Below are 71,599 nucleotides of genomic sequence, written 5' to 3'. Positions count from 1 at the left end.
TCATGGGGAACAGGGTACTGGGTTAATGATTGGACACTACACTTTCAGAGGTCTTTTCCAACCTAGACAATTCCATGATTCTAATCAACTGAACAAAAAAGTTTGTATGACCTTTGTCCTATATTGATCACTCTCCAGAATGAAACAGCTTGGTATTCTTGTTGTAGAGTTCACCAGGAGCATAGAAAAAAACTATAGCAAGGGTCTTTTTTCTCTAGTAAAATGCCTAAATTTAAATAGTTCACATTCTTCTGGACTTCTCTGTTCTTGCTTTAATGGTTTTGCACGTTTTGCCTATATATGCAAAATACTTAGATGTTGTTTAAAGCATTCAGAAAATTATTATTAACAATGTCCAAGAAAGGAAAGGGCATGATGAGCTCAAAGGATTAATAAAAAGGGATTTGAAGTTATTCAACTCCTGGGGATTCACTTCCATGTTGCAGGTGGTGATGATTTCAAGACTGGCCAGTGGCACACTGAAGAATGTTTCACACTTGTATTCCCATTGACCTACATGTGAATATCTGTCACGAACCTCAGACCACATGGTGTTTTCTATAAATCTGTGCACATTTTCAAGATAATGGACTAAAAAATGAATGGTGTGGAGATGATCTACCCTTTTATGTGTGGAAGATTTGTCTCAAGGGCAGAAGAAAGTAATTTTATAGGTCTTTGTGATTGATCTATTATCTTGATAATGAAAGTTGTTTTCTCTTTTATATCTGTCATTCTCTAAAGTCAGTTTTTTTAGGCTGTTGATCTTGTAAACTCATGTTTACAGAATAATGAGTCTTTTTAGACATTGTAGAAACAAGGAATGCATAACCAGCAGCAATGGAAGCTTTAACATCTCTTCCATCACACTGATACTTTAGAAAAGCCTTTGATACCATTTCCCACAGCATTTTCCTAGAGAAATGGCTTGGATGGGTGCACTGTGGGTTAAAAACTGTCTGGATGGCCCAGAGAGTTGTGGGGAATGGGGTTACATGCAGTTGGCAGCCAGTCACCAGTGGTCCCCAGCGCTCAGTGTTGGGGCTAGTCCTTTTTAACATCTTTGTTGATGAGCTAGATAGATATGGGGATTGAGTGCACCCTCAGTCAGTTTGCAGACACCAAGTTAAGTGGTAGTGTTGGTCTGCTGGAGGGCAGGAAAGCTCTGCAGAGAGATCTGGAGAGGCAGGATTGATGGGCCAGGGCCAATACAACAAAGTGCTCAGTACTGTCCTTGGGTCATAACAACCCCAGGCAGTGCTACTGGCTTGGGGAAGAATGGCTGGAAAGCTGCCCAGTGGAAAAGGACCTGGGGATGTTTGTCAGCGGCAGCTGACCCTGTACCAGAGTATACCCAGGTGGCCAAGAAGACCAATGACATCCTGGCCTGTATCAGCAGCAGTGTGGCCAGCAGGACCAGGGCAGGGATTGTCCCCTGTACTCAGCACTGGTGAAGGCTGTACCTTGAATGAAAAGGAGAGAACAGACCAAGAAGCACTGATAAAGAACAGACCTTTGGCTCAGCCAGCTTCAGAAGATAATCACAAACTTTCTGGAAGCCAGTTTAAAGTGCCATGCCAGAATACAGTCTAATTTTGCTGTTAAGCCCTTTGCCAGGAAATAAACTATTTCATTCAAGATGTTATTGCATTAAGCAGAAATGACTAAGGCTGAGATTCTGAGATCCAGTTCATGCTGAATGTCACCTCACTTGACAGGCAGATCTTAAGTAACAAAAAAGGCATTCAAAAAGCAAGCTTTTAATTCAGTTATATTTTTAGCTAGGCCCTCCTGCTTACCTCAAGATGTCTTGTTTCTTATCAGAGTGAGTTAAAACTTCATGGACCATAAGATGAAGGAAAGCTGAGCTGCTGTGGTGCATGACTTTATATACTGAGTAGGATCAATGAGTGAGAAATTAGACAGGAAATAAGATCCTCTTCTCTTCCCCAAGCAATGCCCAAGTGTGATAGTAAGCAGAATCTAATGAAAAAATACAAAATAGAAATGTGTTCACAAATAATTTAAAGAGTTTGTTTTACTCTGACTTCTACAATTGGAATTATTCACAAGTAGTTGGATGGCAACCAGAATTTTTTTCACAAGAAGGCCATTTCATTGTTCTGCTTAAAAAATTTCCGTCATTCAATTAAGGAGCTGAAACAATGTCTTGGACAAAAACGACATGTTCGCTGCAAAGCAAACAAAACTCAAAACAAGCTCAGTGGTTTTTTCCATTAAAATTGCTGTCTTTCTCCAACCGGCTATCCCAGTTTAAATCCTAATGGAAGTGAGGCTCAGCAGTTTCTGTCTCTGTCAACTCAAAGAAAAATATAGCTGCAGAGAGCAAAGTCATCTGACCCAGGTAGCTTGTAGTGAAGAATAGATCCCTTTTGCAGTGAAGATAAAGCCTTAAGCAATCGACCACACAGTATGAGTAATGGATAAGTAAAGTATGCAAAGAAATGATTCACAAATAAGCCATAGACTGAGAGTTATTAATTGATTTACTCACTGGATTCTGACACATACCACATTTTTTAAGATTTCCTAACCAAAAAAGGCATCCTATTTGTGACAGATTTTACCCAGAACTTCATAGTGCCTAGAAAGAACAGAATTGCTCTGAATTTTGGGTTTTTAAAATGGAAATTGAATTGAAAAACCTTCCTTTGTATGAAACATGAGGACGTAACCACTTTTTTATCATTATGACTGTAGCACTTTTCACAGAAGTAGGGTGTTAACTTCTGAGATGTGGCTATGTTCCAGCTCAGATGTTTTTCTTTCTTCCTGAATTTTCTCTGTAGTTTCAGCTGGATGACGTGTTCCTCACTTCCCTTCCTTTGTGTAATCCTGGTGGCATAGAATGGGAAAGGCTGCTGTGTTTCCCCAACAGAGATCGCCTGCTGCTGAAATGCAGCTAGCAAGGCATATGTGCACAAGGCGATCTGCATGCACACTCTTCAGGCACTCAAGAGAAGCTGCATATCCACAAGGCAAACTTTGCCCTCAGCATATTAAGCATGCTGTTACCCTCCTTGGATGACAGCAGTGAAGAAATAGGGGGTGGTGTTATCCTGAGCATTTTTCATTGTCCATTCTTTACCCAGAAAACACAGGTTATTTTTATCAAACCTTAGAAGTGACAGATAGGATCATGATTAGCTGATGAAACTCAGCAATTCTGTAACATAATAAAAGACAAAAACTCCAGAGGAACAAACAAACCGTAAGTGGCCCATTGTTATGATATGTAAAAGTAATCTTGAAGAATTAAAAAAGAAGTCCACTCTGGAGTTCCACTCCTGTCTTTTACATTAAACCTTTTGCTTATCCACAATGTAAGAAAATCTTTAACACCTTCCTCTGCCATGGTGTCTTGTCAGTAAGTGGTGCCGTTTGCAAGCAAAGGCATATTTCTCACATATTCTCACAGTGCTGTTCTGAAGTTCACTATTTTATAGGCAGGAATCTGAGACAGGCCTTTCCTAAGGGCCTCTGGAAGGTCCGGGCTGGCATTTTTCCACTGTACCACAGTCTCCTTCCTAACACAGCTGCATCTCTGGACCTGGAATGAGCTTGGTTGTTACTTTGGCAGCCCACAACTAAATAAAGAACGAAGAAGAACTTGGGATGATTTTCTGACCCTAAAGACCCATTCAGTGAAACCAGGAAAAAGTCCATCTTGATGTTGCTAATATTTCATAGGAAATCCACCTTATCCCAAGATCTTATTTTTATAACCTTTCAGAATTTCTTTGCATAGTATAAAAAGAGACACATTCTTAATTCCTCGAGGATAACTTCTAAATCTGTTTCAAAGACTTAGTATGGCAATGCCTCCGATTTTAAGTGCTTCCAGCTTCTGAACAAGCCAGATATGATGTTTGCAGCTGAGGCCCACCTCTGCTCTGAAGAAAGCCCATTTCACTAGTGTGATTTTATTTTTAAAAGCAGTTTTCCTGGCAGGCTTCTCTGCCTTCAGCCGATTACGTAAAGTAAACTATTGACATATGCAGACCAGTTGAGGCCATTTTCTCCATTAAATTCAAACCTTGTTTTACAAGTGCAATTTTAACATGTTGTTCTTTCTGAAATATTCCACAATATGTGCTTTCACGTATGGTTATATAACATTACATTATTTTACAATAATAAAGCCGAGTGTATTTTGGAATTGTTCACAGACTGAAGCAGTTTAGCACATGGGACACATCCAGATGTGAAAAAGTTCTGTGGCTTGGCTAGACATGTTACTAAACCTTTTCTCAGACGTCCAAATGATGCTCAGGATGAATTTAGATTTCCTTTCTGAAAGGGACCTAGCACTTTCCTAGTATGCACAGGAAGAAACATTCCTATTTCTGATGCTGGGCTATTGCAGTTGAACACAAAATATATGTTACTTAATGTTAACTAAGTAATATGTTAAAACTGCTCATGAGCTTCACTTAGGTACTTATATAGCCTGCTAATGGCCTTGATACAGGAGAATACACAAATAATAATGCTGTATTGAATTGAATGACTTCAAGCTTCAGCCTAGGGGCAGAGATGACCAACAGTAATGCAACAAGAAACCCCTGTTTGGTATTATTTCATGTATAGGCAGATTGCAATGATTTTTCCAAATTCATAGGTAGGTACTTAAATATAAGTCAGAAGGGCATCTGCTATTCTAACAGAATAAATACATTAATTTGTAAGTACGTGGGGCTTTTCTGTTCAAGAAGCTGATGAAGAGATGTGATAGAAGGACTACTGCTATACAGCACCCTCTTGGGTGGAGATGGGCAGCCCCTGTGCTACAATGAAACACCTCTTTTGTCTGAAGGCATTTTCATGACCCTGTGAAACTGAAGGCGATTCAGGCCAAAGCTGTGGTCTGCATTCCCAAACAGACATTTGAGAGATGCTACATAGCTCTCTCTGCCAAGCGTGTGACATCACTGACATGAGTCTTGGCACAGGGGATCCCTTGTCCAGATACCATCCATTGTCTCTGTCTGCATTATCATGTGTTGCCATCCCCACAACAGCTATATGATCTGCACATTCAACTGCTATAGCACACTTCATCCCGGCCCTGCCCTGTCATCAGCACAAATTTAACCCTATGACCTTACAGGATAGATCCTGCAGGATTTATATATATGGATCCTGTATTGTCTCTGCACAAGGGAATATTCTGTGGACCTCAGGGATTTCATTACAACCTCCATGTGCCACTCATTGCTCTGGTCCTATACTGTATGGTCTACTTGACACTTGTTTTATCTATGGCCTGGGGATGAGAGAGGATAAAAGTTCTCCACCAGGATCAAATAATCTGCTTCAATTGGCTTGTTCCAGTCTCAGATTCTGGTCTGAATCAGTCAGGACCTGACCCATTAATGGAACAGTGTTTCTGTTAGTATGAGACAATGGGTCTATGTCAACAGTATGCTGGTTTGGCTTTACATCACATTGAAATCAAAGCAGTCATCATGTCATCAGCCTGTAGAAACACAGTGGTGAGTTCATCCACAATAGTTATTTAAAATCTGTTTTTTTTTTTTTTTGTTGTTTTTTTGGTTTTTTTTTTTTTTTTTGAGCTGACTTTGATGGAAAACTCTGGGCTGACTGCCTTTGAATTTGCTTTTTCATGTTGTTTGTTGTTCTGCTTCCTGGTTATTATTGATATCCCATCATTAGCCAAATACTTTCTAACCACAGGAATTAGTGCAGCTACAAACTCTTTTTTTTGTTTGTTTGTTTCTTGTTTCTCCCTTTTGCTTGTAACTTATGAATATTTATTTGTAGAGGCCAAATGTCATGTCACAAAGTGTTTTCTATCCTTTCCCTGCATATAGGCACAATACAGCGATTTACCATGAGACCACAGAGTTTAAATTCATTGCCTTGCAGCATTTATTGTTTTATTTATCCACAGAATTCTTATTTATCCATTCAAAGGGTCATCCTGGCACAATTGTTTGTTACAGTGATGAGATTCTAATTCAAATGTTGAGCTTTGGCTTTCTTTATCAAATAATTATTTTCCAAACATGCTTATCACCAAATACCCTTCCATTGCAGCTGCAAGATATCTGGTGGGAAATAAGAGACAACTTAGAAGTGCATGCCAGACCTGCTTTATTTGCAAATGTGCCATGTACACAGAAAGCCCACCTGGTCTTTGCCAGCAGTAAAAAAATATATATAGTAATGTCTGCACTCAGCTTTGCAATGCTGAAAGCTTTCTTTTCATGGAAAAAAAGTCTGGACATTTCATGCACTTATATGGTATTTTGTAGCCTAGCACTTTAGAGCCAGAGGAAATGTACATGTCCAAGAGAGTTTGCTGGATACACAGGCAGTATTCTTGGAAGTAGACTTAACTGTAATCATTAGGGAGAGAGATCACTTTGTTTCTTTCCTTATGCTAGCATAGCCAATGTGCTATGCAGTTTGAACCTCTAGCCTCCTCCTCTCCAGAGCAGGAAGATTTCCATTCTGAAAGCAACAATTCCATACATGATAGACTGATGAGCAGCACAAAACACAGAGTTTTGTTCTCTTTGCACTTTATCCCTGAGAAGCCTCACTCACATGTATAATAACCTACCATCTCTGTTCTTGAGACTTACAGCGACTACTCCACATCTGCCTCAATGGCTGAGTCATCTCACCTAACATTAGGCATCTGTAGCATAGATGTCTACAGCTAAACCAGGCATCTGAATTGCTTTTTGTAGTTAGTGGACAGAAAAAGGCACTTGCAGGGACCAATGTTACTGTTTTTTTAGTTCAAAACTGGCCTGTATTAGATATTTAACCTAGATGAAATTGATTTTGTTCTAAAATACATTTAGTAGATTTTTACCATCCATTAAGGAAGCTTGAGTGACTAGCCCAGATTTATACGTATAGTGGCATCCAAGCCCTGTAATTTCCATTCATGGTAAAACCTCATATTGGTTCTAGCCTTGACTACTAAAACCTGATTTTCACTCTTTTCATCACTGTGTACTGTACATGATCTTGTCAGTCAGACTCATATTGCTGGATACCAATTTTGACTTCTTTGACCTCTTTTGAATTAATTTTAATATGGTCTCAATTGTTTAGGTTTCTCTAAGATAAAGTCCTTCCTATACATCTCATCAGCAAAAATTGTATGCAAGTTTTAGGTCTTTTGTAATAGCAAGACGCAGAAATTGTCTAAAATTAAACTACTTAAGAGTATGAAACTTTATTCAGAATATGGATAACTCTTAGCTGTGCAGTTCTTATGTACAATCCATACTCTACATGCACAGTAATATACAGGTATGCATACATACAGTATGGTTTTACTGACTTCCCCTTCTGTGTTCATCAAAACTCAGATGTATCTCTTCACTGAGGTTAATAGCTTTTCTGTCCTCTCTTCCTATCATGCATACTGAGAGAATGACTCCTGCTTCTGCCACATATTTGCCATGTTTAAAAAAAAATTATTCCTATTAATGATCTCTCAGCCCATTCATTGTTTTAATTCATATTCCTTCTTGCAGCTCTCCTTGGCTATGATGCCTAGAAAATTTTTTGGCAATCTATGCTGTCTGGCTGGCTAATGCAGTTGCATTCCTTCCTCACTCCCCATCTAGGTCTTTTGTATTTTGTCTTGGATTTAGATTCTAAAGATATTTGTCCATGTGTATACAGTACTGAGCTCAACTTCTGCTGAGACACCATAGTATAGAAATATTAAAGTACTAGTAAAGAAAATAATAATAGAGAAAAAAATTGAAAACTTAAGAGTAAATAGTATTTCACAAAAGCTTTCCAGTGGAGATTTCCACTGTCCTCTTTCATAAACACTAACACTGTGCTTCCTTTGTTAGAAAATCTTTATTGTTCTGGTTTTGATTCTTTCATACTTTTAAGTTGAAAAGCTTCAGCTAGGTTCTGAAGCCAACACTATTGCAAGCATGCAGTCCTTTGGCAAAATTCTTGTATTGTGTTTTTGTCTGTAAAATACCACACTTTACAATAAAGATCACCATCGTTTTGCTCAAGTAAGGCTGAAAACTTCCAGGCTGTGGCAGGTTTCTACCATCTGCTGCTCAGACAGAAAGGGTTGTACTTAAGTGGACACTGGTGAGACAAGATTTATTGGTAGTCTTTTGTTGGATCAGCTGTTATGTTTGAAAAGTTAGACAATTTTCAAAAATATAAGGCCTTTTTATGTTCTAAAACTTAATGTATATAAAATGTCTATACCTTATGCCATAGAAACAAGAAGCTGGCAAAACACAGTAGGAGCTGTGTAATATACACCCAAGACCTGAGATACCACCTCACTTGGTCTAGAAAGAGCACAATCAATGCTATATCAATAATCTTGTATTTTTTTTTTTTTTACCAAGGGATACCATTCTACTTAACTAGATGGAGTGTTTGAAAATAGGTGTTTAAACACCTCATAAAGAATTCAGAACTGAAAGAAAACCTCCACTGGTTCTGTGGAGTAGCTGACGAGCTATCCTAGCCTGGAATCCACAGAGAGCAATTACAGCTGTGACCACAGTCTTAGGAGATAAATATCCTTCTTTGAAAATGTTCTTCTAGACCACCTATCCTTCCCTCAAACAGCCCTCTGCTCTGAAACCAGAGTGTCATTTGCAGAGATACAGTTCCTTCAGGTCTTCTGCTTTGTGTGGTGTCTCATTTCTGTGTGATCTCCAGTGAAATCTTGGTCATGTGATAACAGGTGGAAGAATTAAACTACTGCATGTCAGTAATTAATAACAATGCAAATATCTCTGAGACATAAGAATTGTGAATTCATTTGTTTTTCCAAAATGTATGAAAGCTAGTCACTATCAGGACGAAAAGCAATTTTTGGGGAACTATCTCATGTACCTGTCACCATTAAGCACTTATTTATGCCTTACTAAAGCATTTGGCCACACAGACTGGCTGAAGAGAGCTACCCAGAATAGAATATAGGTGGCTATAGGTGTTTCATCAGGAATAAAAGTCTGTGCAAAGCTCTGTCTCAGTGGAATCAGTCAGCAGTCCTTCTGAAATCTGCTAAGCTTTCTGAGGCACCTCAACAACTTTGCCTTATCTTGTGCGTCTTTTTCCTCTGGATAACTGTTTTTTGCTCTGTGCTAAACATGCCTTATGTGCTGGGAAATGCTGTTGATCTGGCATGGTGCCTGAAAGGTTTTGCAGATGGGCAGGAATGTTTTGTTCTGATAAAGAAAGTGCTGCAGATGCAATAATACCAATTCTCAAGAAAAAGGGAGGAGAGTATCTAGTGCAATGTAAATATCCCCCTTTTCTCACGGACAAGGGAAGTGTTTAATAGTGCTCAGCACCACCAGCTCTACCCGTTATTTTGTCTGTGAGAAGCACCTGATCTTCACCTTGGTGATTTATCATCCACATGAGTAACTTTTCTAAGAGGCAGTGAACTTATTTGATGTTAAGACATTTGATTGCAGAGATTGCTACTGCTTCAAGTCTGTTGATGCTGACCTTTTAGCAACATCTGTACATGACTTTCTCTGTTACAGCTCCAGGACTGTCACTTCCCTTCTCTTCACCAAGGTCTTGATTTGATACAGTGTCTGTGCAACACTGTGAAATTTGTCACCTTTATGTAACACAGCAGTGTTCCAAAAGGCAATTAATTTTCAATTTATACTTGAAACTTTCAGGCTTTATTTAACAGGATCCACTGAACAGGGGCCTGTTCACATCAGGTATGAAAATGTCCTGAGAGACACTAAAGACTGTAATATAACTGTCCTCAGTTAACCTTTTCTATTTTTTTCTTTTCCAATTTTAAGAATAGTCTTGGATTGCATTGCATCCATTTACAACACTCATAGCCAGGCACATAGGACCAAAATCAGGACATCCTAAATTAAATATCCAAACCAGAGTGGACAGATGGTGCTGCCTCCTCCACTGACGGCACATGGACCCCAAGGGATTAATTGAGACAGTCACCACTGCTATGGACATGGAGTACTGGGGGCAATCTAACTTGCCTGAAAATACCTGAAAGCACTCAAGTAACTGTGTTGCAGCACAGAGTATGCATGATGATAGTTGCTGTAGGACAATTGCCTCTTTGTACTGCCAATGAATATAGTTTGTCCCCATAGCTCAAGCAGCCTGAGCAGTCAAGCAGATAGGTGAAGTTTCACAATGGTTCTACATGTGCAATATTTGTTTCTTTCTTCATCCCTGAAAACCTAAGGAATACGGGTACTAGTTGTTCAACTAGAGCATATCTATGTTCGGATTACATCTTTACTTCATCGCATACTATTTTGTCCCACTGAAGAGGGGGAAGAAATTAGGACAACCTTCCATCAAGCATCTGCTTAGCTTTTCGACCTATATACATAATTTTTTTGCATAGGATGTATAGGAAATGTAATAGTAAATTGCCTGTGAATCCTGTTCATGGTGCAGCTTGCGAATGAGTGGAATGGTAAAGTATGAGAAGACAGTGCAGAGAAATAAGGTTATTTTTTAGCATCAGTTTCCTTCTGAAAATATGCTGGAAAATGCAGAGAGTGGGAATAAAAATGAGGTTATCAGCACAGATTAAGGAAGGAAGTTACAGGAATGTAGAATAAATATTATCATTACTGAAATCTGTGTATAGTCACTGTAGAGATTTGAAAGAGTTTAAGATTCAATGAGACACCAATAAAACTATATAGCACACTTGAATGCTCATCCAGTATTTTAGTATTGAGAGGACAGGGGAATTAAAGTTTATTTTATGTCCGAAAAATTCAATACTGGTCTCTGAAAAGGAACATCAGCAATATGTTCTTCATTTAGCTTTCACTGCTCTCTTAGGTGTAAAACAGCCCAGTGGTTGCCCTAGTGGAAGATCCTGGCTGGATTTAGATGAAGCTCTTCTAGCTCACAGACTCCCTCCTGAATGTCTGTATTGTACAGATCACAGTGTAGAACATCCTTTAGGAAGTGCTGATTCATACTGGCAAATCCACATAGCAGAGACGTTCCCAGTCTTATCTACTGTAATCTTTCTGGAGCATATATCTTGTATGCAGAAAGCAGAAGTAGAAAAATATTCTCTGCCAGAGACAGCTGGTGGTGGAAGAAGTGGCCACTGCTGCCTGTGTCATACATCTCTCCAACAAAGTGGCTATTCTTTCTTGTCTTTTAAAATACCAACTCCATGGGTTTCTCCTGATGAAACAGTGGGAATACATTTCTGACTCACTTAACTGAAAATGGCACAACTTGGCTTTAAAAGTTTAAATAATTCATTTCCACAATCTAGGTCACTTTGCCAGAGAGATGGCTTTGGAAATGCCTATTTAAACAACTGATCTGGCAGATATGAAGGGTCAGGAAGGAATACATGAAAGAGAGGCAACAAAGACAATTTGGGAGTGATAACTTCTTCCAGTGTCAAAGCTGAATCTAGAGGAAGGTATCAGCTCACAGACTGAAACCATGCCACCAAGAAAGGGCTGATGTACCACAGCAAATATAGAGAAACCATGCTTTGGTGTCTGGGATACTGGTTAAGCTACAATTCAAAATGGAATGGCATGCTAGAAAGTTGATATCAATATGAAAAACCTTTAGACATCTTTTGAAAAGGAAATTTATGTCTCAGCCTTACATTATAGTACTCTAAATCCATCTAACTAAAATGAATCAGGAAGAATCAGGAGACAGAAAGTTGAACTTGAATGAGCCTTTAAATAGTTAAACTATCCAAGAGAAGTAAAATACCATCAGAGGCCAGAGATGAGCGAAATTGGTAATTACTCCACCCATGTTCATCACAGTCAAGAATTAACATGAAGTAGCCAAAAGTTTGGAGTAGAAGCTGCAACACTCAGCATGGCAATACCAAATGGCCAGTGACACTCCAGTCCTGGCAGCTTGGTGTCCTACAGCATTTCCCCTGAAATCATGTGTTATATAGACCTGGCAGTGATGGTGGGGACAGTGTCGCCTTTTCTGTCACAAATGCCAGAAGCAATGCTATCCCCGGATCTGGTCTGGGGAGAAGGATAAAATGAGAGAACAAATGCTCTTGTTACTTACCATGACTCTTCCAAAGGGAGAGCATCATAAAACACACTTAAAAAAAAAAAAATCTACCCAAATGAAACTCTCGCTCATGTAATAAGAAAAGCAACTTGTCTTACTTTCTGTAAAATTGTCATCTGGGGGCAACTCATATTGTATTCTTTGTTTGAAGCTCTGACCATGGATATATTTATGGATGTTCATTTCTGATCTGGAAAGAGGTGAGAAGCAGGAAGGCAAAATATGCACTAGTCAGTATTATTTCAGGAAGGAAAAACCTGGAGACAGAAAAGAGACTTTTTGAAGAATATTCTGAAATAATGTGCTCACCTTGGCCACTGGGTCTAATAAAGGATAAACTTAAAAAAAAAAAGGTTGAGAGATGGGCAGTAAGACTCACAAGACTTATAAGAATGGAAAACCATGAGTATTAAAGGAAAAATGCTAAAACTTAATTTTAGTAGCTGGACAACAAGGGGAGACTATGATGAATTGCATGAAATGAACACTTAAAAGAGGCACATTGGGATTCTTCCATTCATGTGCTTTTCACAAGAAGCCATTCACAGAAAGAATAGCAGTGAACATGAAAGGAAGGAGGCAAATGTTATTTCAAACACTGTACAACCCCCATTGACTTACAAGGTACTAGAGTGAGAGATTAGCTGTTCTTAAAAGAGAATTTTTAAATTTTTTAATTAGTATTTTCTGTACATTCTCATGAAAAATGGAAACATTCTCATTTAAAGGAATAGCAATGAAACTGTGGCACAGAAGAGATTTAAACTCTAAAATTCCGTGGCATGAATGCAGCCAAACTGTAAGTGAAAATGAAATAAGGTAAGTAACTCTGTTTTGATTGTTGCAGCTGCCTGTATTCCAACATCTATCTAAAAATAAAGCCATGCCAATATGAGCTATAATAATTCCTGGGATTAGATTAGAAAACAGAGATATGCAAACAATATTTTACTCAACACCTTTTGAGACTTCTTCTTCTGGAAAATGTGACATCAGCGTTTGGTAAGGAATTTATTACTTTACAAATTGCAATGAATCAGAACTACAGTGAATATGAAATGAACATGCACAAGGGGAGGACAGATGATCATAACCAGCAGTCTGATGGCCAGTGCCTGTTTAGCTGCTGTGCAAATCTATGTATGAGCATGAGTATCATTAAGATATTACCCTTTCTCTAAATGTTTCCCTGGGCAAAACAAAACAAAAGCTAGACTAAATGATCATCATTGTAACAACTCTTAAACAAGGCAGTCTTTCTTTTCTTTTCCAGTATTTAAACATCTTCTTGTTGAGCCAAGAGTAAAATAATGTTGTTCTGAAGAAGCCTATACATTATCTTGATGTGCAGCATCTGAAGATTTAATCAAGGTTGCTGACTGAGACCTTCTCCCTAAACCTCTAGTCTCCTGTAAGGTATTTAACACAGTCACTGCATTCCTGAGTATCTTCAGGGAGCTCAAAAAAAATCTGATCTCCAGCTTTGTGGTCTGTAGTCCAAGATGTAGGCAGGGCTCATTGCAATGACAATTAGAAAAATGCATGCCTAATATTACCTCTCCTGTGTGTCTGTAATGTTTTGAAACTTGATTTTATATATAAGATGGTCTGCTTTAAGGTGCTTTTAGATTTACAGATTAATTGTGAACATGGTGCTAAATGTGGCATTTTGCTATGAGGTCAGAGAAACTACATGGTGCTAAATGTGGCATTTTGCTATGAGGTCAGAGAAACTTTGGGTTGTGACTCATGGGCACAGGCAGATGAAAAATGGCTGTAGGAGCTGACACCTATAACATGAACACAGATTTCAATGTCCTCCACTGCGCTGACACTGGAATTTGTCCAGTCCCTTGATGAGCTGGTTCTGGGCACCAAAGTGCCAGGAAACTACTTCAGTGAAATAAGTGGAATTTTTCTGTGCATTTATTGCCTTGGAGCAGGGTCCTCGAGAGTCATATAAACATGACTGTGGCACTAGGAACAAGATGGGGAGGTAGGAACTAATCAGGCTGGTTTAAATTGTCACCAAGTTGTGACCAAAGGTGGGCAACCACACCTGCAGATGGAGATCCTTTCCTGTGTTCAGCAGTGTTTGCTGTTGCTTCCAGACTCCTCCTCCCAACACAAGGTGCTGCTGCCCAACATCTGCTTGCAGAGTTTCCCTGTAGGGTCACAGTGAGACAGGACACTTTCCATTAAAGTCATTAAACCAAACTATTTGTGCTTGAAATGGGCTGGGAGACACATCTGACAGAGGAAAGAGACAGGCAGCTCCAGAAGAGAAACATTGCAAGAGGTGTGATGGGCTGGGCACACTTACTGGCAGCAAGTACGATTGTGGTCATGGCTGTTTACCATAGGTATGCTGGTTTCTGCACTTAGAAAGCTATGTTTTATTTAAAAAAAAATAGACCCCCTCCACCCCCACCCCCCCAAAACCAAAAGAAAACAAAACAATCCCCATAAAAACCAAAGACAATTTAGGAGGTGGCTTGATAATAAAACCTATTCTTACAGGGAAGAAATACCAGGTGCCACTTAGTGTGGCTGTGGCCCAGTGGCTGGGGCCAGACACATTTCACAGGAGAAATAAAGCACAATTGTTCAACTGTGAGAATGATTAACCAGTGGAACAGACTACCATGGGAAGAAGCAGATTTTCCATTTTTTGAGTCTTCAGCTCAGGATTGGATGCCTTTGTGGAAAATACTTCTAATAAACATGAGATTTTGGGCTCAACACTAGCTAATTCAGTAAAACTCAGTTGTGCTTATTAAACAGGAGGTCAAGCTGGATCATATAATATATTTTCTACTCTTAACAATCAATGAAGTGTAAATGAAACAGCTATTGAACTCCACTATGGAACCACTTAGGGAATACATTCCTATGTTTTCCTTCTCAGTGGCAATGTTTTGGCTGGAATATTGCAGGCTCTGGTGTCCAGGACAATATCTTGCTCCTGCTTAACCCTCCTCTGAGGTCAGTCTGTCTCTGTCTGAAGCCCTTCAGCTATGATTATCTCCAGTTTGATTATCTTCAGTTCTTTGTGTCTAGTTCAAGTTGTGTTACATAAAAGCAGAAGTACAATATTATGAGAAAAAGAAGCATGCTTAGTACCACATGAAAAGTAAATAGAAGGAAGTGAATTTAGTGAGATACAACAGATGTTACATGTGAATGAAGTCTGAGTAACAATTTTTTCATGCAGTCTTAAATCTGCAATTTTCTCAGCAGCTCATCTCAAAAGTCCCAATAAATGCTGGGATGTTTTCCTTCTGAAAGTAATAAAGCAATACTTAAAAGTGAACTTTTCCTCAATAAGGCCCAAAGTCCATTAGTGAGGAAATCATCATTATTATTATTTTCTTCAGATTTATAGACAGAAATGAAAAAAAAGTGAGTTGTTCATAGGTAGTCAGAAACTAGTGAGGGTGATTCTGCTGTCTGTATCTTAGACAAGTGTCTGACAAGATTAAAGGTATACACATATCTGTATTGTATTGCAAGAAACAAAATATATTTTCCTAAAGGGTTTTTGTGTGGCTGTCTAGATTATAATCCTGAAGGAAGTGGGCTAAGGGATACTCTTGCTCATAGTTGGATCTGGTGGTTTCCATCAAATACAGTCGCATGACATAATGTATAGCTAAAGCTGTAGGCATTTCTGGTATCCTCTGGAGTGCCATTTCCAACCATTTAACATGTTCTTTAGATGCAGTTAAGATGTTCAGAGTCAGTCCATAACCAGCAGTGTGAGTAATGTGCATCCCAATGGCAAATGAGAGATATAACAGGTGGGAGAGGAGTAGATGCAAAGTGCCTGGTGCTCAGTCTGAAATTCAGCACACAACTGCACAGCCACTCTGCATGCACAGAGCTGGTGCCTGTGTGCCACCCACATATTTACAAGGAATCATGATTAGGAACAGTTAGTTTGTACAGACTTGGACAGTCTGTGCACTTAAAAGCAAGCCTTTATTCAGTCTGAGGATGAACTAAAATCACTGTTTTCTATTACAACATTGTTGTCACCCATTAAAGAGTCACAGCATATAGGCAAGCACAGTACACAGAAAGGAATTTGAAGGCTTCTGAGTTTTCATAGTAAGTTTTTTTTCTACCAGACAACTTTAGAAACCCCTTTCCAGCAATAAGATGACATGCACACTGTGGAAATATTACCTCTTCAGTTTCTCAAATATTATCAGAAATATGTAGCTACCCTGAGCCCAAATCTTACCTTGGCTCTAAGGGTGAAGGAAACAGGCCAGCAACACTTTCCCCTGATTCTGCTGCATTGTAATCTGTTAGATTATTTTGTTCTCTACTAATCCCTGTTAATTCTGTGCTTCCTCCTTGTCTGCCCTGCATCTGGAACATGCCTGTATAGAAAGGCATTTGAAAGGCCATTGGCCTCACTGGCCTTATATAGGATCAGTTATGCCTAAAATATTCATATCTATATATCTCTAACCTTAAAGCTTTCATATACTATCCTTCACAACAACATATTCCTATTAATTATCTATTAGTATATTTTCCTTATACATAATCTGAATCTTCTTTACTTCAGTTAAAGCCTATTGCTTCTTGTCTTGTAGAAAATAATTTATTTCTTCAATGACCTTTCCCTTTTTTCATATCTGTTATCACCTGTCTTCTCAGTTTTCTGTTATTAAGGGTAAGAAGTTCCAGTTTGTTCTGTTTTTCCATTGCAGGTCATAGTTTCAAACCTATCATCATTCCTGATGGTTCTTCTCTGGACACTCTCCAACAGAGACAAATTATTCTTGAAGTGTAGTGCCTGGAACTGGATATACAGATAAGACCTTAGCTGCAGTAGTTGACATTATTCAAGCCTTAAAGCTATAATCCCCTCAGCCTCCTTCTTGAGGTCTGGTCTTCACTTTTATGTTGTCTGTCCCATGCTTGTGCAGTTGAACATTCTTGCTCAAGTGCAGTATTTCAAATTTGCCTCCATTAAAAAGCTATTTTCAGACCCTTCTATAAATATGTCAAGAGCGTATGGAATTCTAATCCTATACCCCAGTGTTTTTTCAGTTCCCTCCCACCTCTTTGTCATTTCCATGTGGAATGTGCCCATTTTCCATTCCAGCAGCTAAACTATTACTGAATAAATTGAAAAAGACTTAATGAGGGAAAGTTCCACTTGGTAATGCTGTTATACTAATAAAGGATGGCCACAACGAACAGTGCAATGCAGTTGTGACAGCACTGTCCTAGTCTGGTAATACCCAGAACAGAAATAGACCAAATTTTTCTTCTCCAGACTTTTAAGGTCTTCAAGTAGAAAAGTGATGCAAAGACATTTTGGGCCATAGTTTAGCCTGTTATATTTTAAAGCAGCAAAAGTTTATGTTTTCTGTTTCCTGCCTTCTCTTTGGCACATGTACCCTACACAGCCTTTTCTATCAGGTCAACACAACTATTTGTGTGGCCAAGTGGTAAACCAGGTTGAGAGAAAACTAAGACAGTAGAAAGAGAAGAAGCATAGCTCATGGATAGATGCCTGCTCTGAACCAGGTCACTGTGGAGATTGTGCCCATACAATGAAAGGGACAGGAAAGCATGGCTGGAAGTGTATGTTCACAACGGGTTTAAGAAAGACTCAGCCTTTGCTTCTGCTTGGAGAAATTGTCCATGCACCTCTCTGCCCTTTACTCTGCTTTTTCTCTGATGCTGGATCTAATATTTCAAAATATTCTGTTCTTTTTGGATTAATTAATTTTGACTTTGGTTGGATCCTTGATCTGGCTGACCACAAGACAGGTGTTAGACATAGGAGAGAGGCTCCTGAAAATGTAGTTTAATGGCTGGCTCTCATCAAGCTAAAGTGATGTTTTGGCCCAGAAGCATTTTCTTTACTGTGCCTCCCACCAGCTCAGCATGAGGCTGTGTGACTGACAAAAGGGCACAGCAAGCACCAGCAGTGTGTCCTGGGCTGTTGCAGCTGTACCTTAGGCCTTCTGTATTGCTAAGGGCCTTCCATCTGCAACTCCAAGTCTGCCTCCCAGAGCTGGGCCCTCTCACCCTGGCTGCCTTGGCAATGTTCCCCAGAGCTCCTGGAACATTATCTTTCCCTTGTTTTTCTCATGGTGTTGTTCTCATGCTGTTATTCTGTTGTTCTCGTGTTGTTATTCTTATGACCTTGCACCTGCAAGTCCCTGACAGTGTTCTCAGCAGGTTCTCGTGGGAAGAGATTCCCACCAGCATGGGAATTACCCCTCCTTTCCCTCTTTTCCCTACCCTTTGCTTTTGGTTTACATTTCAGGGGACACAAAACAACCACCCAGCATATGGCACCCACAACATAAGTGATTTCAACCTATAGGATTTGAGTGGGTCCCAAAAACCATTATATCATTGCTAGGGTAAAAGCACTACAGGGCAACCTGGAGAAAAGTTCAGGAGAGAATGCTTTCTAAGGACCCTCTCCCCATTTTTTTTAACAGTCCATGTAGAAGAGCTCTGCCTTTCCTTTCTATTTCTCAATCTCTCTAGTTATTTTTTTTTCACTCTTAGTTTCAATATATGCCCTCAGCTTTGAGCCCCATTAATAAATATTTATGCATGTGAACTTGTCGCCACACCCTGTGTGTGTCAAAGGAAAGGCTTGTAAGGCAGGAATCCCCTGAGAGCCCCCTCTCTCTAACAACACCACCTTCTATATCAGCCTACAGCATCGTGCAGGGAAGAGTGCAACTCCATGCAGTTTAAACGAATGGGTTTAGCTGGTGGGTTTCCCACCCTGTGCAGGAGATGGGAGGGAACATAAGGCTGAGGCAAGACAGAAAGTGACAGCAGAATGGCAGCTGCATTGTACTGGAATAGAGTGAAAACATACTCTAAGTGGAAAGGAATATATATTAATACCCAGGACTTTCCTCTCTGTAGAGAGACAAGTTTACATGAACTGGCATGACCAGGGGAATGGTTCTGGCCACTCTGTCACCACAGAGACAGGCAGATCCTGGGGAGCAGAGTTCTTGGGAAAAGAAGGCACAAGAGAAAAGTGATGAAGTGATAGGACACGGGAGCTGTTCCAGCAGCTTCTGGTGTGGACTGTTGCCCTCTTAAGCACTGCTGGCAAATCTGCCTGCACCCTGTTATGAGGTTTCACAGTTACTCTGGAGTTTTTCCAGTACAACTACTGGAAAATGAAACTGAAATATGAACTGAGAGAATAAAGCATTCATTTAAATACAGATTAACCATAGGTGTTGAACCATTTTCCCCAGCAAATAACTCCTGCAGCATGCAGCTAAAGAAAGCCTGAATTACAATGCATAACTCTAAGGCATTTCTAAATCATCACATTTTGTTGCAGCGAATCATTGCACTGAAGTTTTAGAACTGTGAGTAGCTTCTGAAGATGATGTCAACACAGTCATCATAACTGTGTGCATTTCAATGGAAAACACTTGGACTAAGCCTTGTGCATGGCTATTTCAATACAAAAATATTTAAGGGAAAGTGTATTGCCATGGTGAACTACATAGAAAAACTAGGGTGTGGCATGGGAAAAAAGGCAAAAGTTACAGACAAAGGCAAAAGCTGCATTTTTGAAAATTGTGTTAATTTATCCATGTATTTTTTGCATTAGCTGCTCCTTTGGTGACACAGAACAGACAGTGTAGCACAAGGCCTGAGTCTGTACAGTTTTCCCTACAGACTGGCTGTGTAGTAGGGTGGCTTCTGTAACAATATTCCCTGGAGACATCCAAGCCTGCCAAAGGGGCTCCAAGTGGTAATGGAAGCATGTGGCTTCCATGGATGCTTCTGACCTGTTGTATCTTTCCCAATTTGAATGCAAATCTTTGTGGGGATCATCCTTGTAGTGTTTTTGGGAAGATGGGGAGAAAATTCTAGGGAGGTAACTTCACATACTTCTGCTCTCTGTACAGATGGCAAGTGAAATACAGTTTAGCTGAATGTTCGTTTCTTATCCTGGTCTTTCAGATTCTTTGGTGTTATGCTGATTTAGTGCTTTACTATTCACACTTCTGTGGACTAGTTCTGGAATGGTCAATAGGATGGACAGCAGCCCTTAGCATTTAGAACATTTTTAACTGCTGCTGTTTCAGGCCACACCAGCAGGTGAATTCCTGTTGATGGCAGAGGTTGCATCACAGAATCTTTATTGTACTTCATCACTGAGCCAGTGTGTGGAACTGTAGGTCTCCCCAATTCTTCTATAAACTGGACTCCAAAGTCCCTTTGTAAATATGCTTCATGTACTGTAATGTGGCTGTCTGGTTCAGTGGGAGCTCCTTCACATGCAGAAGAAACTATTCTGGAAGAAAGATCACTTTAAAATAGGCTAAAGGCTCTGTTCACATAAGCTGTGGGTCCATGAGGATTTATTTGGTGACAATACTGGTTTAAGTAATTCTGGCTTTTTTTCCTGCCACCTCCCTCTCTTCCCACCAATTGTTCTTGCGCCACTCCCTGCAGTGACAACAGAGCTGTTTGTGTATTACTTTGTGAACAAACAAGGGAACTGATCTAATACAACAAAATAGAGATGTGCTCCTTGTTTTCTTCTGCCAGTTCACTTGACTTGTGTGATTCTTTACACAGCTACGTAAATCACTCCTTGGCAGAGGATAGAAGGGCAGGTGGAAGCAGGGGAAATTAGGTGGATGGAGTGGGATGGGACTGGTTGAGCCACGCTGTTGCTGATCATGAAGGCACAGACTAAGATGATACTTTACTGACATAAAACTGCATGTTGCCCCTCTGCCATCATGGCAGCAGAGCTGTTAGAGCAGCATAGAGAATCCTACACCTTAGGTCAAACCTTTTCAACACTGAAGATAAACCATAAACTGAAGTGGCACACAGGCAGATTTCAGGACATTGCTGAGCTGCAGCTCACCACTACCATTGGGATGAGATCTTGTTTCTCTGCCATCTTTCACTCCTGGCTGCAGCTTCCTTTCTGGTGGTCATCAGAGAATTTGCATTTGTCTGGTTTTGCCCATTAGCTAAAGACAAAGGATCAAGTTACTTCATGCTTGATCAATTTTCTTCTGGGTTAGTGAGCTGAACTTGCTCATTGAGAGTGTTTTGAAAAGCAAAGCCCATGGAAGAGCAGTGGTGGAAAACCAGAATTAGGAACATGAAGAAGGTTTGGAAAGGGGGTGGGTGAGATATCCTTCCTTCAGTACCACTGAGCTGTCAGATCAACTCAGCTGTCTTGTCTTCTGATTCAGATCCATCTTCCATTTTAATGCAGGTTTTTAGCTCTAGCAGATGGATAACGTATGTAAGCTTTATCCATATCATCTTGAACTCCTGCAGCAAGATTTAAATGTGTGAGCTGTTCCTTGCTTTCAGAGTATGAGTCAGCCAAAGGTTTGACCCATTAATCTTTCAAAAGTGAGAGGGGGGAAAAGACTGCAGCCTTTTCTGGCTGTTGCAGTCCCATTACACAAAAGGGATGCTATGGTTTTTCATGCAGATGCTTTTCCAATTGGTTTCTAATGTTGCTGTTTTCATGAGGCAAAAACTACGTTAGCAGTCAGACTTAAAAACTGAACTGGTATTCTGAAAATCCAGCCATGTTTTCAGACTCTTAATAAAAACACCAGTAAAACAGCCTCTGTAATTGGGGATGGACTGACAGGGCTATTGGCAATACATGGAGCAGAACAGAATCCACTTTAGTTGCCATGGCTATGTTTTCCTGACAAACCCACAATTTTAAAAATTACTTTTATCCAGTTAATTCAGTAGTTTTCATCTGTAGACACAGAAAAACCAATTAGTAACAATACTAAGAAACACTTTTTATAGAACAGATCCTGGTATCAGGTAATTTAGCTGTGGGGCTATCTCTGCACAGAGGTAAAATACTATGCTACCTAAGGCAGCATAGTACTGGGGCAGCACAAAGGCCAGGCCCCCTTTGTTAATGAAGGAGCTCTAAAGAGCCAGACTTAGATGCTTCACTGAGTAACAGGAGAGGCTGGAAGAAAACAGGTATTGCCTGGGCAAAATACCACTCCATGCTCCCTGTGTCAGTGGGAACAAGAAGCTTGTTATCAAGGACTCTACTCTTTGATGTCTGCCCACTAGCTCATTATTTCGTATATCCTCCATTCCCAGCACAGCACAGCCCCTTCATCTTTAAGTTGGCAAAATTAAGGGCTACCCACACAGTTAGAAACCCTGAGCTAATTCTATGACTCTTTCTTACATATCGTCTACTGCCTACTCTTGGAGACAAAAGTTCTCAGCCACCAGGAACAGCTGATTGTCAAAATCACCACTAGAAGAAGGCAGAAGGTATGTGGACTACCTGAAGCATATCAAGGAAGAAAGACACCAGGGGAGATGTCTTGCTAGACCTGCCACAAACAAAAGTGAGCTGGTCAAAGATGAGGCTGCAGCAAATACAAGATTGTAGAGCCGAAAATCTTGAGAGACATTAGCAGTGCAAATATTAGAATCACAACCCTGGACTTCAGGAAAGTAGATTTTGGCCTACTTGGGAATCTTTTTGGCAGGATCCAATTGCTATGGGGCTCAGGGCAGGTGGTTGATCTTCAAGGAGAAGCTCCTCTAAGAAATTAAAGAGCAGTCCATTCCAATATGCAGAAAACCAAGCAAGTGAGGCAGGAGACCAGTGGGGATATATTAGGAATTCCCAGCTGAACTCCAACACGACAAGGAAGTGTATGAAAAGTGGAAGCACAGATGGACTGCCCAAGAAGAATACAGAGACATTGCTTCAGTGTGTAGGGCTGGTGTTAGGAAAGCCAAAGCTCATCTGGGAGATGAAACCAGAGAGGCAAAAGTTGTCAGGAAAGGCCCCTATAGGTACAGTAGCAGCAAAAGGAAGGCTGAGGAACATATGGATCTGCTGCTCCATGGAGCAGGGGCAGACACAGTCACAAAGGACATGGAAAATGCAAAGGACACAAATTGAAGCATGTGAATTTCTGATTAATTACAACTTTAAAAAATGATTACCATGAGGGTAATTAAACACTGAACACAGAAGACCACAGTGGTTGCAAAATATCTTGTGTTGAAGGAATTCATAACTGGACTCAGTTAGGCCTTGAGGAACTGGCTTTAACCAGCAGGGGTTAGAGATGATGAGCTTTGGAGGTTCCTTCTAACCTCCAGGATCCCATGATTCTGTGAAGAAGCTTATCTGGTAGAGAATGAATGAAAAGTGTGAGACTGATTTACTTTCAACCCATATATATATAAAAGTATTTCAATGTCCCTGAATGATCCAGAAATATTGTGGTATGTATTAAAAAAACAACAATCCAAAATCAGACTATCTATTAAGACCCCATGTCTTCGATGCATTGCAGAGTTTTTTTTGACATTTGTTATTGCAATCCTGTGAGAACCCATATTTGGCAGAGTCTTTCAATTTATATTAAATCCAGCCTTCCAAGTACCCACCATCTGTTTTTAAGTACCATTAAATCACTACTTAAAACTGACTGCAAATTAAAAAAAAAATATATATTGTTCTCCTGTTTTCCTCTACATATTATATCAAGGGCCCTATTACTTCTTAGTTAATATGTGTATGGTATTTATGTATTATATGGTATTATACTAATTAAACAAATAATGAACTATAATATATTTTTTCCTAGTACCCTTCTGGGATACAAGAAGTGCTTCTCCCATAGCACTGTTGAGAAACTGAGGCAGAGAAAAGCATGGAGGCTATCCAAAAACAATCTCAGCAGAGCACAAATTGAAACAAATTCCCTGAACTTTCAAGCTTGTGTTTAACCACACAACTAATTCTTTAAATAGAAGCTAGATGAAATGTACTATGACATTTGGAAACTGGGTTCTCCTGGTACACCAGTCTTTCATGTCTTTCGAGAAAGTGCAAGAAAAGCAAGTGGTTTAGACTAAAAAGTGTCTACAGAGGGAAGCAGAGCTATCACCTCGAGGAGGAAGTTCCCCAGCACCTAGAAGATAGGAGAAGGCACAGACCTGCCAGGACAAAGCTGTTTATATAAGGGAGATGAACTGATTGATTCTGGGAGTGGGTGGGGAACCACACTGCATAATGGCCATGAAGCACAGGCTAGCTGAGGCTTCCACTTTCCTCATGAGCTGGTGAAATGTGGTGGACTTGAACGTGCAGCTCAGCTGGCACGTCTGGAGATGTCAGCTAACAGCTGCAGGACAAAGGGGAGCACTCTTCTCCCCAGTAGTTCAAGGGCTACAGGGAGAAGTTAAAAATTCTCTCTGCTGAAAACTTTGTGCCTCCCCTTCTTTCAAAAAATTTGCAGCACAGTCGTGATTTAGTCTTAATTACAAGACACCAGTCTAAAAGAATCCTGTTGTACTCTAGAAACAAGCCTGTATATTTTCCCACAAACACTTCTAACAAAACCTCAATCTTACAGCACAGACCTACACAGGGTTTTTACCTGTAAACTTACCACCTTTTGCTATATGTTGTGCAATGCCTCATTGGAGCCTACAGTCCTGCAGAACTGTTTATTGCTAAAAACACTATAGTACACACAGCATTTGAAGTATATCTCTTCCTCTTTATCTCTGAAGTTCCTGCGAGATTAAATTTTATATACAAGGCACGGCTCACTTCTGTCACTGCCCTCAAAGCTTTTTTTGAGACTGGAATGTTTCCCTCAGGGAGAAAAGACTTGTTTCTGCCTCTACAAGTATAGCAGATAAGATGATGTGCCTGTGGGCAGATTACTTTCCCCCTTTGTTAGAAGTTGTGTGGATTTTGTTTTTTCTTCATAATTATTATGCTCTGGGACCTGTGGTTTGCGAATAAATAAATTAACAAACAAAAACCTGCAAGTGCAGTTATTTAATTTATAGCTGCAGAAGGAGCTTGCCGGGGAGTACAGAAGTAGGAAGCAGAGAAGAGCCTTTCTCTCTTATCCGGAAACACTATTCGCAGGCTGAACGACTTTTGTGGGTTAAGAGAACACCAAAACAAAACAAACCAGAAAAAACCAACAAAACAACAACAACAACAAAACCACACCAAACCAAAAAGCCCGACCCAAGAGACCCTTTGGGCACAAGGGAAGTTGGTGAGAGAGGCAGAGCGGTGGGTATCACCCGCGGCGCACGGGGCTGTTTGTTTCTCCGCCACACGCGTGCTCGGGCTACAGGCAGCGCCGGCCAAGCGCCACCACGCCGCGACCACGCGGGCTCATTCGGCTCAGCCCCCAAGACGAGCGGGGTCCCTGCGGCCCGCTGAGCCCCGCAGGCGGCGGCGGGCGCTTTCCCAGCGGCGGCAAAGGCGCTTTCCCGGCGGCGGGAAAGGCGCTTTCCCGGCGGCGGGCGGTTTCCCGGCGGCGGGAAAGGCGCTTTCCCGGCGGCGGGGCGCTTTCCCGGCGGCGGGAAAGGCGCCGCTCCGCCGGCCCGGGGGCTCCAGCCCGGGCAGCGCGGCCGCTTTACGGCACAGCCGTTCGAACCTCCGCGTCCGCGCTTTGCGGCTGCGTGGCGGTGGGTGGGGGGCGGGGAAGATGTCTGAGCGGGGAGAAGCCCCGGCGGCGGCACCGGCGGGAGAGATGCCGGCGAAGAAGCAGAAGCTGAGCAGCGACGAGAACAGTAACCCCGGGGACATGTCCGGCGACGAGAACGTGAGGCCGGGCGAGCGGCAGGCGGCGCGGGCGCGGCGGCGCGGCGGGAGCGCGCGCGGCGGCGCGGGGCCTCGCGGCGGGGGCGGGCGGGAGCGCGCAGGAGGAGGAGGGGCCGCCCCGGGCCGCCGTGAGGGGACATCGCCCTCCGGGACCCCCCGGGTGGCTCCCGGGCCGGGGAGGGCGTGAGGGAGGAGAGGGAGAAGGGGTCTCGGCCCAGCCGTCCCGGCTCGGTGGCCGCCGGAGGGAGGCCCCGGTGGGAGAGACCGGGCAGGGTCTGGGGGAGAGGCGCCCGCTGTGCTTCCACGTGGGTGAAAGTGGATTTGCGGCCCAAGCTGTGAGCGGGCGCTGTCTCGAACTCTGCTTCCAAACGTCACACTCTTTTTTAAAATTTTCCCTGCAAACCAGCAGCATTTTCCATCTTTCTTGTAGTTTTGTATCGTGTGTCTTCACTGTCACGTTGTAGAGTAACATGCAGCACGAGTTTATGTGTGCAGCCTTTTGGTGAATGAAAAGTAGGAGATGGTGCTCAAACTACTGTCAGCAGAAGGCAGCGGGGATGGCGTCTATAATCTCTAAGTTAGGTGAAATTCTAGTGTTCAGAGCAAAGGTAATGTGATTGATGTAGAATAACTTTATACCTGAAAGGTAAACTTAATCTAAGGTATCGACCAGTCACTTTATGTAGTTACTGGTGTGGAGAGGGGTTGTGTAGTTACTCTGTGTGTTTTATAATGTGTAGAAGTTTCTTTTCTGCACTTATCCAGCTAGTGAGGGAACTGGACTACATCCTCCACAACGTTTGGAAGTGGTGCTTGTGAGGTGACAGGCAAGTTTGAGATGTTCCACACCGCTGCTCTTGTTTTTTTTTTTTTTTCATAGCTTAGCAGCATTTGTGGATCCAAATGTAATTTGGTGACATATGTTCAGGCTTAATTTGTTGTCAGTTGTAGGCTATCATGGAGTGTGGAATAGGTTGCCCCATCTCTGGAGGTGTTTAAGGCCAGGCTGGATGTGGCTCTGCACAGCTTGGTCTAGTGAAAGGTGTCCCTGCCTGTGGCAGTGGGCTGGACTAGATGATCTTTAAGGTCCCTTCCAATAGAAATCACTCTGATTATATGATTCTCTGATTCTCTTATGTGGGTTGCCTCAGTGGTGAAGGGATTCTTTTTCCAAGAGTTTGTTACTGGACTCCACAACTCCTGCAAGATGGGGGATTCGGTTTAAAAGTTGACATAGTTGTGTTGATTTGGAGAAAGGGTGTGTTTTGCTCCACAGGTGTCCCGCATGCAGGTTTGTTGGTTATGTGGTAGTTGCAGATACATGGTATAGCTGCACCACACCAGCTGCCTGGTGTTCTCACGTTGGCGGTATCTGTCTAGTCCAGAGAAAACTTCAGTCTTGTCAAGTATTAAAATTCTGACATGTGCACTTGGGAGATGAGAGTTGGACAAGCTCTGATTTTTTTTTTAGGGTAAAGGAGAAGAAACAGGAAAACTTAAAAAATGTTAAATTTGGTTATGAATATTAGTGGAGGGTTGGCTCTTTTAGGGGTCCAATGTGAAGGGAATTACTCCAGATTTGGGCAGTACACTTACGGGCTTTTGTGGTATCTTTCCTCCTTTTGTCCTCTGAATGTCCTGTTTTTCAGAGTTGTTGGACAAACAAAGGCTAGTACACCTCTTCAGGCTCCTGATAATACAGACATGAAACTGGGACAGAGAATGAATGCTTGGTGGGAATTGGTGTATTAATGTTTATAGTTGACCTCATTCCATATTCCTAGTGGAGTTCCTAGCGCAGCTTTGTGAATCTCCTACAGTGACAGGCTGTTCTCTGCCTCTGTCTCCCTTAGTTCAGCTCTAGAAATTACTTAGTCTAGCATGAGATGTTTTCCCCCCACTAGTCTGATGGAAAGTGAACTATCTTGCCAGAAAAAATGGGAAAAGTTGATTTTTAACAAGCTGAACGTACTCATTTGGAAACACAGGGTTGGCAGGTACAATGCAGATGAAGGTACTGTGCTCTGTGACGGGTGATACAGGGAAATGTCCTTTTAAACAGTGCCCTGCAGTCAGACCACACAGGAAATTGTAGTTTCTGCTGATTATCCAAAGCCAATTTAAAATCTCTCAGCAGCTAGATGGGGTGTTTTGTGTATTTGTGTTTTTTCAGTTTTCACCATTCTTATCTTACACTAATGGTTGGAGGGCAAATTGGATTAGTTAGCTGATCAGAATTTAGCTTTTAGTGGAAACAAGTGAGTATCTGTGGTACAGGGGGGAGAGGAGGAACTTTGTCTTCTGATGTTGATGCTGCCCCGCTGCAGAACCGTGCTGTGAGTGGTGCTGCTGAGAGTGCACAGAAGCCTCAGAATGGCTCGGTTCTTGGTAAGGTCAAGCCTCATGTTTTTTAAAAAACAACTATTCTTCAGTTCTTCAGAAGTACTCATTTCATCTGGATCAAAGATGTTTTCTAGGGGAAGCAGCTGCTTTATCTCTAGACATTTTCTTAAGAGCAGCTACCAGTATTCTGAAGAAACGTCACTAGATCACAGTTCATAGCTCTCCCTCTTGGATTAGTCCTCATGTGATTCATGTTCTGTTTCTAGAGAGGAATGCTATTATGCTGGCATTAGATTTAAATACATGAATCTAAATAACACCAAGGCCTGAGAGATCTGTTTGTATGAATGACAAGAAGTGAAAAGGCCAAGTGCTGCAAGATTAGTTGAATTTATGCAGCAATTATGATCTCTTTGTGACAGTCTATATAATTTTGGATGTTTTCAGGATGATGCTGTTAGTATTGAAAGTGGTACTAACACTGAACGCCCTGATACGCCAACAAACACTCCTAATGCACCAGGAAGAAAAAGCTGGGGGAAAGGAAAATGGAAGTCGAAGAAGTGCAAATATTCCTTCAAATGTGTAAATAGTCTAAAGGTAGGTATGCATGAGCTTCAGGGAATGCTTGGGCATCACTTACTGGCAGCAGTGTTAATGTTGGCTGTGAGACAGCGTCAAGCTAGAGACTTTTAAATATCTTTAAGCACTTATGTTCCATGCTGATTTGAAGCAGGTACCTTTCTTTCTTGGAATAGCGAAAGTTTTGAAGAAAAAAGATACTGAGAAATAGGAAACAGTAGATAGTGCTGAAGTTAACCTTGTTTTTGTACAGTTTGCAAAGTTTTGTGTGATGCTGTGATTATATATTTCATTGAAGCTGTAGATGATAAATATAAGAAGTTGGATAAACAAGTTGAACTAGAACAAAACCTGTGACAACTCCATGCAAAACACAGAACCTGCTCAGATGTCTCTGTGCTGATAAAAAACCCAAACAAATCAACCCAACAATCTTAAGAGTAGCTTTTTCCTCACACTTAACCAGATTAGGTATTTTCTGTGCTCTGGCAGTATCATAGCTACTTGTGCAGTGCAATTTGGTTAATTTATTGTGAGTGTTGGGATCATGTGTTAGCACCTGATTCAGGCAGTGTGTATCTTCCTGTGTAACACCTGATGGTTTTAAGATATGTGGATTGATGGTCTTTATTGCTTGTTCTGCTCTTTTAGCATAGTGCTGTTTTCTTCCGCACTGGTGACAGACTATGGTGGACTGAATGAGTTTTCTCATTCGTGACTATTTTACTCTGTCAGGATGTTCTTATTTTCCTGATTCCTCAGCCTCATGTGGGATATTTATGTGGCAAGATGGGAGTTATGGCAAACTCTGTGAGGATCTGTGTAGCTCAGCAGTGGATATTTTCTGCAGAATTGCTCTAAGAGTATTTTTTCATTCCCCTATGCTTAATTGGGGAGCTGTGGTGATGTGGCTCCTTTTCTGAGCTTTGTCTTCAGGCTGCCGTAGTGAAACACTGGGGTACTTGAGCGGGAGGGGATGAAAGGTTTGGAGCGTGGAAACCTTCTAAATGAGTTTTGCCACTGGAGAAACTGTGATACGAAGTTACACTGACAAAAGTATCTGGGAAACAAATTGATCTTATTGTGTTCTTGAAGTATAAAAATTGCCTCCAGACTTTTGAGGGTGTAGGAGGAAGGGAAGTTATTTCATTTCACCAAGGTAGGCAGCAGTTCCTGTGATTCGCGTGAATCGCCCCCACGGATGGTGCCATTTGTGGCTTCAAGTCATACTTCAAACACAGACATGGGCCTTTGGACACCCAAACTTTTTACAAGTTCTGAGCTTTGTTACTCGTACTTGTTTTCTGTCTGCAGACAAAGATGGTTAGTACTTCCCAAGTGTCTTCTGGGGAAACAAAACATTCCCTCACCCCAGTGTCAATCCAGACCCCACTGTAGGGTGATCCAAAAGACCAAGCTGTGAAACTAAGCAATCCCCGACTTCCTTGGATTTGGATCAGGATCTGGGAACAGATTCCTGTGCAAGTGGAATCAAGCTATGAGGGAGTAAATGTAGCATTTCAACTAAGTGGGGTATTTTTATTAGCTTTTCTCCCCATTTCTCTTTGGTCTGAAATCAATGGTAGTAATAAGAGATGTGCATGTTAAGACAAAGACCTAAGTAGCAGCCAAATTTGGTTATTTACTTCATGATTGAGGAAGCCTCTCTTCTTTTCCTTTTCCCAGTCTTCCATACTAACTTTGCAGGTACTCTGGAGAAAACTGTAATGATTGAATGTTGTATATAGGTTTAGAAAGACACTTGTGACTCTTTGAGTACTGTGTCATATATCTCCTAGTTTATATGTTTTTGAACTATGCTGTAAGATGCAGGTATTGAAGTTAATGAAGGATCTACATGATTTAAAGATCATAGAAATTAATGTTCTTTAGGTGTGTATAAATTACATGTTTTTCCACTTTTGCACTTTTGGTTTTCCCCTCTTATTTTGTTTTTTAGTTTTTTCTTTGGGGAAACAAATATAGCCATTACTGTCTGCTTTGAGTGTTAAATGATTATGACTCAGCCTGAAAAGCTCAGTGCTTGCTAAATACGCGTTTTAAACACTACTTTGGGAGTTATTTTGAATGAAATTTAAGCATCCGGAAAACAAAAATACAACTTGGAAAATGTCAGGAAATAAAAAAACCTGCCTTTATTCTTTATGGAGTAGTATGTTACTTATGAGATGTACTGAAAAATCTTTGCTTTCTGTGGGCTGAATGGAAATAGGGTTTATAAATGAGCATATACAGCTAGCACTGTTGCATATCCTCATCTATCTATATATATTTTGCTGATAAGTCTTTTGGCAGAAAACAGTGTATATTTTGCTTTGTTGTGCTGCCTTTAAAGCAATGCAATTATTTTCCCTACCTTTTACTTCTGCTTAAGGTGTGTGATTAAGATGTAAGCAGCTTGGTGTTGTCTCAGCTTCTATTTGTTGTCCCCTGACCTGGGAACCAGCATCCAATACCACGCAGAATTCTAGCTTGTTGGTGTGTAATGGAAACTAAATGTAACTAAACCCGCTGCCCACAATGGCTTACTTCCACTTCTGGGAACTGGAAATGCATGTGTGGGTTGTTGGTTCCCCACTGGCAGTGTGGGTGACAAAGATTTAAAGGCATTCATGCAGGTGATTATTTTTGCCATCGTAATGACTTCACTGTCTAAAACCAGGTCTGATCTTACTTTTGATTGAAACCAAGTTGGTGTTGAGTGAGTAAGGCTGGAACTCACCACTGATTGTTTATTTATTTGCTTTTGTAGCATTAGGTCTGTTTTCTTGTCTTCCTTCTTTCTCTAGTACCCAAAGAAGCTGGGTGCTTTGGGTTTCATGCCCTTTATTCATAGCAGGGACGAGATGGCATTTCACAATTTTACTTTTGGACGGGTATCTGGGTCACTTCTGTCTGTACAAACCAGTGTCAGATTTGTGTCACATACTTGGCATCTGAGCATAACCATCATGTACGACACCTAGAATAAAATGTTTTGGAAAACCTCCATTGTTTAGCATTTGGGACAAAAATTAGAGCAGACAAGTATTTTCAAAATAGCTATGTGCTGTCTGACCACTGGGTATATTGGGAGTTTAAATAGGAGCAGAGCTTCTGCAAATACCTTGGTATCTTCCTGCAAGAGCCTTCCCTCCGCCTGGCTGCTTCATCCATCAAACAGCAGCAAAACTGCAATATATACAGGCAGGCTCCTGGAGATTGTAGCACTTGGTGTGAGAAATATAGTGTGGGTGAAGTAAGTAGACTAAAGACATTTGTCTCGCAGAGTAATTTTTTCCAGGGAAATAGGTTTTCTTTGAAAAAGCTTGCAAAATGCTTTAGGTATGTACTCAAATATAAAAATATGGAAACAGTATAGCACTCTGTTATATATGTCTACTTATTACCTTAGTCTGGGTCCTACCTAAAAAATCAGGAATTTATTGCAACTTATTCTGGAAAAATATCCTCTCTTGAGGACGAAAAACATACTGCTTTTAACTTTCCATATTTTATTAAATTTATCAGAAACAGGACATAAACAGAGAACAAGGTTGTTCCAGAAAAACAAATAGAAAACCTTTATTATCTCTGTAATAAAGCAGTGGGAACCCATGCATTTTACCTATATTATCTTCATGTGATATGTTAGAAACACTCACTATTCAGCAGCAGGAACTCCTTCAAGCAGAAATTTGAAACCAAGTTATTATTAGTGGAAAAACTTTATTAAGCATTTTCAATTTGATCTCTTAGCCATTCTCTTCAAACAAGACTTGAATACACTCAAAATTTGAGGCTACCAAGTCAAATTAATAAATTCATTGCTAAAAAATAAAATTAATAAATGTATTGCACATAAAAAATCATGGCCATGTGTATGCAATTTTATGGCTTATGGTTTTCCTCATTCTTCATTTCTAGTTCAGCTTTATAGATACTTTACAGATACAGAATACCTGTTTTTTCCTTTTGTCCTGGGATTACTAAGAACCCTGCTACCTTTTCCTTTCTTAATATCCTATGCCTCTCATCTCATAAAGCCATTAGTTTGTGTTTTTGTGTTATGATGACTAATACTTTGAGTTAAGCTTTGAACAATTCTTTTAATCTGTATTGAGCTTTGAAAGTTGTTACCTCTCTTAAGAATTGCAAGAGGGCCTTCATCTCTGAAAGATTTTCTGCTGTCTGTTTCTAGCTCTTCTAGTTATTTCTGTTCGTAACAGATACTACCTTTCTCAGTAAATAATGGTATTTACAATTTTTTCCGGACTTCCTTTACTTTTCTTTTTCTGAGGAGTGTTAGACTCCCTACTCACACCCCCTCCTCGAATTTATTCTTTGGTTTTGGATAGGCCAAAGCTGCCAGGGCTGGTACTTCTTGTGTTGTCTCTGAAGTGCTGCCATTTGAAGGCTGCTGAACAGCCATCATGAGACACTTCCTTCCTGCCTGCACTGTCCCAGACAGTCCCCTGTGGGGAGGCACTTTAATGAACATTATTCTTGCTGAAAACATCCTGTCAGAACAGGCCAAAATACTGTTATCAATTATTAACAAGCACCACCATATTCATCACAATTCATAAACATACCTCCTTTTTTTTTTCTCTCAAACTGTTGTAAGTTGTATAAAAATAATACTTGGCATTTCTTTGGTAACTATTTGTAAAGGCGATCTGAAAACAGTTTGTAGACATGAACTTTGTAACAGTATTGTGACACACTTGAGAGAATTCCTTGTGTCTGTGACAAAAGTTACAAGACTTGACTGTAATGCAATGGTTAAATGCGGCCCTTCTCCATCCTTATACCAATATAATTCTTCTTTTTCCTAGTATTTCTTCCCTGTGAAGTTGCAAATCCTTGTGTATAAGTAATTAGGATAGAAAATGTGTATAGATATGACCTCAGATGCAGAAGTTGCCTTACTGAAAATTGTAAAACAAAATACTGGAGCAGCAAATACAACTTGGGAGTTCTGCCAGCTTCTAAGCATAACTGAGACAACATTTCTTTCCATTTACTTTTTGAAAGGTTGGTGGGGAAAGAAAAGGGAGGGGTGTGTTTTTTGAGAATATTCCTTTAACCTCCCTTTAAGACAGCCAAGTTAAAATGTGGTGTTTCAAAATTATGACTCTTAACTGTTCACTGTCTAAAATTATACTGACTGTGAACCCATTAGTCTGAGGAGGGAAACTTGTCAATGAAACTGTTGAATTTCACAGCAATGATATGCCTAAGGGTTTTGTTGGATTTTTTTATCTCTGAACTTACTTTACACATATAGGAGGACCATGGCCAGCCTCTGTTTGGAGTCCAGTTTAACTGGCACAGTAAAGAAGGTGATCCTCTTGTTTTTGCCACTGTAGGCAGCAACAGAGTGAGTAATCTGTTTTTCATCATATGCCCTTCTGTGTGGTTCTGCATGCATTCCTGTTTTCAAGCAATCCCTTTACTTGTGTTTGGTATGGACATGCAATACTTAATATAAACAGACGTATTTCTAAGATATGTAGTATCTTTTATCTGGGAGAGCTGCATCCTTTGGATTGTTCTATGAAGTTGTGTTAGCTATTTGGTAGTTAAGCTATGTAGTAAAGGAAAAAGTCCTACTGCAATATGCACAGGGGATAAGGAAGAGGTTAATAAATGTATCTTCTCAATAAAATTACTCCTCATAAATGTTATTATTTTCTAAAGGTCATGTATTCATATATACAGGATGAGAACTGTCTGCAACAGTGGCTGGCTGATGCCAGCCAGCTCAGTAGCTAAATTAATGGCCTGTGTTGAGTGAATTTATAGATTTCCTCTGAACAATGTTCAGTGTCATTTCAGTCTTGAGATTAACCCCTGAGAAGTGTGTTTTACGTAAGTGTTTTGAATAAATGAGAAGTGTTTCATTTCTAGGTTTGTTCTGCCTGGCAAGTCACCAGAAACACTGAAGTAAATTTAAGCAAGGTTTCATTGAGTTGTTAAACTAAGTTTAAGCAAGGTATCAATGACTCACTACAAGACCAAGTTATGTTAGAGATAACTGCAGTAATTAATTCCAACAAGGCTTTATCTTATTAGGGCAATTCAAATAATGGACTTTAATATCTGGGAAGGACAGCTGACAAGTCCTGGAATGATGCTTTACAGAAGCTGCTGTGGGCATTCTTTTATCAAACCATTTCTACCTGGTAAACAAAATGGATGATGGATGAAATCTAAACCATAGAGGCACTCTACCTCTCCCCATCAGGCAGTCAATAAGTGGATGCATGTGATTTCCTTTTGAAATGTCACAGCTAAGCAGCAGTCTCTCTCACTTACTTATTTTTTTCCCTCCAGGTTACTTTATATGAATGTCATTCCCAAGGAGAAATACGTCTGTTGCAGTCTTATGTGGATGCTGATGTATCCTTTTAGGTTAAATACCCACATGTTTGCTTCTTCTTTATGAAAAATCAAGAGGCTTTGTAGGAAAAAGCATGGAAATGTTTTGTCTGTGATTTAATACTTTACTCATGTGGTGCATTCTTTATGTAAGGTCCAAGTCTTGCCTCTTTCCCACATCCTAGAATCCCTCCTGCTGAAAATATGTTAAAAACGCAGACTCGGGGACCAGACTGTATTTAAAATACTTGAAACCTGATTCTCCATCAGTTTAATCTTCCCAACACTAATATTTGTATAATGTTTCCCTGCTTTACAGTGGTCTCAGTTACTCTGTGAATTGGACCTGGGTTTAAAGACGAAGAATATTTTTGTTGATTGTTTGCAATACACGTCATTAGCTTGTGAACTCGGTTGTGATTCATTATTCCCGATCAAAGGTGATGCCATGAAAGACAAGGTGTTCTTTTACGTTATGGAACAGAAGTTAGGAAATCAACATCTGTAGAAATGGTGATGTTGCTGGTATTTGCAGGTGTATAATTAAATGTGTGTATTTTTCTTATGGGCTCCCGCAGAAACTCCAGCACTTGGATAAAATAGCAACAGGTTTGTTTAAAATAAAATATTGTTTTAAAAAATAAAAAAAAAATGTCCTGCTTATTCTGTGATCCTTAACTTGAGGCATTGTAGGCAGATGAAAATTTCTATACCTGTGCATGGACATATGACAGCAATACAAGCCATCCTCTTCTGGCTGTGGCAGGATCCAGGGGTATTATTAGGATAATTAATCCCATTACAATGCAGTGCATAAAGGTGAGTGTTCAAAACTTTGAGATACAGCTTGTGCTTCAGTAAGGCACGACACCTTTTTCTTCTAAGTACATGTAAACGTGAGGGGAAATGGTAACTTGGTCTCTGAATTCTATCCCAGCACTACGTGGGCCATGGAAATGCAATCAATGAACTGAAATTCCATCCAAGAGATCCAAATCTTCTTTTATCTGTAAGCAAAGGTAAGAAAAAACCTCTTTTTTTGTATAAATGAGGATACTTTGGATTGGAGTTTGGTCTTGAATATGACCAAAAACCTTAATGATTTTTTTTTTTTTTATGAATGGCACTGAACAAGTTTACTTTTAAAGTTGAGAGCAAATTATGCTTTTACATGGCTATATATTTTATACTTAGTAAATCCATGGCCTACAACTGTAACTCTAGCTATGGTGCCAAGGGACTGTGAATAGTGCTGCTTTTTAGGAAAGAAGAATCCTGAGCCTTGGGTTTGCTCTTTACTTTCTGACAGTTGAAATTTTTTCAGTTGTTGAATCACGTTGCCATCTAGTGGGGACCTCTTAACGTTGCAGACAGCATTCACCATCCCGTTCATGGGGAAAAAACTTGGATTGTCTGTTGTTTGGGAACTTCAATTGGACTCTGTGTAAAAAGCAATTTAGTAAAGGAAGTTTGTGGTGTAGTGTCTTATGGGCTTGTCCGGAAAGTTCGAACAGTCACGACTTGCTGATCTTGACTGTTCTGTTAAATAAGGGAATGATCTGCCACAAGATGCTAGCCTGCAGGAATTTTTGAGTTGGAAACATTCACTTAAGGGGACTTTTGACTTTAGCTTATTTGAACTTACCAGTGAAGCTACATGAGAAGAGGAGTTGGGAAGCTCTCTAATGCTTGCAATGGTTAAGTTGGTTCTGTAAACATCCAGTTTCTGTATATAATTTTTAGGTTCTCTTTGTAATAATGTTTTGACATCAGCCATAGTCTTACAAGTTTTAATGTGCGATCTCTGGACCAGGCGCTATCGCTGAGAAGACATGAGAATATTTGGGCTGTTAGAACTGCTTGGCTGAGAGATTATTAAAAAAAGAGGAAAATATTTGGGACTGCGTGGCCACCTGTTTCCCTTCTGGGATTTTGAGTGTTGCTGTAATTCAATGCAATGTACTTGTGGAATCCAAAAGGGAAATACACTAGAGGCTCCCACTTCCAAACGGGAGATACACTAGAGGTTCTTCATTAGAAATTGTTATAACTTTCTTAAAATAAATGAATTAGTCTGATTGACTTTGGAATACATATTGTTTATGTAAACAGTTTTTCCCTTCCTTACTGACTGTGGTTCACCAAGATAATGTTCTAAAGGCTAAAGAATGGAAAATCACTGCTTTTCTGAATGTTGATATTAAAATGGCAGAAAGGAATTCTAGCATTTTTTGATACATAAAATTGTTTTTATGACTGATTAATAGCATATTTATCTGATGTCAGACTTTTCTTTGCTTTTTGGATGAACTAAAGATCCAAGCGTGTTTTTGCTAGAAACTATCCTTAGGGTAGGGGGTGGGCAACTATAGAATTACTTTTAACAGTAAGTTAGTTATAAGAGCAATTTCAGTTAATGCAGTTCTGTTGTTTCCAAAAAAAAAAAAAAAAGAATAATTAAGTGCTTTTTTGATGTTGACATAAAGACATGTTACTCAAAGTGATTAAGCTGAATATATTATTCAAATGTGCATATAAAAAGCAGCATGTAATTCTATTTGTTCTTTATAGATCATGCATTGAGACTGTGGAACATCCAGACAGACACGCTGGTTGCAATATTTGGAGGAGTAGAAGGGCACAGGGATGAGGTGTTAAGTGCAGTAAGTGGAAGACCGTGGGGCAGTGATTTAGATTTACAAAGGGTAGCAGGCAACTTTTTATCCTCCTGTGCATTGTTTAGGTATTATAGCTACTTAAAAATAACCACCTGGAAGTGCATAAATACTGTTTTAAGGGGATAGACACCTTTAAATGTCAGGTGGTTTGATTGATGTGGCCACTTCTTACAGACAGGATCTGTGTGTTTCAGTAGCTGGTTTACTCTGAGTGCAGCCTAGAAGTGAACAAAATAGGGCTCAGTGGCTCTAGAAAGAGTAAAATATTTCATGATGGTCCCACTTTCGCAGTTCTTGAGTTCTCATCAAGTGAAAGCAGCATAAGCAAATAAACATGGAGAGACATGGTAGTGAAGGAAAGAAGTTTGAGTTAAATTATTTTTCAGTGGCTGTGAACAGACACTGGTACCCAGCAAACATCAAGCAGAATAATTAACTTTTTATATGCTGTTCTTAAGAACTCTTTTCATTCCTGTTGTGTGACCTGTTGTGAAAGGTGAGGGGTGCATCTTTAGGAAACCTGACACTATTGTTCACCCATGTCATAGTCCTGGAATTCTGCCAGAGTTGCTCCTAGGGAACTTAGTGAAGGAGGAGAACTAGCTGTAGATTCACTGTCTGTCAGTGCATTTGAATATGTCTCTCTTGAGAGAGACTAAATATAATTACTAAGATGCCGTGCTGCTTTGCAGTGAGCTGGATTATATTTTTAGTGTTTTTCTATTTGAAATATTCAGTTTTATTGCATGCTTTGTGCATAAAATGCTGTTTTGATGGAAATGATGGAATAAAATCTGAGTTGATATAATGCAGCCTAGGGTGGGAGTGCTCAAAATTATTTTATATACATAGGATTATGATCTTCTTGGTGAAAAAATCATGTCCTGTGGGATGGATCACTCTCTAAAACTCTGGAGAATTAATTCCAAGAGAATGATTAATGCTATCAAAGAGTCTTATGAGTACAACCCAAACAAAACCAACAGGTATGTAGTCTTCATCTCCTTGTCTGTCTTTACAGCATGTGAATACTATCAATGGTCCAGGTTAATTCCTTTCCATATTGGGAGTTTTTGGGTAGTGATGTGGATGTTGAGTCTCACTAGACTGTGTGTCGTCTTCTTGTTTGCTTCACTGGAATTTTATTGAATTCTGATTCAAAGTCCTGAAATTTTTATTTTCAAGTATCTCAATTATTTCTTATTTGCTAGACTAGATTATTATCTTAAAGCTTGTATTTCATGCATTTTAAGATGTCAGTATCTTATTTTCATATCTTCTCATCTCAGGATTTCTAGAATGGAATAAAATATATGTAATTAAATGTGTCAGATAATCTTATATTGAGTAGTTAATTATTGTGTATTATTTTACTTTGGGGTGGGGAAAAACTGCATAGTAATAACTTTAAATTTTTATTATTCTCTGGTTTGACCTCAGATATGAGTAAATTATTAAGTAAACATAGCAATTAGATACATGATAGATAAATCCTCCTTTATGAAGTTCTTCAACTTTTTGATCTTAACTTCCAGTTAAACCATTGAGAGAATTGAAGAGTCTAAAACACAGTGAACATGTTCAGCAATGAGACTAGCTGTGAAAATACTCTGGCTTTTTTTGGTAATGTTACCAAATATTAAATGATGCTTTTTAGCCTGCTTTTTTTAAAATGATGATTTTTTTTTTTTTTAAGTATGCATTTCTATTTAACAATTTAGATGTTGCAGAAGCAGCATCAGGAAGACTGAGCTTTAAGTAGTTCTTGAAGTATTTGGTGACAGGCATTGTATTCAGCATCTGAAGGATAGTTTTACTCAGCACTATCTCTGCACAGTCTTTTACATGGGAAACTTAGTTATTTCATTAGGAATGAGGATGAAAACAAGGACTATTACTATTAAAAAGAAAAACAAGCTGCATACAGAATCTACTTTAAGACTGTTAAAAAGTTGGGCTTGTTCTTTTAACATTGAAATATGTTAAGACTGGTTATTAAAAATTACACTTGTGCTTCTGGGTTTGTATTTATGAACCTCACTTGACAATTTTCTCCATAGGCCTTTTGTTTCCCAGAAAATTCACTTTCCTGACTTTTCTACAAGAGACATACATAGAAACTATGTTGACTGTGTGCGGTGGCTGGGAGACCTAATTCTTTCCAAGGTAATGCTGCAGCTTTTTCAGCTACATAACATTTATTTGCTGGTCCTGAGGGTTCTAAACCTTAGAAATTTTATTAGCGTGTGGGTCTTGGGTTAAATTATTGTCTTGTGTCAAATGGTTTTGTAGAGTGTTTTGGGAATTCTGTCACCTGTGAGGATGTGTGGGTAAGCAACTTATACTTAAAAAGCAAAATTATTCCTATAGCTGTACTCTGCTACAAGTAAAGGGTTTCTAGCTAACCAGAATCTGCACAGAACATATGGAAAGGGAATCTTTAGATACTATTTAGTGATCCTGCTAAAGAGTGAGATGAGGTCTGCCATAATGGAGTAACTTTTGATTAACTTGTTGTGTCCACTAGTAACATTGGTTTGCAGATACTAAAGCAGGCTGTCCAACTGCCTTGATGCCAGCAATTAGTGACTGCACTGTCCTGTTAGTCAAAAGGATTGAGTAAACAATACTCAAAACAATGTAAATTTAAGCTGCTTATGAAATTGTGTTTGAGCACATCTGGGTGACTTCATCTGAAGCGGGTGAGGGGGAGCTCCTGCAGTCCCATTACCTGGCAAAGCTGTGAGGCCATTAGGTTACCAGTGATGGACAGTGATTATTGTTGGTAATGTGCCTGTGATCTAAGGGCAGAGGTGAGATTTTCAGCTCTGCTTTTCATAGTGTCATTGGGGAAGCTGTGAGAGATTAAATGTTTGCTTATAGTTGGACTGGTTCTGCAATATAATACAGGTGATTTTTCATTTCATTGTTTCACTCCAGTCTTGTGAAAATGCCATTGTTTGCTGGAAGCCTGGCAAGATGGAAGATGATATAGATAAAATCAAGCCCAGTGAGTCAAATGTGACCATTCTTGGGAGATTTGATTATAGCCAGTGTGACATATGGTACATGAGATTTTCAATGGATTTCTGGCAAAAGGTATGTGTCTGACTTTGCTATATTTGAAGGTGTGTAACTTTTCATTGATTACATGTTTATGGGCATAGGAAGGGTCTTAGTTCATGTGATGTTTGAGAAACAGAATGGTTTGCTTTAAGGGACTTTATATGAACCTGCAGGAGCTCCAGATTTTTCATTCTGGGTTCTGCCTGTAGGAAAAATTTCCACAAAATAAATACTAATTTTCCACCAGCAATAAGTTTCCTGATGTCTTCATCCCCTGTCTGCAGAGATTGATAAATTGGAAGAAAGGAGGCAAATTCTATATACTTCTGACTCCTCCAACAAACTCATTAAGTCATTCATGTTTAATGTTCACACACAGTTTATCAGCTCTATAACCTCTATAAAATTCTGACTTCATTCTTTGAGGGAGTATTTTAAAACCTCTTTATCCACTGCTTTTTTTTTAAGATGCTTGCTCTGGGGAATCAGGTTGGCAAACTTTATGTTTGGGATTTAGAAATAGAGGATCCACATAAAGCCAAGTGAGTACTTTATTTTGTTTTTGCTAAGACAGGGAGTTGGGGTACTTTTCTTTTTCCTTTCCTGATTATAAAGAAATTCTTTACAGTACTACTTACTTTCCATTATAACTAGTAGGGAGATGAACATTGTGAGCCCCTGAAGGTTAATGTTTATTATATCTCGCTGATTTATAAATTATTTTATATTAATGCCAAAAGGTCCCAGTTGGATTGTGCTGGCTACCATGCGTAGATATAGTAAAAGGCAATTTATTTCTCACAGAGTTTTCGCTAATTGGGTGGCATTTTGGAAAGCCATTAAGTGAAGATGTGCTAGGAGAGTGTAGCACATGACAAAGGCGAGATAGGTGACAGGACTGGAGTAAAAAAGGAGAGCGTAAAGGTAAACTATGAGCACAGTGTGGAGAAAACACTGTGGCTTTCTACTTCCTCACCTGTGTTGCCAGGCAATTTCACAGCTTGTCTCTTAGATACATATAGGTACATATGTTTGTGTGTAAACATACAAATGCAAAAAAACCCTAAACACAAAAAAAGGCCCCAAACAAACTCACTCCCAAAAAACGTTGTATATAAAATGGATATACACTGTGTATATAAATACTTAATGCATTTTATTTTTATATATCCTATATAATATATTATACATATCTTGATATATTTATATATATAATCCATGTAAATATGTATATATGAATACATTAATGTATGGAATTCCTGGAAATGCTACAGTCTTTAATCACATGATTCTGATTTTTCCTTCCTAACCCTGTGAAATAACACTGATTATGAAGTCCTAAATAATGTGATTCAATAAGCTTTCAGTCTTTGTGTCAACAAAATTTGGGTGGACGAGAAACAACTGTAGCTGAACAGGAAACTGCTTCCCAAGTCCTCATTTGGAATACAAAATACACCATGAAGGCCATAATCCTGTTACCTTCAATTCCTCCTAGGTCACATGAATAATGGATTACTGAAACAGTGCTCCATAATGTAGTAGGAAGATTTAACATTGCAGCTGAATAATTTTCTTTTCCTTCTAGGTGTACGACTCTTACTCACCCTAAATGTGTTGCTGCCATCCGACAGACCAGTTTTAGCAGGGATAGCAGTATCCTTATAGCTGTGTGTGATGATGCCAGTATCTGGCGCTGGGACAGATTACGATAAAGTACTTTTTCTTAATTCATAGAAGAAAATATATTTTCAAATTATAATATAGCCTGTTAACATGCTAGTTCAGTAGATGCATTTAGTGTAGACTTTCTCAAAGGTTCGGCAGGCTGGAGCTGGACTTAGTGATGTTTACATTCTGTGTATTGTTCTGCTTGAAATTGCTGCTTTTAATAAAAAGAAGTATTTTTGTAAAGTTTTCTGAATTGTCCATATTAATTATTTCCCACAAGTTTTCACTTATGGTCTAGGAAATTTCTTTGTGTAGAGCTAATGCATGAATGTATGCCAACTTGCTAGAAATTTGGTATATTTATGCTTGCAGTTGTATTTTGTGCCTTTCAAAAAGCTAATGAAGCTTTTATTCAGGGACAACACAAAGGAAATGTTACTCTTAAGAATTTAATACAAATAATTGTTAAACAATTTCTAAACATATTTTGAACTCATTCTTTAAGTTGTAGATTGAAATTGATTTAATTTTCAGTAATCTCAAATTGGAATTTGCTTCTCACAATATCTGTTAATGACTGGGGGGAAAAACATTACTGGCTTTGCTTTGTGGATCACATTGTTCTATTGTTTGATTTCTGTCTAGTTACTGCATTTATCTAAAAGTTTGTTTTTGGAAATATATTTTATTGCCTCTATTGTCAATATTCCCAAATAGCCTCCTCAATGTTTTTTACTTGAATTCTAAAATCAATCATACTTCATATATGTTTAAAATGTGTGCACAGTCAATAAAAATGAAAGGAGGAAATAGATAAGAAGGCAGAAATTATTAGCAGTGATAATCTGTGTTCAAAACATTGTGTGTGTCTTGTCAGCAGGTAGTTGAAATGCTCATGTCTGTGTTAAGAAAGTGGTTCAGGACATTGCTCCGTAGCTGTGTATCTGAATGAGGAAGAAACTAAATAACACTTATTGAGGCTGAACCATTTACATACTTTTTTTCCCATTCTCTTTCCCTGCCCTTTATTTCAACACATAACATGTTACTTGAGAAGAATGTTTTAAGTTATGATGTAAATGCCAGTACAGTGTCCTTGTCAGTATCATGGTGCCTCTCTGATCAGTAGATTAAATAGTCCTGTCTGCTGCTGACTTCTTAAGTGCATATCTGACTTTTCATCTTTCAGGATTTTGTTTTTTTCTCTTTGTTACAGTTTGTGAAGCTTGTAAATTCTCTGGTTAGGATAACTACCTGTTCAGTTGGAAGTAATATGACTAAACTAGTTTTGATTTGTGTCCTTAGGAACCTAAGAAAAATGAAGCCCAGAACTGACAAGCAGTTTACAAAGTGTAGTCTGTAATATATGATTGTTTTCCTTTTTTTTCTTTTTTTTTTTTTTTTTTTCCCACTTTTAAATCCTTAATCTTACTACTGGGGAAGGGTAGTAGTACCACAGGTCTGTCCAAAACTAGTGTTTAATTGAGATCGATTTTGGACCTGTTTTTCTTGCACAAGCCAAATGGCTGGTAAGGTCTTTCTTGTGCCCATCATGAGTGTCTGGTGAAGCAGACATGGTCAGGAAGCCAAGTGTAAAAGCAGAGTTGGGCAGAACCATGTTGAAGCCTGAGTACTGGAGGAAGGAAACAAATTCCTGCAGAGCTGAACACAGATCAGCTGAAGAGAGAGACAGGTGAGACTGGAGCTTGGCGAAAGTGTTAAACTTCCTGCACTTACAGAACTGCTGGCATAGTATGAGCCAGCGTTTACACAACAGCAGTGGTCCATAGACCTCATAGATCATTTTGTAGAAAGTATGAGGGGTTGGCAGAGTCTGAAAAATTATGGGGCTGGGGTGTAGTTGGGAGAGCACTCTAGAAAGGCAGTGGGAGTGCTCAGGCTTCCTGCAGCCTCAAGGAAAGAGTTTTGATTGAATTAGCTATACTAAGAACACTTGGGTTGGAGGCTGGTGCCACATAGCCTTTGCAAATGCTTTACAGTAGCATAGCATTAGACTGTCTTTTGTGTTTTTCCATGGCCAGAGTTGAGAGTAAAATGGGATACAAAAGCAGGAGGGATTTCTCAGCCATGGGTGTTGTTTTGGGACATAAGTGGTACATTCTGACAAATGAGCTGCTCTGTTTAAGAGGAAGGAAAGGAAGGGTGGTGCTTGACTGGAAAGAGGCCTAAAAAAGTTAGGGTCAGCTTTAACTTCTGTTTTAACTTACAAATGTGCTTAAGACTGTCCTCTTAAAAGGCAGACAAATGTTCCAGTTTTGCCCTGAGAAACAGGATAGAGCTGAAATCTTATGAACAGTGTTAATGAAGGGAAGAATTTGTGTAAGTAAGCTGTAACAAGCCAAGGGGAGAAAAAATTCTCCTTTACAACAGTCAGCCCCATCTGTGTGTAGAATTAATAATATTTTGAAAATACAGACATCAGGGTGGAAAAGTCTCTGTCAACAAGCAGACTGATAAAGCTTAACTGAATATGAAACTTATGTATTTTATTAGGGTGTTTTCTTCCTACAGTTGCCTAGATCTAGACTAAAACAAAGGAGAAGGATTAAAATTATTGTGTGTCTTCTGGAAGATACAGCGCTATTAGAATTATAATCATTGCAAAAGAATTTAAAGACTAGTTTAATATTTTCCAAAACCTTTTTACCTTTTAAGATATACTTTTGTGAAACATACCTTAAGAGCTCCAGTGCCTGAATTTTTCAACAGTAGAAGTGTAGTTTAACCCTAGTATTGGAGAAACCTACCAAAAATAGCCTGAAAGAACATGTGCTTTTCTCCATTGTCTTCAGGCCAGCTTTAGGTCTGTTCTTCGGCAAATTCTGTAATTGATTCCTGTTCCCCATTTCAAGACAGGTGAGGGAGAGGTGAAGTCAGGCTGATGAGTAACTGCAGTACAGTCATAAAACTGTTTCAGTGGCTGCAAGTGTTGTTACAGCGGTCTGTTCTTTATGAACTCTGCATTAAGAGCATTCTAAAATTTGAAGGTTGCTGATTCCCTGAGTTATTGCACACTGAGTATCTTCCTGAAGAGATTAAAAAAAAAAAAAAAAAAAAAGCGCTGAATATATAACAGAGGTATCTGGTGGCCTGTCTTATTCTACCAACTTTCAGAAACTTAGATATTGCATAAATGGTAGTCTTGGACTACAGTTCCAACTTTTAGGCAGAGACTTTGCCCAGAGACAGCAAGGTTTGTACCACAGCTGGAAGTAGGAATAGAAAACAGGCTCCTGATGGCTAAATCAGTGGTTCACTTAAAAAGTCTCTTCTCAGACTATGGTCCTGTTTCCTGGGGTGATGCTCCATCTGGTGGTGAATGAATAAAGAACATTGCCACAATGCAGTTTTAAATCAGGTTTTTCTTGAGGCTTTTAATGTTAAGCCAAAAAAAAAAAAAAAAAAGTGCAAATATGGATCAAATTTGCCCTGCCTAGTATAGGTAGGAGTGCTTGTTTTCTCTGGTACATTTCATGCTTATGTTTCACCACTGATTGTATTGGGGAGCTCTGATTCCATGGCTAAATATCAAGGAATTAACTTCCTCTGCAAGTGCTATAGACATGGTTAGATTCTTTGCTGTCACCATGAGATGTGTCAGAAAAATATTTACAATGAAGAAGTGAAGCAACTTTTAGAAAACAAATAAAACAAATCACATGCATAATTAGAATTTTGACTACTTGCTATGAATTTTGCATCTGTTTCTGTATAAGCCAGCAGCAATATATGTGCTTTGTTTCTTCCTGTACTTTTAAATTTTTCTCTGGACATGGTGGTGAGGGCAGATGTAGAAACAGGTAGGGCCATTGTGACAAGAATCTTTCATTCTAACTAACAATTCCTGTTGCCTTAGAAAGGAAAACAATTAGGAAAATGCCCCAAAATGGAGAGAAATATATCTGCCCCTGTCACAGTTATGAGTTTGGCATGGAAGGGTATGTTTAGCCTCAAAGCTACTGATCCAGTGATCAGTAGACAGGATTTTATGGTTTTTATACAGGTTTTCTTTAAAACATGAACTCCCTAGTATCTAGAAAATAGGAATGGGAAAATTACTCTAAATGTAGGAGGATCAAAATAATTTGTATTACATAGAGCTTGTTATTGTTATAGACCTTATACCTCTGACTATACCTGGGGAAAGGAATTTTAGTATTTTGTGTGTGGAGAAAAAAAGTATATGTGTGTGTATATAGATATATATATAATATGTTAAAGGCAAAATAGATGAATGTATGTATCTTTGTTTCTCCTCAGATTTTTTTCTAAAATCCTCTTCTCCCATTTTAAAACCACAGTGTTGAGATAAGATGTATTGTTGGGAGACACGTTAGAAGACCCTGGAGTTTCTTAAATTCAATTTCCTTAGACAAACTGAATGCCTGTTTCCTCAAGCACCCTAACTAGTGATCATATGATAGGATTTCACAGAGCTAGTGAAACTCACCCACCATAATCCTGTGCTTCAAAACTGAGAAAGAAAAAGCACTTGTGCTTGAGAAGCACAGTCTGGCCATCCACATCTGTAGAAATGAATCAGTTCTTAATTTCAGAGCAGTTGTGAAAGGCAAAATACTGATACTAAAGGGGGATAGACTGTTCCCTCTGTGAGTTCCTGATCTGTAAGCTCAGTCACAGCAAGAAAGAAAAGTAATTTACAATGATGCTCTCAAATGTGTGCTACATTCAGTGAGCTCAGAGACAACACCTACTGAACCCACAGTGGCTACAGCACTGGGAGAAGTTCTTAATCTACACTACTGAATTGTTCAAACCCCATAGAAATACATATTTTCATTTACAGCCCTAATGGCTGGAGCAGGGGCAAGAGCAGCTAAAGCACTCATGCTGGACTTAGTGATCCTACCCACAAGGTCTAGTCTGGCATGTCTGGCTTCCTGAAGCCCAAACAACAATCCCACCAGCATCTGGAATAACCAGAATGCAGCTTTGGTCACAACAGAAGTAGCTTGTTATAACTAGAAGAGAGAAGAGTGAGCAGAAAAGTGACAGCCTGTGCTCAAACAGGGCCCTTGGGTTTAAATACCTTTGGTTCTATGACTCACTCTTCACCAACCATATTGAATGGTGAGGGCCGTGGAAAGTTGCAACAAGAAGTGGCAACATGCGGATTATTTCATAGAGGGCAGCTCTGGGCAGTCAGATGAGGAAGGTGTAGATAGTACCTCTTTTTCTTACAAATAAATCACTCCTTTGCTAATTAAATTGTGCTGATGGAGTGAGTCTGCTACATCATGTAGACACATAGTCCTTAATTCCTGATGTCTTGCAATGGCTTGTGAAGTGTTAATTACTCATTTCCACAGCAGCCAGATCTTTCCTTAGAAGTATGAGAAGCTGAGCAATGACCACTCCTAACTTCTATTTGGTCCCTCTTGTCTCCTCTGATCCATTTTTGTCACCAGCTATGTGAGGCATCTGCCACCTGTGTGACAAAAACATCCTACAGCAGAATTGGACAGGTCACACGGAATGAACCTAATGACCCATTCTGATGAGGGAGTTCAGCCTGGGCCTCTGCTAAATTCCCTCATTGCTGCTTCTCTACAAGCATTTGGCCTACAAATGTGTCTTTAAGAAAATTAAGCCTCTAGTCAAGCAGGCAACCCAAATTTTTCAGGGCTTGGGTCTGTGCCATGGCTTCCAGGAAATAACCCTGAGCCTTGTTCCATAAATTACCTGGGAGAGAATTAGTTTAACTTTTCAAAAGCTGTTCTTGCAACAGTTTTCCTGGGTTTCATTAGTCTGTTTGCTTCCTCTTCTGGGTCCCAGGTTGAGCTCATTCCTTTTATTCTTTGAGTCCCTCTGCTTTTATGCAAGGGAAAAGTCCATTTTGAGCTGAGGCAGAAATGACATAGGGTGTCATTGAGCACGTTCAAAGAACTGAGTTTCTGTTCTCAGGATAAGTGTACCTAAGGCTGACTTTGCTTGATAAAGGACTCCTTAAAGGCTTAATTCCCCAGTCAATGAAACTAGTAAAAACTTATCATGCCAGTGGTTTGGGAACAAGTCTCAGTCCTTCATTACAGAAAGTAACTTTAAAAAGCAAGATCTATTGTTAAAAATAGTACTTCTGAGCAAGCTAATCTAGTGAACAGAAGGGCCAGCTGGAGCTTATCTATGAGATACCTAGGCACATATGGCCAAAGCCATCACACCAGCAGAAACTGCATTTGTCATGAGAGCCACTCAGACCACCCCAAAGTCCTATGGATTTATGAGCAAATGTGACAGCCTTTGGTGCCAGTAACCTAGACAGCATTATCAGACACCCCACATCTGTTTCTAAGAGAAACAAGATTTTACTTTCTTATTACTGGGAATAATTCTTCTAGCACAGCCAAAGTTCCCAAAGATTCCTCTTCATTTCACTTTCATATAGGAAAAGTTAAAGACAGGTACTCCAAGATTAAGCTCAATAGTGTCTTACTGCCAAAGAGGAAAATACTCCTGTACCTTTTATATGAGCTGGGGACAGGGATATTGGTTGTCCACAAAATGGGAGAACTTACAGTGCAAGTACAAGCAGGAAAACCATCAGCATATTTGCAGTTGCCCGATTACCCTTGAAATGAGGTAAGAAGGAAAAGTCCGCATTCAGTTTGTGTACAATACCCCAAAGCACCACACAAGTATGACACAGTGCTGCCATTTTTCATCTTGTAATTTTTTCCACTTTAAATGCAGTTTCAAATAAATATTTCTACATGGAACATTGATTTCTTGTTGCAGCCAAGCATTTAAATTAAATAAACCAACATGCAGACTAGTAATTTTCATTGATTTTAATTTTAAATACTGTTCAAGAGTAATATAAAAGTTACTAGTTTGTCTATTTAGACTAATCGTTGTTTGGGTTTTTCCCCTCCTCCCCCCCAGAAATCTTCAGTAGAGTTACTTGATGCATCTTTCAGGTAACACTCTAGAAAGAACTCAAAATGCGAGAATTTAAACTTATGTTTTCCAAAAGAGAGGGTTCTGTGTCAGACGTCTCTGGAAGTTTTCATACCTAGAAAAATAAAAATAAAACAAAAATAACAGCTGCTGCATATAAAATTGTGTTTTTAAAAAGGGTACAAATAATTTAGTCTATGCAGAGAGCATGATAAATTACATTTACTGCACACCAGGAAATCAGTAAATCCCAAATCAATTTGCATATCTAGAATATTTGCAGTTAGACTTGTGTATTTCACCAAGATGAATTCTGTTAAACCAGTATCCCAGAAGAGACTCATTCAAGCTTAATAAAATTGTAAGTTAATTTAGATTGAACATGTGGAAAATTTTCTTCACTGAAGGGGTTGTCAAACACTGGAACTGGTGGAGTCACTGTCCTTGGTGGTATTTAAAAGACATGTGAACATGTTTTATTGGCCCTGGGTTTGTGGTGCACCTGGCAGCAGGAGGTGAATGGTTGGACTCCATCTTAAAGGTCTGTCCCAACCTAAACAAGTCCATGAATTATAAATTACTGTTTTATGCATAACATTTTTGGGCTAGAAAATCATGAATGAATGTATAAATCTGAGGCTGGCTGGTAATGTTTTAGTAAAATCAAATAGGAAAATGTAATTCTCTAACATATAATGTAAACATGTATGCACACATGCTGTCCTAATTTCACTTTCCATACTCACAAAACCAAGCAAACCATAAACAAACAGCATCAGAATTCATTGTTGACACAGAGTGAAGAAATAGGCAAAATACACAATTTCTGTGCCTTTCTACAAGAAAAAATAATAGAGAAGCCTATAGGCTTTGAGCCACAAAAGTTAAACCCCCCGCTTTTAATCCTCGCGAACCCAAAATGTAAGGAATCAAAAGGTACTGGCAATGAAACAAAGGAAACCACAAAATAGTATCCTACACCTCATAGTTCACAGCCCAGCTTAAGTGAGGAAAGACTGAAGGTCTTGGTTTAAAACCCATTCAGCCTCACCCAGGCACTGACCAGTCACATCACAGACCCTACCCACATACAGTTCATGGAGTCTGTAGTTACCTTCTAAACACAAGGCATCTGCAACAAATTACACTCCCAGACAATACATATGTCTCTAATCAACTGCTTGCATATTCATGAGATCTTACTAATGATAAAACTGTATTCAGATTGTCTCAAACACTGATTTAAATAGGGCTTCGGTTAATACTGCAGAGGCTAAATAAATAAGGCCAAACTGATAGGAAAGACATTTTCAGATAACCTCAAGAATTACCTGCAGTTCACAATTTATCTCCAGACTACACAGGCTATCCCCAGACAGTTATTAAACCAGTCCCTGGAAAACAACTCCCAGAGGGACTTGTGTATTTATACTCAAGGATTTTGGTGACAGAACCAGGTCAACTAGTAACATGATTTCATCACCTCTCACATATTCTTAAGCAAGGCAACTATGCTGGAACTATGTCTAGGAAGAGACCAAATAAAACAAATAAGCATAAATTGACAGGTATCAGTATGCTCTGTCTTCCCACAGCTCCAGAGCATTTGCATTATCAGCAACACAGTGCAAATGTACATATGTCAAAGGCAACCTTTTTAGAACCAAAAAAGTTTCACTGGTTGCATAACACTTCTCTAACAAAACAAAACAAACTAAACAAACAAACAAAAAAAAGCTGACAAATAAATACAAAAACAGTGGGCAGGACCTCTCTATATTAGAAATAAACAACAATTTAAACCACTTCTGCATCATCTCACTGAATACCATGACAGTAGTTCAGTTCTTAGAAATGATGGTCTAATGCCTAGAAAAAAACCACATTTGTTACTAGAGATCACTGCCATTACCATTTCAGAACTACATTTGCAGGAATGAAAGCTTCAGAAGGATTTGGGGTCATCTGTGCCTGAGTAACAGCAAACGAGGAAGCAAAGTTATAGAAGTTATCCAACATCTTCTGAGTGAACTGAAATAAAAAAAAAAAGAAGATATTTTAAGGAAGTTCTTTCTTCAATTTGAACTTTTGTGAAAAAGTTTAACAGATATGCAGCTCCTACATGAATGAAGTAATATTAACATTGTCATCTAAAACACAGTGGGAAAGTGGATGTAGTAGGTCCAGAGACAATGATCAAAATATCCTAAGCTTAAGTCTTGCCCTCAGATCTATTCAGCATTCAGAAATCATTTTAAGAATCTTCACTTGCTCTCTGCTCAGTTTCATCCAGCTGGACAAACAGCCTTGGGAAGAACATTTTCTGTTTGTAACAGAAGAGCTGTTTGTGTGAAAAGCTGTCCCTCTCCTCCAAATTGAATAATCAGAACAACTCCATACTGGGCCAAAGCTGCCATTCCAGCTCCCAGAAAAACACTTGTTAAACGATTGGAAAGGTCTGCAATATATTTACAGGTCATCAGACTCCAGTGACAAGACAATTTCCTTTAGCACTCGCCTAAGAAGGGCTGCTGTCCTGGCATCTTCTACTACAAGATCTTGTGGGGAAAACACCTAAAGGATGCACAGGGCACTCCTAAACTATAGGACTAGGAAAGAAAAGAGTGAAAGAGAGGCCAAGAAATAGCAAGGCCAGTGTGCAGAGGATGAGGCTGTAGGACATTCCCAGCCAGTCTACAAATATACAAGTCTACAGTAACTCCTTATTTTCTCTATTAAAAAAAAAGATTATGCTTTGTTTTGATGGGAGAACAAGGAATTTTCATATGGAAAATCTCATAGACAGTGATATGATACAGGAAAACAAAGCCTGAATTAATAAATGCAGTCTTGTACTCCCCTCTGACAAAAGGAGCAGAAATCATATCCCAGAACCCCACCCGCAGGCTCATCTCACTCACATGCAGAACTCTATGGTTTTGTCCTACTTCTTTTTTATATACGTTTATACACATAAAGATATATTCAATCATAAATCTTCATAAAACTTACTAAAAATGTAATAGGAGAGTAATTTCTTCAGTTAGGTACCAACAGATGATTTTGCCACTAAAAAATACTTTTATTACTATAATGCAGCAGTTCCAAAGAGCTGGTGTCAGAAATTAAATGAAAGCTATCCATTATTCACAAATATGCTCCCAGTCATATATGCCCTTCCTCTGCAATCTGCTCCCTAAAAGGTTTCCTTCCACTTTGACCTCACACATTTTCTCTGTAGGAGTAAGTAGTACTTCACCTTTTGGGTCAACTGCATTCCTTGAAGGCAATTACATTTTTCAGTTAATATGTTCAGAGTTAGATGCTGATCTTTTTTTAACAGAAAAATTCACTTAACTGAGAATAACATTTGTAAAAACATTATGGAATCATGAGATGGGTTTTTTTTTTTTCTTTAAATACTATTGCCAGAAAAATCCATGAGCCCTCTTGCAAATGACCTGATGTGGTATGTTATTCCTCATAACTACTACTGCTAAAATGAACATTGATGGAATCAGAAATATTATTTAGGTGTACTTAGCCCCTAACAACTCCAGAAAAGCTCAATTAACTGTACTATACAAAAATAGCTGTTGGTCAACTCCTAGTCATGGTAACTTTCTGAAAGAAACATTACCTATTTGGAGCTACAATGTGTATAAACTGCTAAAGAACATCAGCCACAGTATCAAAATTACTGTACAATTACCAGTCTCACTCATCAAGCACCAGGAAAGAAAGTCAAAAGGTAAAAAAGGCCTGAACAAAAGCCTCACCAACTACTGAAATGTTAAAAGAAAATGCCAGAGCCATTAGGGAAATCAAGACCCGCTGTGCAGGTCTAGCTTGCCTTGAACTGCTGTCAGACTGCCAACTAACTGCCAGAGCTGGCTGAGGATTTCCAGAGGTTCAAACTAATGGACAGGCTGGGTTAAAAAATGGCATATATTGTAGCCCAAGGCCTGATCCACTGCAAAGGCACTGGGGAAAAACAAACATTTTTCTGTGGGAAAGGACATAATTTGGTAGTTTTGAAGAACTACATCAGAAGGATTTCTCCAGGGAAAGTGGTACATCTTAATATCTCTCTGCATCCATGTCCACATTTGCCTTGTGAGTGATTTTTGACTACATACTGAAATTTCAGCACCTACAAATCACCAAAGATCCACTCTCTTACATGTATTTAGTCATAGCTGCTCCTATAAGAAGTATCATAAATAATTTTAGTGACACTGACACAAAAGTTAATCTCTTGGCCTCATGTCACTGAGGATGCAAATTCCAGTCTTTTACAGGAGACAGTTTTTCAGTGTACGATAGCAATTTCATAGTATCAAAGCATCCAACCAAATGATTTGACAATTACTATGTTGCTTACAATCCTACTGCCACCCCCAGCAGCATCCCCTACCAGTCCTCAGTTAGTGCTTCAGAGGCTCAATTCTTGAGACTTCCACAGAAACAGAATTTCTGAAAACAGAAAGTCCAGGCTACCTCTGTGAATGAATCTACTGATGACACAGCAGCACTTGCAACAGGAGTCTGCTGAGCCAGGGTCTCCAGCAGTTCCACTGAGATTCCAATCTGAGCCACTGTTGGTGTCTGTGGGAGGTTCATGGCACCAAAGGGATGCTGACTTCCCTTCCCTGAAAGCACCATGAACAGCACACGTTAGGTTTGGCACACACGTAAAAGCTGTGTAACTTCAACCACCGTGTTTCTCCTGTAGAAGGTATTCCCCAGCTCCCACCAGAGGGATCTCCCTATCCCAGGAAATACAGAAAAACCACAGTCCAAGCAAAAGTACACACAAGCACAACAGATGGAACAGTGTGACTGGTACATTTAAAAAGCACAACAGATCATTAGGAAATTTAAAAAAACACAAAAACATGACTTTACAGCTCCCTATGAAGTAAAGGGATTCAAGAGGGAATATGATCAGTGAGTGAAAGACAGCAGAACTTTCTCTACAGGAGCCAAGCTTTTAATTCACATTTTGGCAATTGCAGATAAACAGGAAATATGCAGCACTGCTGCAGTTGTTTGATTCACTCATTAAAGGCAGGTTCTAGTGAGACTGCTCTGAAACAGTAGACAGCACTGGTTTTGATCCCTCTGACTCAGCAAGAGCTGGGCAGCCTTAGATCTCATCCAAACTGCTAAAACCCACCAAAAGCAGCAAAGGTCAAAGAAATAGTCATGGAACAGAAAGGCCTCTGACTTTTCAAGTACCACAAAGAAAACAGGAACCATCCCCAAACCGCATGCCACAAACACAGGCATCATCCCAACCCTCTGCCCTCACTTCTGACCTTTCTCAATCCATACTTTCAGTCCTAGCTTCAGCCAAGGTCTCTGCAAACAAGGACAAACACTCAGAGTCACTTAAATCATGTACTCTTCTGTCAGCACCTCTAAAGGAAAATACTGGAAAAGGTCTGTGGGACCACACTGCTATCAGTAAACAAACACTAATGCTGCACCTTTGTGGGAACACAAAAGTCAAGTACCCTCTTAACACACAGGCAATGCTTCTGCAGCACTCTCTGGCCCCTTACTAGCAGGAGAAAGCAAAGCTAATCAAGAGCTGTCCTGCAGACCAGTCAGCACTATTTTGAGCTGCAAGAAAGGCTAATGGACATCAAAAGCACTGTATTGCTTAGTCAAAAACTCAGCCAGCAAAAACAATCTGACAAGTAGAACTGAGATCAAGACCGAAGACCTCAGGAACTTGACCATTCCTCTGCAGAGACACAAGGCACAAAGAAGCAAACAGACAACCTATATAGAAAGAACTCACAAACTCAGCATCCTTTTCAATTGAAGTGCTACTCCTCACTCCATATCCTAAAACTGCAATGCAGTGTTACCTTATGAGTAAAGTACTCCTATTAAAATGTTACTTTAACACAAAGTAAGTAAGAAGAGAGCTCATCTCCTGAAATGCTATTTAGAACCTTTTCTGAGAAACGCCATTTAATTGCTGTATGATCTCACATTTGCTGTTCGATGCTTGTTTGATACAAGCTATCAGAAACCAAGTATCAAGTTCATTATTAAAAGTCCCAACAGCAACAGAGCTGCTACAAGCTTTGCATCTTGTGACCTCTTCACCTGAGAAACTGACATTTGAATAAAAATGCAACATCTTCAAGCAACAGGCTCTGTTTCAATGTATGATTACCTTAGCCAGTCATGATACATACAACAAAACACATCCATTCTAGTCACTTTCCATAAACTCCCATAAAACCACAGCCTTGGAAATATGTCTGCCTAAAAGTGTGAAATAAACTCATCCATTGCCATCCTTACACCAAGAGAAATACACTCCATGTTTTCCATGCTTGGCTCTTGCAATTAGCATTCCAAACCTTAAAAATGCAGGGAATGTTAATCAGTACTGAAATACAAGCTCAGGTTTTTGTATTCAGACCCTACACTCTCCAACACATTACATCACCACAGAGCAACTGCTATCAGAAAAGTATTTTTTCCACCAGTTTTTTCCCCTTCATTGAACCTTTAATTCAATGATTGAGCCCTCATTATCTTTCAGCCCAACCATAATAAAATCCTTACCCATGTGTAGGCCTCAAATGCAGGGATCATATTAGAGCATGAACAGCATCACAGCAGAAGAGTCTGTCATGGAAAAGGCTCTGCTGTAACTCTTACCTCACTTGTGAACATACTTCCAGTAAGGGTGCAAAGTAGAAGTCCAAAGTCGTTTTCTACTTCTACACCTTCAGGTACAACTGAAAACCAAAAAACTTTACAATTGCAAGGCATGGAGCATTTCTAAGCCCCTTCTTTATGCACAAATGAATGAAACTCTGCTACAACCACTGCTTCCCAGGGAGCTGACAGGGACACACCTTTAGTCCTCTCAACCAGGTATTAAACCCAGAATGCAGAGTTCAAGTATCAGCAATGTCTCTTAATGATTCCAGCTCTCTGTTATGTAATCTTCTCCATCTTAAAATCGTTTATGGCCATGGAAACTTAGATTGTGTAGCTTAGACTGAGTCCATAATCAGAGCTAAGCTGCAGACAATGGGAATGGCAGAGCTCTCTGCTCCTCAAATCAAGCACAGCAGTGCCCCACGGCACTATGTCACCAAGTTCTTCCCTGAGAGCAGCCCTTACAGGGAAACTATGGCTAATCATGCAAAAAGCATCTGAAAATGCACCTTCCTCCAAAGTGAGAGCACATACCAGTGAGTCTTTCAAATATGAGAAACATAAGCCAAAAACCCTGGTGATATGCTTTAGGTTACATTAACCACACAGCTTTGGGATACACAAAAGCCCCAAACACTTCCTGCAGGTGCTCCCTCTTCTGAAAAAAGCCCAATTTTTTGAGGAATGTGTATGATTAGAATTAATTTTGCTCTGCAGATCAAAAGCCCATATCTCAAGCATACTGCCATATCCAGGACTGACCTAAAAGAAAGCATGCCATATTATGAATTAATATATTTTAGCAGAGCAACCTCAATGCTGAATTCAACAGAGATTCAAGCTGAAGATGTAGACTACATCTAAGCCTACAAAAGATGTGTACTACTTCATCACTGTAACATTTTAAGCTGCTTGACTGATGTATCTGTCCCTTTTATACAAAAAAGGTGTGCCATTGGAATGCCTCATCATTTTTATAATGCACACAGCACACCCCTCGTATTCAGGAAACCACACGCACACAGAGACATACACACACACCCTACTCAGTGTGTGAAAATTACTAAAACATTTGGAAAGCTGCTTTCCAATGAGGACACCCTCTGTGGACAATTCTGCAGAGCAACTGCCCCTGGCTGGGTAGCACCAGAAATCACTGCCAGGCTCTACTCCCTGCAAAACCTGTCTGTGCTACAAAGAGTACAAGCACGTAGCAGAGGAAGCTGAAAGAAAATGCTGCTGGCATGTCTAGACAAACACATAAAAACATGGTAGGGAATTTACAGGATCATTTTTCCTCTATGCAGAGGACAAAAACACATCAAGTCTGCTTAGAAGAATTTCCAGATCAACACCACACACAAAAGATGATGAGAGTGAAATTTCACAAGGAACAGTAACACACAGACTTCCATGACAATGACAGGCTGCTTCTAGTGCATCTGCTCAACACTATCTGAAAACAGAGTGTGATGCCTTTTTAAGTAGCTTTTTGTTCAAAGCAACCTTCACACATCTATCCCTTATGCATTCAGGAACGCATCTGTTACACCAATTGCTATGTTCTACCAGCCTTACCAGATTTCAGACCAGAAATTTTGAAGATGGCACTTGGCTTCTCATTAGTGACAAACCCCAGCAGCTGCCACACTGCCATCCCACTCTGGTCTGGGTAACAAAAATAGACAGATCCTCCCATTCCATCTGGAAATGGTATAGTTCCCAGCATGAAGACCACTACATGGTTGATGTTTTCATAGTCTGGTAAATCAAATACAAATTTGTCTTCAGCCACTTGCTGGGGTGCAGCTTGTACCTAAAGAAAACAAAATCTTTATTAGTATTAACATGTTTTTCATCTTCATCTGTCTGCGAATTTCCTTTCACAGAAATACACCTAAAGTGGTACATAACAAAAAGTGAGGAACGTACTAGCCTAAAGAGCAAATAGCCAGATAGAAGTCAAACACAGCAGAAGAACAACTGCAAAAAATATTACCAGAAAGACACAACAGTCTTGTTCTACCTGCACTGAACACATATCCCACCCGGGACTACAGGATCAGAATACCTTCGCTCCCCATGTGCGTAGGAGGAAAGTAGGGTGCAGAAGAGGTTGCCAAGTCACTAAGAAGTGGCTGTTGACCACCTGGCTGGCACAACCCCAGGATCATGGAAACCTGTTCACATAGGAAATACAATAGACCTTGAGAAAGGCAGCAGAAGGATGGCTGAATGCCAGAGCAAAAGATACCCTCCTCTTTACCCGAGATGCCACATCCTTGCAGCCAAGGCACAATCTAGCCTTAAAAAGCGTCTTTTAAGCTCCCAGCTTGTCTCTGAGGAGACAACATCGCCGGGGGGATGGCAAGCGCCTCCCGGCAAGGGCGCTGGACACGGCAGCAGCCTGCGGGGAGCCGGCCGGGCAGGCGGGCCCGGCCTGGGCCGGGGGCCCTGCGGCAGCTCCACCCCGCCCCCGAGCGGGTTGAGGGCCCCGCCCGGGCCCGGGCAGCGCTCACCAGCCTGCCCGCCACCAGGCAGCCGAACATGGCGGCGGCCGGCGAACCCCCTCAGACGCCTCGCTACTGCCGAGCCTCCATGGGCGCCGTCCCCGGAAAGTCAGCACGCCCCGCTCACCCCGGCACTGCCGAGTCACTTCCGCGGCGCCGCCGCCGCGGACTACAACTCCCGCGGTGCAACGCGCGGCCGCGCGCAGGCAGTGTGGGTGGTTCGGGGTGGAGCATGACGGGAGATGTAGTTCTTCCGCGACGCCGCCTGGCAGAGCCCCATGGCAGCCGTGCCGCTGCCCCGGGGGCTGTGGGCAGGGGTGCGCTCAGCAAAAGCACCGCAGATCCTTCTCCCCTTGTGCTTTAGCTAGGCTGAGCTATAATGGACCCCTGATAATCTACACGTGGCGTGAAATCAGGCAGCACAGGAAGAAAATGAACAGGGAGACGAGGAGAGCCAGTTCATCTGGTAAATCTCCATAAATTACGACAAAAGTTCCTCTCAGCTCAAGACACAAAGATTGCTTTTCAATCTCTGTTTACAGAGATTCTTGCAAAGCTGCACCCGCGCTCTTTTGGCTGAGGGGAGCTCCTGTGCTTCATTGCTTGTGCTCTCCTGTCAGAGCACAGGCTGGCTGGGCTAGATGGAAACAAATCATTCCTTACTCTGACTATAAAAGCCATGCCTTTAAATCTTGTTCTCATGTGTCTCTTGGTGTTTACACAGGTATTTTAATTCATGCTTCAATCTTAATCATACCTGTGTTTATATTTCTGTCATCACAAGCCTTTATGAAACCTCTCCCGTTTTACCACGCCAGTGTGCTGCTATGGACTCTGAAACCTGTGATTGACCCATCTCTGTAGAAAATGTTTTTTTCTGCAGCCAGGATCACATTTGGTGGACAGCTTCTCCTGTCCCCAGCCCTCCCAGACCCTGGGCACTGCACCTGTGGCTTATGGCAGAGGTCTGTACCTGGGGAAGCTCCCAGGGTTGCTTTTGTTGCCCGCTTTGTGGTAGTAAAGTTCTAGCAAAGGATTGTGCTGTCTTTCCAAATGCTAAAAACTTCAACAAAATGAAGACTGCAGTGCCTGCTACCAGATGGAATAACCAACCTGTCCCTTGCAGCGTGAAAATGTGAGGGAATTACAAGAGCAAGACCTATGAAAATGCTGATGCTAGCCCACGATTATTTGTACAGGCAGGATGCAATATGTGTTTCTGCCTGATTCACCTCTTGCATGTAGTGAGAAGCCCAGGTGTAAGAAGTATTGAGGCAATGGTGCAGAACTGCTTAGTCCCAGGCCTCATTTTGGATTTGAACATTTGCAAGTGAGTTCTCTGCTTGGCAGGTGCTTTTCCAGCTGGCCCTGATCAACTGGAAAGAAAGAAAGTGTTTTAAAGCTTGAGATACTGCAAATTAGTGGAGGGTGGCCAATCTCTGCAGTGCAGCCACTGAGACACAACAAGAAATCTGCTAATTAGGCAAGAGCTCCTCTCAGATTGCCAGCTTGCTGCAAACCTCTGAGATTACACCATGTCAAAAAGGCTCAGGGTAACCACATTTTGCAGCCTGATCTCATCAGGACTCTTATGCACTCTTGCTTAGCCATGATTTTTTTTTTTTTTTAATTTAAACCTAATTATTTACTATTTATCTAAACTTGTGGAACTTTCTGTGCAATGACATCAACAAAGCCATTGCTGCTCCCCCTGCCAAAATCTAATCTCAGCCTGTTTATGAAGTTACTCTAGAACTTACTTGTAACACAGATGTTCACTTGCACCCCTACTAAGATCCATGCCTTAATGGCATTTAGGTAAAAGAAGGTCATATGGAGCAGGCACATTCCCTCTGTGCAGTAAGGGAAGGTATGTCCTGTGGGAGGATGGATGGTGAGAGAATAGAGACAGTGCTGAAGGCAATCTCACCCCTGAGGGGTTGCAGCTGTGCTAATTACCAAAGAGTAAGAACAGCCCTGCCCTTAATAGGGCACAGCTGTGTCCAATAAGGATGGGTGTTATAAGAGTGGCTCAGCTAGCTGAGTGGTGGCTGTGAGTCTGTTGGCTGTGCTGCTGTGAGGAGTCAGGGTCAGGTGTTTGTGACAGAGACTGGAAGAAGTCAGCTTCTATCAGGTCTACCTCGCATCCCATCATGTGGGCCTACCCTGGTGCCTGGCATCTGTGTGGAAGAAAGAAAAGGAGTCAGTGTTGTGAGGAGCTGCCTGTGGGAACTCACAGAGAGAAGGTATGAAAGCTTTACAGTAAGATAATAAACTAATGGTGACAGTTTCCATCTGCCATTGACTGGTGCTAAGCACTGATGCCAGCAACTGGTGGCCTGTACAGGGATGGATCTCAGCAATTTCCCATTCAATAGTAAAGGGTAGTGGCATGACAGAAAACAGCTATTTGTAGAGAACCTCTGAGGAGAAGTTTCTGTTCCTAGGTGAGGCAAAGGCAGGAGTAAGAGGAGGAAACCTCAGGCAAGTTGAGTCTAGATTGTCACAAAACTTCACCAATATACTGGTAGGTGGTGTGCTAGAATATGTGCTGGGATCCCTCCTGAACAAACAGGCCAGAAGCATCTAGACATGTTTGAGCATGAGGGCAGTGAGGTGTGGATGAGCAAGAACTGTGGAAAATAAATTTTACTGAATAAAGACTAATTTTCTTGAATAAAGACTAATTTTATTTTTGCACTAGTCACAGTTGCAAAGCAACAATAGCTTGTAAAATATTCATATGGTGTGTTGGGGGAGATTTTTATTCTCCTTTCCTCTTTCTCTGGACACCTTTTTCTCTTTGTTTGCCAGTGTATTTTTTTCTGCTGTTTTTCTAATCTCCAGGCCCATTAAGGATTTAATGAATTTATGTCATTTGCATGTTTTCCAACCTGAGGAGTTGTATCCTATGTAGTCATTTATCGTGCAGAAGTTGTTCCATATTTTTTGATTGCTCTTGTAATTTGTCTGTTTCCCTGAGATTCCCTGCAGCCAGTTTGAGCTGTCAGCAGTCGGGAAGGCACTGGACAGATCTGCTCACAGGTGCACATCTCTCCCATTTCAGTAGGGTGGTGAAGCTCTTTTTGGCTATGTGAGATCAGGTGATGTAGAAGAATGAGCTCGTGACCCCTGACCGATCAAGCCTGGGATGTTTCAAGAATTGTGTTCTCTGTGTATCTGAGGAATCCTAGAGCTCATGAAATCCTTTATGGCCTTGAAAACATAGATGAGGCTGCAGCTGGGTACCAGGAGTAGGGCTGAGGGCATTTGGGGTAGTGGAAATGTGTGATAAGGAGGACAGGGTTATGTAATAGTGAAGAAGGAGCTACCTCATGGGACAGAGGAGGAGCAAGGCTAAATGGACCATGTAGATGCAGGAATGTGATGTCAAGTGGTTCAGAGTCAGTGACCATAAGGTCACTTCAGAAAGAAATTTTCATTGTCTTTGTGCTGAGCAGTGGCCTGTATTTGTTGTGTAGCTGCTTTCCTCAGTGTTGTTGACCCATAAGTGTTAATCTTCTCCCTTTTGAAGTCAGTGAGCATTTTGCTTACAGAAATAGTGATAGTGAAAAAGGTACAGAGGTTGAATATTTACTTGGAGACTGGAATAAAGAGCCAAAGTACCCAGCATAACTGCTGACTAGTTATGCTCTTTTGAGTGTGTTCAAGTAATGGCATAAAACAGTCAAAATCTGGAGACAGTGAACATAGGTGCAATTGGTGGCACTGTTTTATATGAAAATATTTTAATTTGCATCATAATTTTTCACTATTATGACCTTTGCTTACCTTCTTTTCAACTTCTCCGAACTTTAACTATTAAGACTAAAGATCTTTTCACTAAATACTTCCATTATTTTATATTTTTATATATGTAGAAGTTTTAGCCAGAATGTTTCAGTTGTTTTGAAGACATGGGTCAAAAATGCCTTGTTTTGCTCAAGGTAAAAAATTAAAATTTGAATGACCTCTTCTTTCAGAAGCCCTAATTCCCTCATGTTGTAAGAGGAGAGACCTGCAATTTGCTGACAGGTAGTCTTGAGTCAGAAAAGGTGCTATGAAATAAGCTCACCTGTATCTAGATATGAAATTCTTGGAGAATCCCAGTTTGTTAGGTGCTCAGGAGAAATTTATGTAGCACCACAGGTTCTGTCCATGTTGAACAAGTCTCACTGGGGCTGTAGAAGTTTGTAGCTGCCTCTAGGTTGAGCACCAAAACAAGAAAAGAGTACTGAGCACTTTTTACCCAACCTAACAACCTGAGGGAAATACCTAAATTAAAACCAGTTTCCTTCTGTTCTTTCTAGACAGTGGCTCCTTTAAGGCAGCAACTGTCCTCTGGAAGAGCATCTTTGTTGCCGTTAATTGGAGAAGGCATCTTGGCAGTTCAGCCATTTACCTGAGGAGCCTCAGTTACATGGGAATTTAAATAGGAGGAATCCAGTCTCTTCTCCAGCTCACAGTGCTGGTGTTTTTAGGTATGGCAGGAGGCACAGGGGAGGAAAGGAGAAATAGCGAAGATGGGGAAAGGCATAAGGGCAATAGGTTGCAGCAGAGGTCAGGAATGAGGAAGAATATAGTTTACTTTTCAGTAGTGCTGACTTTTTGAGATTTGGAAAGTGGTTTTAAAACAAGTTTCTCTTTCAGTTGTCCAGTTCCCCTGGGCAACTGAAAGAGATGATGACTGGTTTGGTTGGAAAAAGGTGCCTGGCATATTGACCTTGCATGACCTGTTCTTTGCAAGTGGTGGAGAGGAAATTGGTGTCTCTACTGTGATTTTTTTTTTTTTTTTTCACTTACCAGCAACCTTGAAGACTCTGTTAGTGTTATCTGACAGCACCTGAGTACAGTTCTGTGAGAGCTTTAGCTATGATAGAATAATTGTAGAGTATAGGAGATGATGTAATCTGTTCCTCAGATGATTTTTTGGGACTTCAGTTCCATTCATGTCTTACTAGTCTTTGCTGCATTTAAGGTCTTGGAATCTTTATGGGGAGAATTATTTTGTGCATGCTGAGACTGAATTTACATTTTTTTAAGTGCATGACACTTTGTCACCAGCAGATGGTGATAAAATACCAGGGTTTGGCGTTTTAAAACACTTCATGTCAGAAGTTGAGACTGGTTCTGGTGTTATCTCTGCTGAAATACTGCTCTGTTCAGTTTAAACCCTAATCGGGATGAAACAGTTCATAAATATATTAATGCTATGTCATTAACTGGCAAGCAGTGAACTGTACTTTCAGGATCAAAGCTAGTAATGGAACAGATAAACCAAATAATCCCAACGACCATCAGTCTCCCACATGCCACACACACAGGGAGTCACCAGGACTTGGGGTACAAGCAAACCAACCTTTTTTTATGCCATCTGTATTTGGAATTCAAAATTAACTTAATGGCAAAATCATTTCTTTAGATCACAATGCAAGGATCTTTTGGAAGACGTTTATATTTGGTTATGTGAAATCTCATTAGAGACCTACCCTCTTTGAATATCTCTTCAAGTATGTCTTAACCACTTCAAAAGGACAAGTCTGGCTTCCCTGAAGTTGTCAGTTTAATTCTGTTTTGTCTAAAATTGGTTTACCTTCTTGTATGCACAAATAAAAAGAAATTAGCATACAACTACTTAAGGGAAAAGTTTCAATTGATTTATAGCATAAGTACTGGACTTTATTGATGAATGTTAACAAAATGTATTGTGCAAGCATAGCTTCCTAGGTCCAGTTGTGCTATCTCCATAGGTTTGTGTCTTCTGCTTAACTGTACATGTTTGTCACTCCTCCTGTTAAACTGTTTTGCTTTTTCAGGTTGCTCGGTAAGTGTTCCCCAAACTGTTTTAGGCAACATAATCTGGATTAGTTTAAACAGATTCAGTATTAGATCTGCTGACTGGGGATATTGTGAATGAAACGGTGGGTACAAGAAATACAGGACAAAATGACAGTCCAGGTAGTGGTGTTGATCTACAGCACGTCTGGAGGCTCCTCACCCTTAGTTCTTGCTTGCACTGTCCTGTCATCTATAGTCATTAAACTGTTTCTCAGCTTTTGATGATGGCCAATCCATGATGTTTCCCTTATAAGAGTATTCACAAGAGCCAGGAGATCTTAGGTACCTGAAATCCTCTGATACATCAAAGATGGGCAAGGCATGGCTCACTGCCAGTGAAGAAAACTGCTTCTCTAGGAGCCAGGGCTTTCTGCCTTGTGTTGCTGTTGGTGTTACTATTCTGAGGGCAAAATTGCCCTGTCTTTCTTAAAGTCTGAAATAAATGAGTAGGAAATTCTACGCCATGATGACTGAATTCACTGCTGCTGTTGGGAGAAAGTTAGGGGAATATGCAGCTACTTGAAGGTAAAGTGTGAATTGATCTTGAGGGATAGACACAAGACTGCAGGTGGTTGACTTTGTCCTGGTCTGTTACAACTTGACATTGAGACATCATAGCTGAGCATTTCTGAACTCATTCAGTCCCAGGTGAGAAGGTAACCTCCTCATGTTTCACTTGGCAGCATGTAGCCAGACACACTGTGATAGCTACATGCCTCAAGTAATACATACTAACTTTCTGGCTTGCTGTGTGTGGAATGGACTAAGCTTTGTCATTGTGCTCTTAGTAGTTAATTGTATGAGTTGTTTGCTCCTGCTCTCAGAAACTGCAGCAACTCTTCATCATACCTGACTATTTGCTTTCCTGTTCAGAATGGAGAACCTCTCGGCATGGTCATTTGTCTGTGCTTTGAGTCCTCAGCTTTGCTGGTTTCTCTCCCATTACTGTTTTTCTGGTCCTCACTCATGATTGCAGGCAGCTGCTGTCTTCAGGGGGCTAGAAAGGTCCCATTACATTTCAAAACTGCCCATGTGCTTTTTGTTCAGTCTCATCTCAGTAAATACAATAGGGGTGTGATTAGTGTCAGCTTAAGACAAGGTGCACTTGGATTCAGGATCTGTGCTTGGTGTTTGTGTGGGCTGAAATACTTCTGTGAAGGACTGGTGTGATGAGTCTCACCAGTCCTGATGATACCTAGTCTCATTATCATGCTAATAAATCAGCTTTATACAATACATGTACTCCTATCTTTCAAGCAGAAATGTGCCATGAGGTGTGTGTTTTATTCAACCCAAAAGACTTTTTTTTAAGAAGAGAATTTGCTTTTTTGAATTACATAGAACTTACTAGTGAAAATACAGAATATAACCCTGTAGCCCTTCTTTGTGAAAGCAGTCTAATGAAGTTCTGTCAGGGTTACAGGATTTCAGTGTTTAAAGACTTGATTCTTAGCAACTAATCTCTGCCTATCTATTAATTAAAAATATGCATTAGAGATGTGGTTTGCCTTGGCTTCCATGATTTGGAAAAACATATTGAGATACCTGATCAGTCCTGAGACACCCTGAAATTCTTCAGTTTCATTCTGGCCCTTACATCTTCTTTCTTGGCACCGGTGACCAGTAGGTCATCCACATATTGCAGTAATTTGGTCCCTTGTACTGGCATGAATTCACTTAATAGTTTCTCAAGGGCCTGGCAAAAGAGATTTGGTGAATCCACAAACCCCTGAACAGGGAGGTCTACCTAGGTTCCTGTTTTCTCTTTGTCTCCAGACCCTCCCTCTGGAAGGCAAAATAATCCTGACTTTCCTTGGCTAAAGGACAAGTCCAAAAGGCATCTTTTAAATCTATTACACTGTACAAAGTGTCCCCCGGAGATATGTTATTCAACAAGGTATAAGGGTTTGAGACAGTAGGAAACAAAAGTTTTGTTCTCTGATTTACAGCTCTCAAATCCTGCACTGTATATAGAAGGTCAAAGGCTATTATGGTACCCAGCACTCCTTGGATAGAAGTCTGGAAAATCCCTGAGGGAAAAAAAAAAAAAGGCTTTTCCTTTGTGAAACCTTATCTGCATTTCAGACAAGCCAAGCAGGACAGACTAATGTTTCCTACGCAGTGATGGAGAAAGGTCATAGTGCTGAAGGATGGGTAGGAAGTATTACACATTTGTAGGCAGTGGCTTCAATGAAGTATGGTAGTTTCCATCAGGGGAGGTTATTCTCCATATTTTCCCAAGTTTCCTTCCAAAAAGATTGTGCTTCTGGGGAGCTTTGTAGATTAAAAATCTGCACTACCAGAGTGATCATTAAACAGTTTGGTTGGTATTTGTACTGGACACAGAAAGAATTAGCCTGAGATCAGAATTGCTTTGAGTTTTCCGGTGAAATTGTGCATCTCTCCCATGAAGACGCTTTCTAGCTTGTTTTTTCTTGTATTCCAGCCAATCCTGCTGAACAGTCCCTCAGAGCTCACTATAACTTAGCTCTGTTTTAAACTGTAGGTCTATACTTCAAATACAACCAATGTTATTTAAGAATTTGCATGCATCAGTCCACTGGATGAGATGGACAATGTCACCCAGCCAGCATTTATAAGCTCCTTTGGGAACAACTGGTGATTTTTTACCCTCATCTGCCAAATCCCTGTCCTGTCAAAGATGCTGTAATTGATCTTTGTCATTAAATTCAATAATGTTCAGATTTACAGATCTACCTTGTTTCAGGCTAATGCAGATAAATGAGGTTCATAGTAAAATATTGACTTTTACTTGGCACCTATGCACCTCAGCACTTTATGTGTTTGATTAACATACAAGCAGGGTTGTAAAATCAAATAAATGAATGCAAGGAGTTATGTTTTATTCTCTTTAAATGATATATGAGACATAGCTATTTATAGCCAGGGGTTGGGAGAGAAATGTAAAGCTAAGTCAATTCTAGTAATGCTGATACAGGAGATTCAGTGAAAAATTGATATTTGTATGAGGAAGCTTCTATAGGGAAAATCGGAACACCATGTAGTGATGTAGAGCTCCTTTATTTGTGCCTTGATCATGGTCTCTACCCAGTGCAGCCAAACATTACATAAGAAGCATTTTCTAAAAGTAAGGCACATGTTTATAATGCTCATTTACTGGAATTCCTTGCTAGGGACTGTGATAGATCATTTATATGGAAGTATTTATAGCAAGATTTTATACTTCTGTGCAGGCACTGTTGCAGCTGAGCTGTGAATGCTGGACTTACTAAAGAAACTTCTCTAGCAGATGATCATTATGCAGGAGTACAGGCTGGATGGTCATTCTGGTCCCTGTATGGATGTGACACACTCAAATTAGAGAATGCTTATTAGGTGAAAGCTGTGATAAATTCAAGCTACTAAGAATCACTAGGTATTTTAATAACTTAAGAGAGAATGTCCTCAGAGAGATGATGCCTTGAAAAAGTGTTTATCCTCTGCAAGGGAAACTGCTCAGATCTCACTGACCCCACAGCCAGGGGAATTTTCAAACTATTTTGCTTGAGCACAGTGAAAATACTGACTCATTTCGGACTTATTCCCTCACTATGCAAAATACATATGCACAGTGATCCATGCAAAATACAAATAGGCAGATCCTTAAAGGATGTAAATTGTGAAAGCTCTATCAAGGGAAAATCTTTAACAGATGAGAAGGCTGCTGCATGTCTCAGAATGCTGCAAATAATGAGGACAATACAGTAATGTGAAAAGTGTGACCAATGTAAACACAGACCATTTGTCTGCTTTCCTCCCTGTCAGAATCATTGTGGATTTAGACAGGAACCACAGAACCTAGTTCAGCTTTCTTTGAAGAGGGGAGGGTTTTTAGCACAGATGTACTGGAAAATGGCTGAATGGGGAACTTGAGCAGAGCAGTTTTCCTGCTTGAGCAATCCAGGACTAGGTCACTATGGTGATCTATTTGATTTCAGACTGAATTTTGTTTCATTGCAGATACTTAGCTTGCTCCCAGGACAGAACCAATTTTCAGGAATAGGATCTTTTATTTGGGAGTAAGGGGTCCACAAGGGAAGATACTGCAGAAGAGCAGTCATCCACCTGTGTATTTTGGCTGGCCTGTATTTACAGAGCATCAGAAATAATTTTGTTTCAGAGTTGTAGTGGCACTGCTTCTTTCTACCTCCTTAGTTGTGCTGCTGCCCTGTGCTCTAGAAAAGCTTTCCTGGACCATTTTCTCATACTGTCAGTCTCTGAAATAAGGAGTAGCTAGTTAAAATTCCTCTCTGACATCAAATTATAGGATAAAGAGAAAAAGTTTTTGGAAGGACTAGGTCTTCCCAGAACCCATTTATCAGATAAATATCTCTGTAATATTTTACCATAAGGTTTCTCTTAGTCACAGTGTTGCTTCTGGGGATTTTGCTGCCTGTTGGATTTCCCAGCTCTTACAAAAGGGAAATGACTTTTCTTCACCAGGGAAGTTACAATATCTTGAAGTGTCACAGGAGTCAGCATCATTTTCTCTTCTAAATTTAGGAATGAGATAGCATTACCCAAATGGATCCTGGGAAGGTGTGAATACATTACCAGGGCTAATAGAGACATCTGTGTATCCCAGAGCATGGGATCCATCCTGCCTACCCAATGTAGACGGCTGCTGAGTCACTGGATTCAGTACTCTGGGCTGCCTTGACAGCTGATGGAAGGAAATGTGTGCTTTCATCTGAGCTATTCCAGATACTTGCCAAAGGATACAATACCCCACAAAGATAAAGAGCCTGTTTCTTTCCACCTCTTACAAAGCTAGCTGAGGATGACTACCCCACTTATAGAGATCTAAACTGTAGAGATGTTCAGGTAAGTGAATTAGGCTGAAGCTCTCTTGTCTTTTAATATACTTTATATAAATGTGTGCCTTTAATTGTATTCCTCAAAGAGGGATAAAAGGGTGTGAACACAGATCATATGCTCTCTTAAAGAAATGGGCTTCAGATCAGGACATTGAGAGGCTCTGAGAATGACTATGTCCTCTTCTATCATGAAAAATGTTTAACAAATCCTGAGAAGTTTCATAAATTTATGCATGGGGAAGATAAAGAAAGCCTGAAAGTCCTTCACACTGTTTCTTTGTTTCAAGGTCATAATAAATTAATTTTGGAGAACCATGGAATCACTTGTGTATGTCCAATAAATTATGGGAAGTAATTAAGCTATGCATTTTAACTTCTGTGCTTCACTTTAGTGTCCTTGTGGGTCTGCAACACTGGGTGCTTTTTTTTTGCAATAGAAAACTTGGATAGATCCATTAGTTTGATAAAGGCATTGGTGGAATGCTGTCATGTGGTTTTCTTCTCTGAAGACTTAATGTAATTAGTTCTATGAGCAGAAAAATCCGAGTCGTTACCTTTATTTTATAAATGGAGAAGCAAGACACAAAAGGGTTTCCATTCCACTCAAGATGTCACAAACTTTGTGGCACATTTGGGAAAAGAATGCAGAAAACTTAAATCTCATTGAATACATACAAAAGGTAACACAGATCATGAGGATGAATTAAGATGGCAGATTGCACTCAGGCTTGTGTAGGCTTTGCCTTCTGGTTTAATTCACCAGTGTTCTCTACACAGGTGTACTAAGGGCTAAGATATTGAGACATTAAATCATTTCAGCTGGTGCACTTTTGATTGTGTCTCTGGCTGTAGTAACATTCCAAACACAATTGTAACTCAGTTTCATAGAGCACAGGGACATGAACCAGGCAGTCTTCTCTCCCTCTGGGTTCCCAATGTCTGCCCATTGCACAGGCAGTGGTTTTCTAAATGCCTTCGGTGCCAATCCACTGCAACTGCAAAAGGATTTGACATCTAGGGAGTGTTCTGCAGGGCATTTGTAGTGTGCAAAAAAGGTATATAAAGGTGATGTAAGCAGAAGGAGAAGCTAATATAGAAATGATGCTGGTCGAGATCATCTGGATGTTGGGGTTCCCAGGAGTTGCCTTCCTGGTCAGCTAGAGACAGGCTGTGACCTGAAGTCCAGTGGCAATGAGTGCCTGGTTAGTGACAATGCACTCAGAGTACAGACATTCCATCTGCCTGGTAGTTGTCTCTCTGACCCTGACCTCCTCCAGTTGCTTGCATCCAGACCCAAGAGCCCCTCAATCTTGTGGCTGGTAGAGATCTGCTAGGGCCAGTAAAACTGAAGTTCACTAGTGGATTGTGCACACAGAGGGAACAGGGACCATGTTCACACAGCTTGCTAAGGAGAGAGTTTAGGCATGACATTGTGCTGGGGACTGGATGAAAATACTGACAAGCAATATGCAGGTGGCCTTTTCTGTCCTTTTTTTTCCTCTGTACACAATTGCTCCTCCCAGATCTAACTTGCTCTCTCCCTTTCCCCACTTTTTATCTTTCCTCTAAACATCTCATAGTATGCTTTGTGTCTTTGCACAGTTCATTTAAAATATCCTAATTTTCTACAGTCTTCAAGCATTCTCTACTTTATCCCCATGTCTCCCACAATAAGTCATACACAGCTTAAGGCAACAACCCCTTTCAGTTTGTTCAGTTTTCTATGGGAGGATGGATGGTGAGAGAATAGAGACAGTGCTGAAGGCAATCTTGCCCCAGAGGAGTTGCAGCTGTGCTAATTACCAAAGAGTAAGGACAGCCCTGCCCTTAATAGGGCACAGCTGTGTCCAATAAGGCCTGTCCTTAATAAGTCACAGCTATGCCCAGTAAGGAGAGTCCAATAATGATGAGTGTTATAAAAGAGTGGGTTAGCTAGTTGAGAAGAGAATTTGAGTCAGTTGGCTGTGCTGCTGTGAGGAGCAAGTGTCAAATGGTCATGCTAGGGACAAGTAAGGGTTAGTATGTGCTACTAGGGACAGAAAGGGTCAGGCAGCTGTGGTAGGGACAGGAAGAAAGAAAATGACTCAGTGTTGCAAGGAGCTGCCTGTGGGAATTCACAGAGAGAAGGTATGAAAGTTTTACTGTAGGATGATAAGCTGATGGTCAGTCAATTAGTGCTAAGTACCAATGCTGACAGATTTTTAGGGAGAGAGCTTTCTTTGGCTGACACATCTTGGAGGGTTTTACATTCAGGTACAGCCTAGTTTGCCCAAATGCAGGTGTAGTCTTTCTGGCAATCTTTTTCTCCAGTCCTTTCAGCTC

General features: G+C 40.2%; 2 protein-coding genes across 6 annotated transcripts; one reads left to right on the top strand and one right to left on the bottom strand.

Moving 5' to 3' along the window:
- Positions 1-25,599: 25,599 nt before the first annotated feature.
- Positions 25,600-42,706, top strand: EED (embryonic ectoderm development). Of its 3 annotated transcripts, XM_021536213.3 has the most exons (12): positions 25,600-25,736; positions 28,526-28,678; positions 33,951-34,043; positions 35,000-35,065; positions 35,738-35,863; positions 35,982-36,063; positions 37,616-37,707; positions 38,575-38,708; positions 39,783-39,888; positions 40,663-40,821; positions 41,257-41,330; positions 42,377-42,706. In XM_021536213.3, exons 1-12 carry the CDS (start codon positions 25,620-25,622, stop codon positions 42,501-42,503), a joined length of 1,329 nt encoding a protein of 442 aa, XP_021391888.1. In that variant the 5' UTR covers positions 25,600-25,619; the 3' UTR covers positions 42,504-42,706. The 3 variants fall into 3 exon arrangements, with proteins under 3 accessions (XP_021391888.1, XP_021391889.1, XP_077637439.1); XM_021536214.3 differs by lacking the exon at positions 41,257-41,330 and having other exon boundaries at positions 42,377-42,502; XM_077781313.1 differs by lacking the exons at positions 39,783-39,888; positions 41,257-41,330; positions 42,377-42,706 and having other exon boundaries at positions 40,663-40,825.
- A 6,444-nt stretch (positions 42,707-49,150) lies between these two features.
- HIKESHI (heat shock protein nuclear import factor hikeshi) lies at positions 49,151-58,720 on the bottom strand. Of its 3 annotated transcripts, none has more exons than XM_021536210.2 (6): positions 58,611-58,720; positions 58,163-58,271; positions 57,670-57,907; positions 53,899-54,050; positions 51,311-51,429; positions 49,151-49,513 (listed from the first exon to the last, which is right to left on the bottom strand). In XM_021536210.2, the coding sequence occupies exons 3-6, from the start codon at positions 57,818-57,820 to the stop codon at positions 49,459-49,461; spliced, it is 477 nt and encodes a 158-aa protein (XP_021391885.1). In that variant the 5' UTR covers positions 57,821-57,907; positions 58,163-58,271; positions 58,611-58,720; the 3' UTR covers positions 49,151-49,458. The 3 variants fall into 3 exon arrangements, with proteins under 3 accessions (XP_021391885.1, XP_021391886.1, XP_021391884.1); XM_021536211.3 differs by lacking the exon at positions 58,611-58,720 and adding an exon at positions 58,358-58,507; XM_021536209.2 differs by lacking the exon at positions 58,163-58,271.
- Between the last annotated feature and the right edge of the window lie 12,879 nt (positions 58,721-71,599).

This window comes from Lonchura striata, chromosome 2 (genome assembly GCF_046129695.1).
Source record: "Lonchura striata isolate bLonStr1 chromosome 2, bLonStr1.mat, whole genome shotgun sequence".
NCBI lineage: Eukaryota > Metazoa > Chordata > Aves > Passeriformes > Estrildidae > Lonchura > Lonchura striata.
This window is presented reverse-complemented; position numbering and strand designations above follow the sequence as displayed.

What these genes read in the sequence shown, in the direction of transcription:
- EED (XM_021536213.3), top strand. Translation starts at nt 25,620, where the DNA reads ATGTCTGAGCGGGGAGAAGCCCCGGCGGCGGCACCGGCGGGAGAGATG. An exon ending in CCACTGTAGGCAGCAACAGA is followed by an intron (nt 34,044 to 34,999) that starts GTGAGTAATCTG and finishes TTTTCCCTCCAG; the next exon opens with GTTACTTTATATGAATGTCA. An exon ending in TCTTTTATCTGTAAGCAAAG is followed by an intron (nt 36,064 to 37,615) that starts GTAAGAAAAAAC and finishes TGTTCTTTATAG; the next exon opens with ATCATGCATTGAGACTGTGG.
- HIKESHI (XM_021536209.2), bottom strand. Translation starts at nt 58,640, where the DNA reads ATGTTCGGCTGCCTGGTGGCGGGCAGGCTG. An exon ending in GCCTGGTGGCGGGCAGGCTG is followed by an intron (nt 57,908 to 58,610) that starts GTGAGCGCTGCC and finishes TGTTTTCTTTAG; the next exon opens with GTACAAGCTGCACCCCAGCA. An exon ending in AATTTCTGGTCTGAAATCTG is followed by an intron (nt 54,051 to 57,669) that starts GTAAGGCTGGTA and finishes TGGTGCTTTCAG; the next exon opens with GGAAGGGAAGTCAGCATCCC.